This window comes from Lissotriton vulgaris, chromosome 5 (genome assembly GCF_964263255.1).
Source record: "Lissotriton vulgaris chromosome 5, aLisVul1.2, whole genome shotgun sequence".
In the NCBI taxonomy this organism is placed as follows: domain Eukaryota; kingdom Metazoa; phylum Chordata; class Amphibia; order Caudata; family Salamandridae; genus Lissotriton; species Lissotriton vulgaris.
In genome coordinates, this window is record NC_141693.1 from 199,152,683 (window position 1) to 199,224,771 (window position 72,089).

Genomic DNA, 72,089 nt, shown 5'->3' on the forward strand with positions numbered 1-72,089 from the left:
CGCAGGTTCTGTTGAAGGATAATAAAAACATCTTTTGCTGACTCTGATGGTCCGGTCCTCATTTCTGCTGGCGTGGAGGCGGTGTCTGCGAGCGCAGAGCGAAGCTGAGGAGGAATCTTTTTTCATATATATATATGTATCAACACAAGGTCCTCGGCAAACGAGATGCCTCAATGGCGGCGGGCAGCACGACAGGGACGCCACTCCCATTTTTCAAACACAATCCAGAATTACGAAAAGAATTTTCAGACTGGTGCCCCGGCCTCAATTCTTTAAACGCTTTATTTATTTGTGTAACGGGGGTCCAAATGAATGTCTAGTCTTATAATGCCCAAGTGGGCGTGGCTTGACTCTTAGTCGGTTTCTTCATTGTATATATGTTCAAGATACAGCAATGGAGTCTTTCTACTGTTTCTATCAGTAAAGGGCGGAACTAGTCTCTAGCACTTTAAATACACATGTTGTATCGGTAAAACTTGAGCCGTGAAGAAGCTTTGACTGAAACAGCGAAACGCGTTGGGCACCCGTTGCACAAATAAATAAAGCGTTTAAAGAATTGAGGCCGCGGCACCAGTGTGAAAATTATTTTTTGTAATTCTGGATTGTGTTTGATATATATATGTGTATATATATATATATATATATATATATATATATATATATATATATATATATATATATATATATATATATATATATATATATATATATATATATATATGCAAATCCACTCGTACAGAAAGTACAACGCACTCCACACAGATGAAAGTCGGACAAAATACTGTCTGCTTCGTCAAATCCTTGGTTTATTTCAAAAACCACAAGCCAAAACCAACCCTACGCGTTTCGGCGGACAACCGCCTTGCTCACGGGTAAGTGTTGTTGTTTGTCCATAGGTTAAATAAAGTGCATGTGATGCCTTAAACCAACAACATCAAAAGGGGACAAAAGTGCTGTGAGGAGTCGGCCATCTTACAATGGGTTAGTTGCAATGCGTGAAACACCATAGGATATGCATTTGAGCCAAGGAATAAATATTACATTGGTGTGCCAATTTAGATTAAACAATGTTCTTTAGAAATAATAGCAGTATCGTGGAATAGAACCTCCTTCGTTAGATACATTGGAGAAACACAGGATTCGCCTGCCCAAATGCTAATGGCATAACGCTTGCGCCAGCTTAAATTAAACAATATTCTTTAGAAATATTAACGAAATCATGTGATGCCAAAAAGCGTGTGATATCATGTGATATAGGGCTCGCCTGCCCATATAATAATGGCATAACATTTGTGGGAAACCTGGATACATTAGGGTATTATACTAGCCAAGTGGCATAATACAATATACGGAATATGTGACCAAGAGTAAATGTTATACACATATTTAAACAATTGGTATAAGAAACGTGTGAAACTCCTGATTTTAGAAATCACATATTCTAAGCCCAGTGGCAAATTAGGGAGAAAAGGATAAATATGCCCATCAGGGAGAGGACCTAATCCACATCCTGGTATTTATAAATATAAACAATATAGACAAATCAGGTAGATTTCAAAACCCAAGTGGGGTAGTCCATAATCTATTTCACCAAGTCTCTTAGTTTCCATCATTCCCAAGTTCATCAAATAAGTCATGTTGTAACATTGACTAACATTCCTTAACATTTTTCGTTTCCCAGTTGGGCAGGCAAGTTTCATATCCATGGATTGTCCATTCCATATATTCGCTGGAGTTCCCAATCTGCAAGAGAAACATCCCTGGCTCATTAACTATACCAATTTGTTTCATCTATAACCCAAAGTGTGGACATTCCTCCTATTCATCAATTAGTTACATTAAAAACAAGTGAAACAGTGAATGTTAAAATTACAGCGGAAAGCTTTAGACTCAGTATATATATAACAGCATAACAAAGTATTAAAGTGCAGATAGGGCAGGTCGGTCAGTAGAGCAATGCCCCTTGCCTTGTTACCCCTGTATTCAAAGACAGAACCAGACTAGTTTTGAATAATTCATGTAAGGCCTACTCTCCCAGGAACCATGCCATTTCTTCCTCAGAATTCAGACCTATCGGAATCTTCGACTCTAGATTGAGAATATATTGGGATTCTAGTTGTCTAAGTTTGCGAATTCTGTCCCCTCCCCTGTTGCTGGTTGGTATTCTATCAACAACACAGAAACGTAGCAGATCCCTGTTACTGTGATGGTACTCTTCAAAGTGTCGGGCAATAGGTGAGAGCTTATCTTTGTTTTGGATGGCTCTCATATGCTCCAATACACGCTTTTTGGCAGCAAACATAGTGCTGCCCACATATCTCTTGGGGCAGGGACAGGTCAGTATGTAAACGCAATGGTCTGAGAGACAGGTTAAGTGTTTTTCAATTGTTTTCTCCACATTTTCCACCGGGTAGAATACTTTCTTGACATTACAACTATATTTGCATGCCTTACAGGACATGCATGTAAAGAAGCCCTTAACATCTAATGGAGATTCTTTCTTTTTTGCAATGTCATTGCTACACAGCCTATCTTTGAGCGATTGTCCCTTTCTAAAGGTCACATTAGGGAAATTTCGTATAGCTTCTTCAATGGTAGTTTCAGTTTTCAACACCTGCCAGTGTTTAGCCAAACACTGTCTGACCCTCATGGATCCTGTGTTGTAGGTTGTAATATATCTGATATTACCGTCCTCCTGTCTATCATTGGATGAATCTAACAGTTCACCTTGGGAAAATTGACTAGCCTTTAATCTAGCAAGGCGCACGACCTCTTTGTTATATCCTCGCTCAACAAATCTGTTCGTCATGAGATCACATTCTTTTTCAAAATCAGCATTGGTTTTACAATTCCTTCGGGCCCGAAGGAATTCCCCATAGGGGATGCTGCGGATGAGCGAGGGAGGATGGCTGCTGGCTGAGTGCAAAAGTGTATTGCCCGCCGTTTCCTTCCTAAATAAGGTAGTCACCAATTTGTTGTCTGACACCGTTATCTCTAAATCTAGAAATTTGGCATTAGTCTTGCTTGTGGTATGTTCAAATTTTAGATTCCAGTCATTATCATTGAGACTTCCCACAAATGACTCGGCCAAGTCCACACTGCCATTCCAGATCAGGAATAAATCATCAATGTATCGCAGCCACAATACCACATGGCTGCGATACAGATGATGTCTCATGGGCACTGCCTGCTCCCATCTGCCCATGAATAGATTGGCAAAACTGGGAGCAAAGCAAGTGCCCATGGCAGTGCCCTGCTTCTGTCTGTAAAAATTCCCATCGAACACAAAAAAATTATTTTCAAGACAAAAATAAATCATCTGAACAATCATCGCACTGTGCTCTAGAAAAGAGATGGATCTGGATTTCAAGTAATGTTCACAGGCTTTAGCACCATCCTCATGTTTAATTGAAGTGTACAAACTGCACACATCAAGTGTTATCAGCAGGAAATTTTCATTCCAAGTGACATTTTCTATTTTCTTCAAAAAGTCACGGCTGTCCTTCAAATAGGATGGTAATGTCTCAACATATTGGCGTAAATAAAAGTCAATATATCTGGAACTGTTTTCTAACAGTGAGTTCATGGAGGAGACTATAGGTCTCCCTGGTGGTCTAGTTGGATTTTTGTGCAGCTTAGGCAACAGGTACAATATCGCAATTTTGGGGTTTCTATTTAAAAGGAATGCATATTCATCATACTCCAACAGGCCATGTTTGTGCCATTCTTTCAGCTTGCCATAGTAAGTATTGTTGGACTCCTGAATAAGGGATTTTGGTACTGTTTCATAGCATTCCTGATTACTTAATTGGTTACACCCCTCAGCAATGTAATCTGATAAGTTTTGGACAACCACGTTTCCACCTTTATCACTCTGGCGTATCACTATATTAGTGTCTTGTTTGAGCGACTTGATGGCCAATCTTTGAGCTTTAGTCAAGTTGTCCTTTGACCACATTCTGTTTTTGGCCATGTTTTTCAAATCTTTTATGACCAGATCTTCAAAGGTGTCTATACCACTAGATGGTACCACTGGATTAAAGGTGGATTTAGATTTAAAGTTATTGCAGCTGCTCAGATTTGTTTTGTATCCCAACATCTGGGCATCAATGGGTGGTAAGTCAGGATTATCGCGTTCTAGTTCCTCGAGAGCCATCAGTGTTTCTACTTCATTGATGGTCTCTACTGCCGGAACCTCTGTTTTAGAACCCTTATTAATGTTGCCCCCCTTCGCCTTTAGTTTGTTCCATTTGTGAAGGCGGAGTTTTCGTAGGAAACAAAATAGGTCAACACGTTCTCGATGATAAGAGAACTGATTAGTGGGACAAAAGGATAAGCCAAATTGCAGAACATCAAACTCATCATCAGTTAAAATATGATTTGATAGATTTACCACATTGTTGATGTTCATTTTCCACGTCGTTTTTGGCCCCGTGTTTCCACTCCCATAGGGGTTGCAGTCGCCTTTCCAGCCACCTCTCCTGACTTGTTTCCGGATGTTGCTGTATTTTCTGTAGTTTTTCCTCTTCCTTTGCCGCGTCCGGAGAATCCTCTTCCCCTCCCTCTTCCTCTGTCCTTTTGCCAATTCGATTTGGTCTGCGTTTGATTCATTGCTTGAAATTCCTTCCAAAAATTTGACGGTTGGACGGTGGTAGTATCATCCACTGGGTTTCCATCTTCAGAGATATCGCTCTCACTGATCTCCCCGTCTACTGTTTCTGCACCTTGTGTTATGTCCAGTGCGCCTTGTATACCTTTCCTTATCAGGTTATCATACTTATGACTAAAGGTAAAAACCCTTCCGGAGCGGTAATCAATTTCATCCCTCAGGAATTTGCGTTCTTTCTTGGCTATGGTTTCTTCCTCATGTTTTTCAATCCTTGTTCTTATCTCCTCCATTTTATTTTTGAAGATGTCATCTTTCTCTTCTTTTTCAATTTCATTTCTCAACTCATCAATAGCCAATATTAGAGTGCCTCTATTCTTCCATGCGTGTTTGATTAATATTGATAGCATCCGATTAGAGCAGTCCATTAGGTTGTCTGCCCACTCCCCTGCCAGTTCTTCATCGGTGTCTTCATAAGAGGGGGCTATCAGAATCCTCAAACCACGTGGCACGCGCTTTTCTTCCTGATATTTCTCAAGGGTGATCGCCTCCCACCACTTGGATATCTCCTTGCGCATCATTTTCTCCAATTTAAAATACTTTTGCTGTAATGATGTTGTTTTCACGACTGGATCTTTAACAGGCGCGTTAATATTTTTTGCGGCAAACATAGTTGTTGCCCTGAGTCTCCTCTTCGCTTCCATTTCTTCTCCCATAATTTGGCTTGCATATATCGGTGGTTCACGTTATATTAATCCAGACGTTAGGCAGACTTGAACTGAAATCGTGCTTACAACGTTAGTTCAAATGAGATGCCCACTGTGCGCCACAAGTGCAAACAAACACTCGCTTCCTGGTTTGTTTTGCACGAGGACCGTAGCGCTACTGACAGGTCACACAATTAGCCGATGTACGTTAGTAATGCGCGTTCCGCTTTTATATATATATATATATATCCATAAATCAAAAAAGCTCCTGCTGCAACCCTTCACCTTTGTGGGAGTGGCTCGAACCGGCGGAGCAGCCGGAATTAATATCCAAGTGAAAACGGCGTTCCTCACGAGCACTCAGGTAAAGGACAACGTACACAATCCACTCTGTAATCCAAACGTCTTAACTTGGTTGATTTTGTCAAGGAAATCCTTGGTATCTCTCACATAAGTGGGAAGAATTGGATAATTTTTTTTGAGGTAGCAGTATTCCTCCCATTCCAGCCAACCCTTATCTTTCCATTCACTTAGTTTTTCCCAGATGTCTTTAATGCTGTTATTGTACTCAGTGCGATTCGATGTCTTGTAAGTTAGTCCATCATATAATTGTCTTTCAGCTTCTGCTATATACATTTCCCTGGGCATTATGACAATGTTCCCCCATTTCTCTGATTCCAAAAAACTCACCTACTATATACTTGAACAGGTTAACATTGGCCCAAGAGGAGGTAACCGGTTGTTGAAACTAAGACAAAAACAATCTAAATACATCATTAACCTATGCACACGTTACCCCAAAGGGCATAATATGGATGAGGAATATAATGTACATTTACAAGAATGAATTACTGTATGTTTATGAAACTTATGATTCATTAATATGCACTTGTATTTTAAATTGTTGCAATACTGATCAATACCTATCTTATTCTAACTATGATATTTTTCCCATCTCCCCTCTCCCTCTCTCTTTCTTTTCTTTCATCTACAGATCCTAAAGGGAGGGAGATGTCAAGAGTGAATGACATGATTACCCTAAACCTTTTCTGTGGTCTCTTCCTCTCATCCTCATCCTATGCGAAAGTAACATTTCATATTTTTAATTTTCACTTTATGATTTACTGTATGGAATTGTACCTAAATACCGCACTCCTGTTGCTTTCAATCAGTACAGGTTGCGAATGTATAGGTACTTGGTAGCTTTAATTTGAGGTTAAAGTCCATTTCCACTAACCAGGAAGTACCATAAGACATACATGTATCCTTATGTATTTATATTAGTAGGATAATATTATCCGTAAACCCTGCCCCTTCGTATCTCACTAACTAGAGATGATAACCGAATATCACATACAATACATGGATATTCAATTGCAGGAGACTCCCCCTCCCCTAGTAATTCGGGGAAAAGCAACATTAGTCCCGCGTCACCATGACTACACGCCGAAGCGTGACGCAAAGTCAGGGAGGAGTCATGATTGATGACGCACTCTGATCGTCTTTGACCGGTAGATCTGTATATAAAGAAAAGGGTGAATAACAACTTCTCCTTCATGTTATAACTCATGATTAAATACCAACGCTACTCAAGTACATAGCTCCATGTATATAATTGAACAAGAAGATATGTACATATGTATTGAGTAATATCGCCGTCAGGAATTTTCTAGATATATTCACATTGGTGTTGTAAATAGTATTTAGTCAGTATGATATATGTCTAAACAACAAGACTCTCACCATTCCAACATGGCAACTTGATATACAACTCTGTGCAACCTGTTGATAATGCAAGTCCGTCATTTATGTTCATTACTTTGTTTGTTAACATAAATAATGTGTGGCCATTGGTGCAAGTTGTGTGATCAAGCACTCCGTGGAGTGCGAAACGCGTCACCTGGATTTATGAAGTAATAAATCTAACGTTTGGATTACAGAGTGGATTGTGTTCGTTGTCCTTTACCTGAGTGCTCGTGAGGAACGCCGTTTTCACTTGGATACATATATATATATATATACATATATCTGTATATATATTTTGTAAGGCATGTATATATATATATATATATGTATATATATATATATATATATATATATATATATATATATATATATATATATATATATATATATATATATATATATATATATATGTATATATATATATATATATATATATATATGACGCGAACTCCGCTATGCCCTGAAAACAGCTCCAGAACACCAACGAAACCGGACCCAAATGGATAGTTTGCAAAAATTATTTATTTCATCCTTCGTGCAGAAAGACACGCCGCCATGACGCGTTTCGGGACCTCATCCCCTTGATCACATGACATGGTCCGGCATTTCACCCATCATTTTAAAGTGCAAGTACATCATCAGCTGACCCCTCAGCCTGTGGACATATATATATATAAAAGCAAATCCTTTCCAGTGAAGAAAAGATAAGAGGCCACATAGGGGAAACCACGCGAACCTTTATTAGAAAACAGCATAGGTACAATGCATTTCGGCGTTATAGCCTTCTTCAGACGCCGCTGTTACCTGAATTCTAGCCAGTCCCCGCCTTTTAGGTGTCCTGCTGTGCCCTCATATGTGGGAATGTTCCGCCCCCAAGTCACGTGGCCTCACTGTCACTGCGGTCACATAGCCAACTACAAGTCCCAGGAAGCAATGTTTCTGGTAGCGTGTTGAATGTGGAAGGCTGCGGGGAAAAAGGCACATTCTATTAGGAAGGGCAATTCGGATAGATTAAATGTCCCCAGGCTCCCTTGGGTCCCTGTGATGCTCCAACCTCCAATGCAAAATTCCGCTAGGCTGTGAGTCTAAGTGTCAGTGCACTTGGCCCCTCATGCAGTCATGAGCCAATTCAGGCAGTATCCATAGCGTTGTCTGGAATGGTGGGGAGCAGGAGTGAAACCGATACCTCGGAACAGGAAAACAAGCTGAAACAGCTGATGCCAGAATTCCTCCTGCTACTTGACAGAGTGTGGCCTCTTGCACGCCACTGGCCGGCATGTAGAAATACAAAAGCAAATCCTCTCCAGTGAAGAAAAGATAAGAGGCCACATATGGAAACCACAGGAACCTTTATTGGAAAACAGCATAGGCACGATGCATTTGGCGTTATAGCCTTCTTCAGACGCCGCTGTTACCTCAATTCTAGCCAGTCCCCGCCTTTTAGGTGTCCTGCTGTGCCCTCAGGGAAAAAGGCACATTCTATTAGGAAGGGCAATTCGGGTATATTAAATGTCCCCAGGCTCCCTTGGGTCCCCGTGAGGCTCCAATATATATATATATATATCTGTATATATATATATACATGGCGACTCCATGCTGTGTTTGTCGGGCAGCCCACACTACTTTAGAAGGTGGGACGGACAATTGAACTTAACTTTGGGACTGTAAGCAACAGAGACACAACTCGACCAGGGGGGCATTTGAAAAAGGAAAAACCACCGAAACGCGTCATGCCCATGGTCTGAAGAGAAAATAAAAGGTGGATTTTCCACGAGCCCCGTGTGCTGCCTGTTTCTTTCTGCTGGAGGAGACGTCTTGGGTAATATCTGTATATATATTTATAAATGGCTTCACTATTTTCAGGTTGTCATGTCTGCTTCTATAATTTTGGGTGTAGTGCACTGTCACACGCTGTCTCGTGTTTTACAATTATATTTATAAGTGTGTACGTTTTATGTTTCTTGTACACTCAAATGCTGTCAAGTAAGATGTTGCTTCAATGCTGGTCGTTTTGGTGCCTTAAATTGTTAAATGTTCCCAGCTGTTTTTTTGGCTTTATATCTGGACCTTGCTTTGTTCCTTTTTTAAATGTTGCATTTTGCCACGAATTTTGCTCTGTCATCTCTGGGCTTATCAATATATTACACTGTCACCTACATGGGTTTCATGCGAGTTTATCTCTAGGATTTTAGGACGTTTATAATAAGGGGCAGGGCGTGGGATGGTTTGGTCATGGTGACGGTATTCTGCACTTTGCGCAAGCACTGCATATTGTCTCAATTTATTTATCATACCGGGTGAAATCTGAACGACTTACTTAGGAAATGGGGCCTTTAAACTACAGCCGATGCACGACACCAATGTATCGGGTACTACGTGAAAGGTCCGATTTAAAGGGATCGCTTGCTAGGGCTTGTGACAGTAACCGATAAGAAAAAATCGGTTCACAGGGGCGCACTCATAACCCGGAAAGAAAAGATTGTCCAGTGCTGTAGGCAGATCTGCTCAGCACCATATGGCTCTGGGTAATAGCTCACCTGATCTCCCTGACGGCCCCCAGCACCTTGAGACCAATACAGGTGATTAGTTCACGCTTTACAAATACCGGGTTTTTACAATAAGTGATTCAGTCTTAGACATGTTTTTCATTATTGAAACACAGGGACAGGAGGCAATGCCATAGCACCAGTGCTCCACGGGGCAATCCCACCATATTTTGCATATCACCAGAATTTGTAAGGCAAAAGCAGAGGAGGATTACAAATTGTATTCAAAGATCAATTGCAGCCATCAACATTGAAGATTTATGGCTTTCAAACTGTGAGTCACTTCTAATATAATGTATTCTATACTTATCTTTTCTGTACATTTTCCTATAGTATAGGGCCCCACCAACAGTGCATTCATAGACAAATTCATAAACACCATATCAGATGTATCCATGAAATATTCAAACTTCTAAATCCTTAGAGAGTTCAACATATTTATTGGCAGATTAAAAAATGCCTCACAAAATAGCATGACAACAGGTATGTCAGCTCACAAACTCCCCCAGCTCATCTCAGTACTTACATATAATGTAGGACACACTCTTGATGCGGTCTTCAACAACCCAGAATCAGTCCCCATTCCATGGAAAATCCATCATATGATTCATTTTGCTTATAGATACCAAAAGACCTATGAACAAACGCCTAAAACATCCCAATAAAAGGAAAATGGAACAAATTGACAAGAAAGAACCTAATATCCACCTTACAACTTGCTTAAACAGTGAAAAGATAACCACAGTAGAAAGATTATATGCTTGAATGAACAACACTTTCTCTACCCAACAAAAGCTCCAAAGATGAATGACGACATAAAAAAGATAAACAGGAAAACAAGTCCCCTTCAACACCAATGGTGCAAATCAAATAGTGATAAAAAAAATACACCTACAAAGTCGCACAAGGATTTAAAAAGCAGAACAGCCGTCCAATCAGCCGAGATATAAAAACAATATTGACAGCTTATATTTGCTACCACACTTGACTTAATGTTTATGCAGTGGGCCTTATACAAGGCTGAAAGGGGAAAAAATCATGCTGGAGTGAAGAAAAAAATCGAGAGTCTCACGCTTAAACAGAGATTCACCCACCAGCCTGCCGTAAAAATCTGAGCTAACCACCCCACCCACACCCAATCAGCAGCAGGGTCTAATCAGAGTCACTGGAATTATGTGGTTGTGCCACTGCAGCATTTTTTTCATAATTTGGATTTGCAGGAATTGCCACAAAATCCATTGTCTGCTGCCTAATCTTCAGATTTTTAAATTTAACAATCTTTATTGCAGATTTTTATTAGCTTTACACTTGGCCCACAGCCCACCTCCCCCACGAGACCAGGTGACAATTTATACAATCAAACATAAGTAGATACAAATTACAGCTCAATCGTTTTTTAAGATAAGGAAATTAATACAAATGCAAAAACAAAAAGGAAAGGGAAGAAAGAGACATACATAAACGAAAAAGGAAAAAAAAGAGGAAAAGCTCATAGAACTAACATATTCCTATGTCGAATATCTCCCATTATTCCCCCTAATCATTCTCTTCGATCCAGTCAAGTAGGGGACCCCATATTTTCATTCCTCTTCTACGGGTTTTATACCTTTTATTCCTATAGATGGCAACTTCAAGGCTACATGTCGCCAGCAGTCTGGCCCTCCACTGTATATATGATGGTGGTATCGGATCAAGCCAAGCAACACACAACCGGAGCACCCCCATCGCGAACAAAAATTAACCCTTGTATCTGTTTTGGCCTACCGCTGCTTGACACACCCAGCATGACTTCTGCTGTTGTAATGTTTACCTCATAGTGCGTTATCTCTGTAAGAAAGCTTGATATTTTGGTGATTAAATTAGTTAGAGAGTCACAGGAGGCAAACATGTGGTTGATATCTGCCGCTGGGAGTGCACAACGTGGGCAAGTTGTGCCTTTCCCAGTTTCTCATTTAGCTATTTTAGATGGGGTATAATACAATGAAAAATAGGTCTTATAGTATTGTGCTTGAAGCCTAATGGACATAAGGCATGAAAGTGACATTTCATATGAATATGCCAAACTTCGGCTAGATAATCCAAGTTTGGTCTGCCATGCCACTATATGTGTATTCATGTCATCTGGTAACAATGCATTCATAGCCGCATAAATCTCACCTATTTTTAGGGGCATTTCCCTATGTAGATTTCCTATGAATGAACACGATTGAAATTTGATCCGGCCACCCCCTTTCTTCAATAGAAAATATCTCACTTGGAGAAATTTAAAAAAATCCCTATTAGGAATATTGAATTCTAACTTTAATTCATCAAATGATTTAAATCCATTAGTCGAAAAAAAACAGTCAAGCTGAGTAATCCCCAGATCGTTCCATTTCTTTATACAGTTATCGTGAAATATCTCCGGGAGAGTTCTGATTCACGTGAGTGTAGTAGGAATAGCGACCTAGTCCTAATAGCTTTTTAACATTCCTCCAGACTTTGCTAACATTATTGATAGTCTTAAATTTGACTTTTTTTAAATACCCGTCATTAACATGTCGCCATAGACATCCAGCGGCCCCTTCTCCCAGAATAAGTTCTTGTGGTGTTGGTATATTGCCGCTTCCTGGGTTACCAGTTATAAGACTCGAGCTACACCTTAATACTGTGGCCCAGTAGTATAACTTGAAGTCGGGAAAAGCCCAACCTCCACGTTCTCTTCGGTTAGTGAGCCACCTCAATGCCCTGCGCGGTCGATTATATACTCAAACCTAGTAAACAGTGTATCTATATTTTTAATTACCTGTGGAGAAAATTCTAAACAAATAGCTTAAAAAAAATACAGAAACGTAGGTAAAAACAGCATCTTAACTACATTAGTTCGACCACCAATAGTTAGGTGTAGATTGTTCAATCTGGTCAGTTATTTCTTGGTATGTTGTATAAGCGTATCTATATTAATGCTGACAATAAGCTCTGTAACAGCACAGATGCTAACCCCCTGATATGTCGCCTTTTCAGTTACTCTAGAGTCGCTCATCATGATATTACTATTCAACACAATCTGTGTCTTACTAGCATTCAGTTTGTACCCAAAGGCTTCACCAAAGAGTAGTGCTTCGGCTTCTATCACACTTATAGCATTTATAGGGTCCCTTGTGACAATGGCGATGTCATCAGCATATCCTAAACATTTTGTATCCATATCACGCACTCGGATAGGAGGGATTAGTTCATTATTTTCCACCCTCCGAATAAATGTATCTATATAAATAGCGAATAAGAGGGGTGAAGAAGGGCACCCTTGTCTTGTCCCCCTAGTAATAATGACATTTTCTGACAGAATCCCATTGATCAAGACACTGGCCCTGGGGTTTACATACAACTGTTGAATTGCAGTTATACATTTCTCACCAATACCACAGTTTGCCATTGCTTCCCACAGGAACTTCCAGGAGACCCTATCAAACGCCTTCTCCGCATCAAGCAAGATGACCACCATAGGGTCTCCTGTAGTTCCCATGTAGTCAAAGAGAGAGATAACTCTTTGTACATGGTCAATAGTAGACCTTCCTGGCACAAACCCATGTTGCCTCTCAGAGACTATTTTATGAATCATAGGTGCCAGCCGTGCTGCTAATAGCTTGGAATAGATTTTGGAATCCCCTTTTATCAGGGTAATTGGTCGATAGGATCCCATTTCCTGTTGATTTTTCTTTTTCTTAGGAAAAAATATTATTTTAGCTAATGACCATGACCTCGGTGGGTTCCCCCCTTGCCCGATGGATTGAAAAAGTTCTAAAACAATCCCCCTGATTTGTGGCGCAAACTTTACATAAAACTCTGTGGGTATTCCATCCAAACCCGTCGCCTTACCATTAGGCATAGAGTTCACTGATAATAAAATTTCTTCCCACTGTATGGGGCTATCTAGTATGACCCGATCATCTGTATCCAACTGATCTATGGTCGTTAGACCCAAATATAAATCGGGTTTGCGGCCCACATTATCAATTTCATGATATAAGTTTTCATAGAATTTCTGAAAAGCTGTTCTAATATCTGAAGATTCTACCCTCAGGCCGACTGCAGGATTGATGATTTCTTTTATTAAAGTACTTGATGATTCTTCCCGGGTTCTGACAGCTAATTGGTGACCTACCCTTTCGCTTAACTCATACGTTTTCTCTTTCTGGGAGTTTTCCCTACCAATCGCCTTTTCAATAAAAATTTCCGAGATATAGTTCTTTGCGATTGCTACCCTACTTACTACAGAATCTACTTCCCTACCTTCATGTACTGCTTTAATCAGATCCTCCTCAGCATTACATAAATTCTGTTCAAGAGCTGTCATTTTAACCTCCTTTCTTTATTAAGCTGAAGAGAAAAGGACATAGTTTTGCCCCTAATGCAGGCCTTCAGGGTATCCCACACTACATCCACTGTTGCAGACCCTATATTTTCAGACAGGAAAACCGGAATCCATGTTCTCATATGTTGACAATATCCTTCATTATACAAAGTGCCTTTTCAAACGTCCATGTGTTTAGCTAAGGTTTATCTGCGCCACACGTAAGGCTAAGCACTAATGGATTATGATCCGAGAGGATTCTTGGCAATTTTTCTATTTCACACCCTGATTTTAGTACATTAGACATGAACATATAATCCAGCCTTACGTGCCATGAGTGCGGGTGGGAAAAATAGGTATACCTGGGATCCCCTTGATGTTTCGCTGTCCATCAACTAAACCATGTAATCCACACATATCTTTTCGTGCTAGAAAAACTTTATGTTTCCTCCCACAAAATTTAAACTCTGGGCCCATAGACCAGTTGCAGGTAAGTGAATATTTAGATCCCCGCACACTATCAATGGGAGGTGCCAATGCACAAGTTCGTCAGCAACAGTGATCAGCACGTCTGGATCATCACTAATGTTTCCATAAATGGTGCAGAGTGTTAGTTTATTCTTCCCGTTATTATATCCACACTCCGCTATAACATATCATCCAGATTTGTCCGCAACTAATCTTGAAAACTGCAACCCTGCTCCTTTTGCTAAGATCGCCACCCCCTTGGTACGTGATCCTTGTGAAGTGGCGGAGATAAGCCCGTATCCGAATGTTTGAAGTAGATGCTTTTGTGCCCCCTCGATATGTGTTTCTTGCAAACAAATTATATTAGCAGATGAGAGCTTGAGTCCCTCTGCCACTTTCTGTCTTTTCTTTACATCGTTGAGGCCACATATATTCATTGAAAGTATTTTTAGTTTAGCCATATAGTTGTTTATTATTACACAATGATTGCTTTATGAGTTGCGATCTAAAAAGGAACTGCCACCCAATATTTTCTTTCCTTATGTTTCTCTACGTGTATCTCAAACCCCCAATAAACACCTCTGGACCTGGTCTCCCCCCCTTTACCTCCCCTTGAGGCATCCTGGGTCCTGGAAGATCCAGGTGTGGGCGTCCGTTTGGTCAGTACGCCTTCGTGCACTCCCCCCCCAGCCCCGCATGGGTATTATAGTTACATAGGGAGAAAGTCTATGAAAACGAGAGTTTTACTCCAGTTATTAATAGTCATGTATTATATCATATTTGGTTAGAGATTGGTATTATTCTCCCCATATTTTTCACAAGAGCATTCTTTATATAGTACTTATGGTCCGATCCACATCATAGCTTAGGATTTCTTTCTTGAACATTATCGATATTATTTTTTTGCGGTCTTCTTTGAGGTAATTTTTCATCCTGTATTTCACTTGTGAAGCTGCGGGTTGATCCCCTAAAAACTATTTTCAGTCGGGCAGGGTTCTGTAGAAATACTTTCACACCAATCCGCTCAAAGGGAGTAAATAGCTGCCTCAACCTCCACCTCCTCTCAACGGTTGCATGGGCAAAGTCCGGTCTAACAAAGAATATGGTGCCATTATATTCTCTCTTGCTTGTAGGACGAGCTATGTCATAGATAGTGTCCCTAAGTAAGAAATTTCCAAAAAACACCAACATTGCCCTTGGAAATTTAGATTGGTTTTGTGTTTGCTTAGACTGGGTAAGGGGGAAGCGATGGGCTCATTGAACCTCTCTCTCCAGTTCCCAGTTTTGCAGTTCAGGGAGGGCTGATTGAAGAAGTCTGATTACATACCCCCTTGGATCATTGCCTTCGACGCCTTCGGGGAGCCCCAGGAAGCGCAGGTTGTTTTGCCTTGATCTATTCTCCTGGTCCTCGACCTTTGTCAACAGGTCCTGTATAATTCCTTCTTGCGTTTTTTCTTGCTTTTGAAGATAGGTAACATTCTTCTCTAGATGGTCAGTTTGTGTTTCAACTGACACCATCCTTTCTGATATCGCTAGACAGGTGCTTCCCACTTTGTTAACAGCACCTTGCAGCTTTTGGATAGCTATATGATGCTTTTGAGTGTATATTTTAACATCTTTATGAAGTTTCTTTATGGAGCTTAGTATATCTTTCAGAGACGGCTCGTCGCTTCTCCTATTCCATCGTTTACAAAACTGGCATCTCGACTTCCAGTGAGGCAAGCGATGTTAACCAAGACCAAGATGTATCAACCCCGGAAATATCAGTCTGTTCGGATATTAGGAAAACAAGCGATCCTGGGCAAGGAATTATACCAAGGAAAAAACGTGAGAAAAGAAAAATAAGGAATACAAAATTAAACAAATTAACTTTTGAAGACACCACTGATCAGGAGAGCAACCCAGAGTCAATCAATACACGAAAAAACCTAAAACCTAAGAAATCAAAGGAAATAACACTAGCTCAGGAAAGCGGGGAGGATTCAACTGGGGACATCTCTCAACCTAATCTTCAGATTTTAACAAGATAAAAATTTCTAGCTCAAACTGGTCAAATGTTAGTAAAAAAACACAGCATCATGTGTTGCTGTGCAGTGGAAAACCCTTCACAAAGGCTGACTGGATACCGTTCTGTTACTTATTGATATATTTGGGTGTTAATCTGGTACTAATGAGGTGCAACCATTGCCCAGACAGTGTTAATAAGTGCAAACATAACAAAAGAATAAATTAATGCTATCACAAGTGCCACATTACATTGCATATTTTCCTTTTCTTGCTGCATAATATAGTCAACGCTGTTGCATAATTGCCACTCTCCTGCTACATAATTCCAGTGGACCTGGGTGTAAATCACTTAAAACATTTTCTATCCCCAAAAGTCTCATCTTATTTTACAGAGTGAAATTAAACCAGTGGCATACCGTAGGACCCTGCATTGCGGGGGAGTGGGGTGGGGGGGGCGAGCTGCAGTGGGCCCCATTAGCACAGTATTCAGTACTGAGTGCTACAGATTAAATCCAGAGGGGGGCCCTCCATGAACCTTGCAGGGGGCCCCCTCAACTTTCATTACACCACAGGCCAATATATGTTCATATAAACCATGTGCGCCCGAATCAAGTGGCATACTATTGTGTTCATTTTATGATAGCTCTTGGTTAGCTAGTTACTTCAAAAACTGGCAACGCTGCTCAGTGGCTGCTCTGATGACAGTCTTGAAATGGAACAGAATGTGCAGGGCTACGTCTTGCCCTTCTCACACGGTGTGACATTCAGTCTCGTGTGAGCGAAAGTTCAACCCAGCCTCAACATTTTTGCGTTTTACTCGCAACGAGGGAGACTTGGTGTTTCTGGTACATCCAAAGATCTGACAAACTTTAATGACTCCAAAGACCCACAAAACTTTCACAAAATCCTACCACCCAACCCACATCCCCACTCCTCAAACTGTGTAGTCTATAAACCTCCATACCGCTCTTCTAAGCTGCAGCTTCCCGGTGCTTGACACTAGATACATGTCTCTTGCTGAAGACTCAGAAGATCCACAGTGACCGCCAACCCCGGCTCACGCCAAGGAAAGGGCAAGCATAGCCCACCCACTAGTTATCGAGCCTGCCATGTTAAAAGTAGCCATTTTTCAGCCACTGTAAAAACAATTACGAGAAAAATAACATTTACATACATTCCTGAAAGCGGTGAAGCGAGAAGCCCGGCTGTAGGCCGGAAGCGTGCAGCCCTTACTTGCAGACTCCAGGAGCTCACTCGCATCTGCTGGCTGGCTTGAAAAAAAAGTAAACACAGCACTAATTTGCAGTATAGCCCACTCACCCAAGTCCGGTCCTTCCTCACAGGGCTGAAGCCCTGACTGAAGCTATCCGCCCCAGCACAGCTTGCAGGGGCGGCTCCTCTTCCTGAAAGCTCCAGCCGACCCCTGGTACTTGTGCGCAGCCCTCTCCTACTTTGTACAGTGTCCGCCATGTGTAGCTGAAGCCGTAGGCCACGCGTGATGACATCAAACAGGATCTGCTGTTAGTGACCGGGTGCTGTGGACAGGGAAAAGAGACTAAAGCATACAGACATGAAAACAAAAACGTCTGTATTGCGCATGTGTTGTGCATATTGCCATGTTTTGGTCAGGCAAAATATTGCAGGACATCAAAAAAGAGTACGATCACCCAGCCAATCCCTTAACAAGCAAGCATTTCTTAATAGGACTCGTATTTACGCGAGACCTATTGCATTGGAAATGGGAGGGTGGGGCTCCTGGAACTGGAGTGGGGAGGGGGTGAGGGGGACTGAAAAGTCACGAACTGCGGGAGAAGGCGGGGGGGGGGGACATAGGGCCAAAAATAGTTTTGGAGTAAAGAGGCCAATAGCCAGGGAAGGATATAAATTACAACATGGATGTCAGGAAGAGGAACTAACAAGCCGAAAACTAATCAAAATGCAGCATTTTTGATGGAAGGCAATCAAAAATATGGCTGGGAAGTGGGCGGAGCTTTCCCCCACTATAGTGTATACTGCATGCCTCGCAAAGTGACAGCGCAAGCGCTGCAGCGCTAGGCGAGACCTGAAAATGTCTCTTGGCACTATAATGCCATGTCGCCTGTATTAGAGAGTTGGCAGGTGTTTATGGAATCCAGAGACACAGAGAATCAATCCGGACCTTGCTACTTTAAAAACATCTTTTCTTAAAAGGGACTAAAGCATTAGTTAATGATTTTCTAACCTAATTTTCTGTGGTAGGGCAATCCAGTATCTTTCTTGGTGAAAGGAAGATGAAACTTCTTCCTTCACTGTCTGTTGCTGGAGTTTGACAGTAATAAGAGGTGTTTGCCCTGTAGTTTCTAGGGATCTTGTGTGCTCTGGAGTTTGGAAATCAGGTCCTTTCCAATGGATGGGATGGCTCTATGAACCGAACACAGGAATCGAAAACAACCCAGATATTATACAGATTTTTGAATACCCACTTTGTGGATATTACATATCTTCTCTAGGGCTAACACCATCACCATAAAAACACCCACAGTCCTATGCCTAAACGTTAACTTACGAATACAGAAATTCTGAAATCATTGCAGATTTCTCATTTTCATAGCTTCCATATGTAGGAGGTCGATCTGCAGAACTGGATCCCATACTTTTTAATCTATGTGTGCCCACAAATGATTCTTTTTGAGCTTGTAAGTTTCAGTGCAGTATTCGAAGTGCTTTCTGAACTGGGGCCACTGTGCCTTGCTGTCCAGAAATCAGTTTCTGCAACCTTTCCTATGGGGAACCGCTATTCAGTTTTGACAGGGCAGCATTCGCCAGGCCATATGAGATCAACAGAAAAAAAGGTCTTTATGGAGCACTACTGAAAGAATGTATTTAGTTCTGCTCAAATGTAGATCACACTCAGTACAGATTTTGATTGGACAGAAGTTGTCTGCTTCCACTGAAAAAGAATGCCCGCATCAAACATTTTTCTTCCTGGGAAAGCCTTTCCTAAACAAGCATTTGCAATGCAATAGGTCTCGCACGTGCAAGATTTTAAGCTACTGACATTTGTAAATGCCAATCCCTTTTATTTGTGTTTAAAAAACCTGCAATAATAAAAGCCATTGTCATTTACAATACCAATAGGGAAAAGTTTCGAAAATGCGAGACCTATTGCATTGCAAATGCTTGTTGTTAAAGTTGGCAGGTCTGGTCAAGTGTGAAATTTGCGTAATTTGCTTTTGTTTAATTATTGACAATTTCAGAAAAAGCATTGAAACAGTAATTTTGTCCTATATTTTAGCGTGAAATGCATCCTTCCATTCATTTTGGACGACAGGACACATTTGGCTTTAAAGAAAAAGCTAAAAAAAAACACAAGCGTTGCTAACAGCAGGCCCTCCCGTTCTGGCCGATCACTTGTGGTCATAAGTTCATCACGTTTTTGTCTTTTGGGGAAAGTTATTTCACATACCATAAGTCTGATCTGTTTATTATGAAATGTTATGATAAAAGGAGTAGGCCTCATTGAATCTCATGAATGACTATTGCAGCCAATGGGGTCTGAAGTTGGTTACCTCTCTGACCAAACCTTGAGGGTAGAAGATTTGAAGAGGTGGTACATTGTTTGCCACCTCAAATTGTGTTCGTTTTTCTGATTTTATGGCTGTATGGGTAATGGTTACTTTATAGGAATACATTTGCTCAATATAGTAGGCATGAGTTGGTTATGATGAAGAGCCAATGACGCTGACTGGATCATTAGAAAATGTATGTCAGATGACTCAGGTCTGATCTATTTGTTATGAAATATTCCAACAAAGGTAGTATGAATTACTTATTTATTGTGAAGATCCAGTGGCGGCTCCTCCATGGGGGCAAATGGGCGCCGCCCCCCTGCTTTCTCGCCGTGCTAGAAGGCAGAAACAAATGGTAGTTAATAACTACCATTTGTTTCTGCCTTCTTGCACGGCGAGAAAGGAATTTCCGGGTTTAAAGTCAAGTGGGCGGTGTGTTACTCGAGGGCAGGGGGGAGTGGCTTGGGGGAGTGGTTTGCTCACTATTGTTAATACTGACTGTTTGGGCGGCCTGAGGCAGCCCAAACAAACAGTATTACCAACAGTGGGAAAGCCACTCCCCCAAGCCACTCCCCCCTGCCCTCGATAACACCACCCACTCATTCTCCCTGTATGCTGCAGCAGCAGCATACAGAGAAAATGACGTAGGTGGGGGCAGCCGGCCGCACCTATCAAGAACGCAGCGGTGGAGGGGAGGGAGGCTGCCTGCTCCACCGCCTTCCTGATCCTGATGACGTGCTGGGACTTGAATGCCAGGACGGCGGGAGTTGTCTCCGGAGATTGAGAACAGACTGTAAGTGGACTTTATTTTATATATATTCTATGTAGGCCTCTGTGAAATTCTAAATATGTATATTTATGTCGAAGTAATACAGAGCGCAGGGAATAGGATAGCTGGGCTGGGAGGTTTACTGTATTAGCAGCACACCAAATTAAGCTGACATCAGGCCTGGTTTCTCCCCCGGTGTTCAAACTTCAGGCACCTGTTGCACTGGTAATCCGAGCCCGCGTGGGGGAGGCCGGGGCATGAGCTGCGACCCTGCTTTGCCTCTGTTTCTTTAGTCTTCCGGGTTAGCAAAATTTGAATTTCGGATTCATGTATCCCTTGAGTATTGTGGTCTTTTGTGTGACGTGCACTTGTGATTGTTAATGACAGCAACAGATGTTCACATCTCCAGGGTGAAACCGCAATAAATATGCGTCTTTGTGATGAAACGCTCTTATTTTATAAAACTGCAGCAACTGACGCCAAATGAGTTATTTTAGGAGAGGAATAAAAAAATAATGGTCAAAATAAGCGATCCTGAAACAGCCTGCAAAACACGACAAATCAGTAGATGAGCCCGCTGTTAACCCACTGAGCTGGCTTAGAGTATCCCCAAGCAAGCGTGTCATTTGGTGTGGATTGAGTTTTTGGGCTAATTTATTAAACACCTTGGGCCGCTGTTTGCCTTGTAACAATGAGCAGCACGCCCAGGACAGGACCTCTTCTTAGCGCCTTGAAGCACTGCACGAAGGAGACTGTGTGCGAGTTCAATGCAGATCAAAGTGACAAAGTCGCTCGTCACATCAGAAATCTGTGAGTCTGCCTCTTTAAATGATTTCCTTGTTCACTAGGTCTGTCCCCAAGAGACTGCGGGGGCGGTTCACAAGAGAGGTTTTCACACAATCTGATCCCGATCACAAAGGATCAGTGTTTTTGTGTGGGGGGGGTTGAGTGTGTTCGTCATGAAAATAGATCAGTCGGCAGCCAAAAGTGACACCACTGATTCAGATTTTCAATGATTTCACGTTCTCCACACAGTACACCCTACCCCACCCATCCACACCCCAGGTTTTATTCTCCAAGCACAAAAACGAATGAGACCCGAAAACAAGACTCCAACAAGGCTGTTGTGAAGGTGCCGAGCAGCTGAGAAGGGGGTGGCCCGGGGGCAGCTTTGGGGTTCTTTTCTGAACAAGAGTCTTGCCACTCCTCATGGGACGAGATGAAAACCAGAGCAGAATGTTCTTACCACACGGATTACGTCCGAAGGAAGGGACACGGTGGTTCCGCAAAGAGATGTTCTCACAAGACTCACTCACCACTACCTTCCTTTCCCTCCTCTTTTTCGCCCGTCCTTCCTTCCACTCCCTCTCTACATTTCGTCCCAAAACCTCTACCTTCATTCCTGTCTCTCAACCACCACTGCCCCTTTCCTTCTTCACCTCTCTGCCTCTCACCCAACACATCTGCCTTTCCTCGTTCTCTCACCCACCACAACCCTTTTCCTTTCTCTCCCCCCTCTCTCTCCTCACACCCACAACTCCTTCTGTCTCTCTCCTCACTGCCTCACTCACCACTCCGCCTTTCCTTTCTGTCCTCCCTCTGATACTCACTCCACTTCTCTCCATTCCTCTTTCCCACCAAGTTTCCTCCTTTCATCCTCTTTCCCTTCTATGCTTGTCACCAACTCCTTCCCCTGCCTTCAGTTATTCTACCACTTTCCTCCCTATTTCTCTCCCTTTTACTCCTTTGCTCGACTACCTTCTCCTTTTCTCTCACTCACCACTCCCTCTACCTTTCGATCTCTAGTCTCTGCCTCAGCTTCCCCTTTCCTTTCTCTACCCTCTCCTCTCTACTCTCCCCCAACACTCACTCTACCTTTCTCTCTGTCCACCCAGCTCCCCATTCCTTTCTCTGCACACTCTCTCCTTCCACTCACATCCCTCTACATTTCGAGGTCTCTGTCCACCCAGCTTCCCTTTCCTGGATCTACATTCTCTCTCCTCTCACCCACCACTCTCTACTAGACTGATACCATCTATATTCTATGAGTGAGAAAGAAGCACCCATTCCTTGCACACAAGGGAACGCGAGGGCATCTTGAAAGTAAAACAGGCTTGTTTAAGTGGAAAAACATGATGTGCATATGGCTGTAATTAAAGGTGCATGCTTTTTAAGCTACCTACACCATTATCATATGAAATGTCTTTATTTCATAACTACACTTTCACAATTGCTTTATCAACTCTCTTGCTTCCTTAAATTTGCTTAAATGCACCATTTGCCTGCTCTTTTTTTCCTCCCGAATTTCCCTGAGCCCCACCATATGGTGGCTGGACTCGCTCGCTACACTCACTCGCCTTCGGGCACTCAGACAAAACTTTTACGCCCTACCACTTTCAAATGTCACCAGCCGCCACTGTGAAGATCATATGTTCAAGCCAATGGGCCTTTAAGGGTGAATTGATATTACTCTGTGGTAATGCTTGTATATTGCCATTTTGTTACATGGAATCTCGCAGCAAACAGTAGTAAGAAAAATGGTAGTGTTTTTTATTACCTTTGCCAAACCATGGGGGTCCAAGATTTGCATTCTAATAATCCTTGCTGGACTCTTAAACTGTTTATCTTGGAATACAAAAAAACATAAAATGCTTCACATACATATCTCTATATGGAGGGGCTTTGTCACATTCTGCTTCTCTATATGACAGACTACTGCATGGGGTAATGGGTTACCCCATATAAGATATTGACTGTTGCCATGTGAATAAGGGCATTTTGCCTTATCACAGGTGCACATCCTTCAACAAGGAGTGTGCTTCAGTGTCTGGGTTGGTAGCTAGCACATATGGTTTTAATTTTATTTTTTTGAAATGTCATTTAATTACGTAAATGTACTTTTTTTGAACACCCTGCAGCTCCCTTGGCAAGCCTACCTTGTCTCTCACTTGCTGCTCATTTAATCTACAATGGGCTGCATCTTGCACTGCCACTATTCCCACTGGTCTTGGGTTGCTTGTATTCCTGTTCGCAGAGGACCTGGCCTGGAAGTTGAGACTGGACTATTCTTATTCGAGCAGGGCCAAGACTGATCTATGTAAATGTAAATGTATTGGCATTTATATAGCGCACTACTTACCCGTAGGGTCCCAAGGCGCTTCGACCGCTGCGAAACCCTTCCTGGCTTCCATGAGAGATGGTCCCTTAATGGGTATCTCCAGGGTGAGACCAGGCATCCCCGGCGGTCTGGTGGGGCCGTTAGTGAAGATGAGGCAAGCTAATGCCCAGAGTTGCCGAGTGTGATCGCTGATCAGAGTGGGCACCGAGGCGAGAGAATTATCGAGTCCGCTGACCCTGGTCCAGAAACCTGCCGCACCGGGAATCGAACCCTGGTCCCGGGCCGTCCTCTGCTCTCGGGTCTGCCTGGGTCCAAAATGAAGTGGATGCAGCCCTGAGCGATCTCCATTGGCTGAGATTAAATCACCTTACAGTTGTTGTGATGAGTATGGCCAGACACGGAACCTGTGCTCACTGTGCCACTTGAACCAAGCTATGCCTGACTGAAAAGCCCTAATCGGGGCCCAAGCGGTTTTGGGTTGCTGTGTTACGGTTCAGGGAGCACCTGGCCTGGCAGTTCGGGCTGGGTTGTTCCTATTGAAGAGGGGTTAAGACGGATTTGCAAATTGTTGGGTCCAAACTGAGGTGGCATGATGGGCGAAAAACAATGGATAGATGGAACCTTGAGCAATTGACAGTGGCTGAGATTAATTCAAGTATTATATCTGTCACCTTGCACTATTTCTAAATTAGGCAGCCATTTTGAAATGGTATTGTTCATAGTGTATAATTATTTTACCGTTCCAGGATGGTCACCATGTTTAGAACCATTGTTTGCCATTTTGATCCACTACAGCAGTGATACACTATGCACTAACGTTTGAAGACGGCCACCCACCGCGATTTTTACCAAATGGCTATCTTGAAATGGGATGTGCAAGCATATCTTTGTTTCTACCACTCCAAGATGTCCAACACAATACTTCTGAAGGTGGGAGCTAGCCTGGAACCTAAAAACAGCAATGAGCTATGTACAATGCAATTGTAAGATGCCTGACAGATGCAATTCTTAATTTTGTTTGTTGTATTACAGGGATATTCCTTCCAAGTTTAGGTAGTAGCATGTTTTCCTTTTCTATTTTCGTTATTTTAATGTATTTTCTAAGTACTTGTGGAGGGTTCTACATCTGTTTTATTGCAGATGGGTAAGTGCGTGAATGCAAGAGTGACTCAGTATGTGGATGGATGTAAGAGTGTAAGGATGAGTGACAGGGTGCATATATGATGACCTATTGAGCAACTTAAACTCAATGACAAAAGAGGCTCTTTCAAGTGTAAGTTGGAGCAATTGGCATTGCCAATGCTTGTTTTCTGATCAAGTGAGTTTCCACATCTGCTTTACTCAAATAAATTCAGCAGTAACAGGGGTTGACAGATGCTCATCCAGCATTTGGCTTTCTCATGAGCAAAGAATAACAGGAGAGGCCTCGATGGGGTTAAGCAGATGCCAAGTTTTGTTGAAGGGCGTAGCCTTATTCAGCATTCACAAATGTGCTGACTGATAAAATAAATTAGTGACTTCAACAAGTAGGAAAGGTGGGCTCTATGGAGGCAATGTTTAAGTCTCAGCGATGTCATTGTAATACCTGACAGACACTGCACTGCCGTATGTAACGCTCCTGCCTCAGGATAGGCCCAGCGCCATATGGCACAGGCAGATGGCAGAACAAGCTGTTCATACAGAAAGTAACTCACAAAGGCATGAATAAACAAGAAGTATTGCATTTTAAAAAGCGTTGTCTTTGTAAACCCTGCCAGAGGGTGAGTTAATACACGTGAGAGAGGGGAGCGCCAGATGAGCTAATCCAAAGGCACAAAATCATAAAAGAGCTGAAAGGACAAAAAGCAAAGTGACCTCAGACAATGCTCATGCAATCTTTGTTCTCTCACAAAAGAGAAATTATATAATATTGGAGACGTAAACCATGACCGAGCTGAGCTGAAGGAGATCAGGGTGTGTCTGCCAATGACAAAGGGGGATGGTAAAGGAGAGACGAGTGGGGGTGGGGTGCTTCATCCACTTGGGCTTAGCAGACCAGTGGAACAGGAGGACAGTTTGGAACTTTGCCATTTTTTTTTTTTACTTTGCAAATGCCGCCTTAAGGAAAATAATAAATAGAGTTATCTGCTAAGTATATGCAACATATAGATTTTCCAGGACACAGAACACTCTGAAAAGTCTCCTAGCATCAAAACTGTACAATCAGGGAAACATAAGACCTTTAAAATGATGAGGACGTTGACTGACCCCAATACTGCAGGCATAAAGATCAATAAAATCTGTTTCAGTTATTCTTTGCATCCGAAGGTCCTAAAACAGATACCACCACAATTGTCTCCCACCTGCAGGGTGTCTCCAATCACTGTAGTCATTGGTGTTACCGTTAATACTGCAAATCATAGTAATAGGTGTGTGCATCGGACAGTCTTTCAATATATGGAGGCTTCTCCTACATTTAACACCAGACTTTGGCTACTTGTGACACCCGGTTCCAGATTGGAAAGTCTAGTAAATCCTTGATTATAATAGGTTTAACTGAATGGGCCTGATTCACAAAGGTAAACTTACACTATTGTGAAAGTTGAAATTTGTTTTTGAAATCACAAACTCCGGTTTAACAGTAAGTTTACGACTGCAGAGGTTCTGCATTTGGCGCGGAGAGCTCCACGCATAAAAAGGTATCTTTTAATGTGCGCAGTTGTGGTGGAGAACTCTACAAATAAAACGGTATCTTTTTATGTGCAGAGTTCTCTGCCTAGACTGCTGTCTCTGCACTCGTAAACTTACTATTAAATTGTAGTTTGTGTATTCCAAAACAAACGAAAACTTCACAAAAGTGTAAGTTAAACTTTGTGAATCAGGCCCAATGTGTGCAAAACTTTTACACCAGTTCTTTCTTAGTGCCTATAAGTCTAACGGAGAACCAGCCCACTATAGGCAATATACTTGATCAGTAGCTGTAAGAGGGTAGACAGTTTATGTCTCCCCAAGTAGCTAGGTGTAATGGTTGGCACCCAGTTGGTACTTGGGTGGAGGTTGAGATCACCATCAGGATTTTGTCAACACAGGAGCATAACAGTATGCATTAAACCTTTTATTCACTCCTCCTGAGCAGCACTTTTAAAAGCTTTTAACAAAGAACGTTGAAACATCACCATATAATAGAACTTTCAGTCTAATAAAAGCTCCTTGTCTTCCAGCTCCTTCTTTTGTTTGCTGCTTCTGAGCAGATTAAGTGTTTGTTTCTGTAGTAGCAAAGGTTTTTAATATTAATTAGAATATTAAGTTGTGTGTTGAAATTACCCAGTTTATGGGTAGAAATATATGATTAAGTCTAGGATGTTTCCTATTTATGTACATATATTTGTGAAATAAGAAACAATTGAAGGACGGAATGCTGGACAATGCAAACATTCACCCCCAGTCACAAGGATCTGGGTTAAATCCATCATTCTTTTGCTCACCACACCACCACTGTTTGTACTTAGCCATATGTAAATCAGTCTTGACCCTGTTCCTTGTGGGACCAGTCCAGCCCGAACTGCCAAGCCAGGTCCTCCCTAGACCGGAAACAAGCATCCTGGGACTGGTTTCAGGGCATCACCCTTTATCAGTCAGGCTAGCTTGAATCAAGTGGTGTAGTGAGCAAGGGACCCACATCTGGGCATACCCTTCCAACTTAAGGCGACATATGCAAAAGAAACAATTGATTTGAGGAACTTATTATCTAGTTTTGAGCACTACGTGTAATTATATGTGGATGATTGTTTTCTGGTAACTGTTTCAAAGGTTGGCACAAGTTTTAAGTTTTAAGCAATTTATTTGTAAGGCAATCTGTATATTTTTTAAATGAAAATGGGCATTTACCTGGCAGTATCGCGCTCGAGGGACGCTTGTTTTTCTTCGCGCTCGAGTGCGCTGGAGTCAGCACATTTGATGTGCAGAGGGCGAGGGATATTTTGATTTTCTCCATGCACAGGAGAGCAGAAGCTGATCTGGGTCAATGCCTTTAGATAGACGATCGCGCAGTAGTGTGCGGCCATTTGCTTCTAAAGAAATAGACTGAATCATTGAAACATTGGCCTTACTTTGAAAAAATGTCGTCTATTTTCTATGGAAAATAGGCTTGCGAAGTGTGTTGCTTAGTAAAGTAGAGCTCAGGAGAATGTTTCACGGGGAGAAACAGCATTAGTTGCCTGATTTGAGATAAAGGAAGCTATGATATCCGACTGGAGTGTGATATTACATCAAAAGAAGTAAAATATTTTTTTTAAAAGGGAGTAAGATTTAATTAATGAAAAATTAAAGTACATGGGAATGGAAATAGCCAGGAGAGCTTGATAAGAAAGATAATTTCACATGAATTAGGTAGTACTGTACAAGAACATATTAAACAGGTTTTAAGAAAAGAAAGACAGTCCTTTTAGAGGATATTTTCAATCTTAGAAGAGGAGGAGGTGAAGAGAGGCCTAGGGGGGAAATGTAGCCCTAGGAGGCTCAGAGGGAGAGGTGGACGAAGCGGCACACAGAAATGGCCGTGTAGCACTGCAAGTGATGTACCATCAAAAGGGATGGAATTAAGAGGAGGTACATCAAAGTTAGATGAATATATACTTGATTTGGATTACATTCTGCACTGGATGAGAAAGCCCCGGATAAAGAGGAGCATAATATAATGAGGACGAAGTGTTCTTGGCCAGTGATCGATGATAAAGTGATGATGACTCCTAATTTAGTTCCGAAGATGATTACTTACTTGTTTAAAATGGGATAAGACCGTAGGAAAGTTTTAGAGAGGTCTCTCAAAGTGTGAAGAAAGGCTTTTGGATGCTCTGAGGCCATTTATTTATTTATTTATTTATGCGACTTTTAAAGCGCGCAAATACCCATGGGTGTCTCGGCGCTATGGATCAAAAGTAGTCAGACAGAAATAGTTACACGGAAAGGGCAGTTTACTGAGTGAAAAGCCAAGTTTTTAGCTGTCTCCTGAAGGTCATGAGGGTGGGGCTGGTTTTGATGTGAGTGGGGAGAGAATTCCAAAGTTTGGCGGTGGCTATTACAAAGCATCTGTCTCCTCAGTTGACTCTTCGGGTGCGAGGAATGTTGACACAATGATAGGAAGAGGAGCGCAAGGTTCTGGGGTTGTTTTTAGGTTTAAAGGCCTCTCTGAGAAAAGCAGGACCTATGTTGTTGATTGCTTTGTATGCTATACAGAGGGACTTAAATCTGATGCGGTTTTTGATGGAGAGCCAATGAAGGTTTTGCAAATGGAAGGAGATGGATTGAAATTTGGGGATCTTGAGAAGGACTCTGGCTGCCGCATTCTGCACTAGACAAGGATGTTTGATTTAGTGGAGGATGCATACCTTAAAAGAAAAGATCTGAATATTAATCTAATAAGGGGCTAGTGCCAATGCGCAATATGTTATTTGGCCAACGCGAACACTGGCTTCCTGGTGGAGAGGCACAAAACACTGTTGATGCAGATAAACCTAAAGTTGGGTGGTTTTGCAAAAAGAGAAACAAGTGAGGATCCCAAAAGTCTTTTATTTGGTGAGGGCATGGTGAAATCCTGTGGGAAATACATGCAGACAATTACCAGTTTGGATAAGGCACAATTCAATATGAATGGTTAAAGGTTGCAAAGGTTACTGTAACCTTTGTAACCTTTAGCCATGTTTTTAGATTAAAATGTTTAGTTGAATCAATATCCAAAATAAAATCTCCACATAATGAATTGTAATGCAATGCACGACAAATTGAAATGAACAAATGTGTACAGCATTCCATATATGTAGATTGTTCATCACATATATATAGGAGACAAAAATGATTGCTTTTTAAATGATAATTGAATAACAAAAAATAAAATATATATTTTTGTACCATGCATCTTGCTTAGATACAGTTATTACTGTCTGATGTCAGCTTATGTCCACTAATTACCTTTGTTCCTAACAAAGAGTGCTTTTTGCCAGAAGCAGCTAATGAAACTTTGCCAGGTCCGAACTGGTATTTCTGGGCACTGGGCAATCCCCTGGTCGGCTTGATGGAATTTCAAAGAGGTGAAGTAACTGGAATATCCAAGAAGAGGAAGGAGGTCTGTAGGTGAGGGGAACAGCAGCATAGACTGTTACTGGTAGATTTATGCAGAAGAGCAAGTCAGGTAGGTCGGGTGGGAAGAATAAACTAGAAGTATAGAAAGGAAGGCTTAGTACGTCCAGTATGTGTGGATTTTTGTCTGTCAGTAATAAAAGAGCAGTAGGTGCAAAGGAGTAGGGAAAATGGAGTAGGAAGCAAAGCAGGCCCACAGGGGCCAGGAGTGAGGAGATGGTGGCTAGAAGTTATTATATCCTGGTACCCTGCTTAGGGTGCCTGTGCAAGGTGTTGGAGGTGGGTGCATCGTTGTTTTGTAAGCACAAACCTCTCACATAAAGCATCTTTTTACACTACATTGGTCTTTCTCGTTGATCGTGTGCTCCAGACATGAAGAATTAGGCTTCTTCTCCGGGTGGCTGCATGGGGTACAAAATACTGGAGTGTTATAAAATGCTGATGGTAATCCACTCCCTCCAGCTACACCCTTGCTATTTATTTTCCATATTTATCTATGAATTTTCTAAAGCAAGCACATACCTCTGAGTATGTCCCAACACTGAGGAGGAACCTGAATCAGACCAGGGGCGTGTTCCATGAAGATCACGCAGCTTTTAAATTGTTGAGGGCAGGCTTGAGGCTTGGTTTGAATAGAGAGTTCTACTATTTGGCTGCCTGGAATGAACTGCCAGCCTTTGCCAACTTTAGGAATGGTCAAGAGACTGCCCAAAGGAGATTAAAGACTAGGATGATGGATGAGAAAACTTTATGTGAGAAATTCAGTCCAGCACTGATAACTTGTGACTTAAGGTCCTGAACTTAAGGTCCAGAAGCAGCTAATGAAACTTTGCCAGGTCCGAACTGGTATTTCTGGGCACTGTGCAATCCCCCGGTCTGCTGGATGGGGTGGAGGCCGTTTTTTAGGTCTCGCCTACGCAGCGCACATGCGCTGCATAAGCAAAAATGCCTTTTCCCATCACTTCAGCTTTACAGCCAAAAACGTGCACGCGTTTCATTGCCATCAATGGCAACGCGTGCACGTGAGGCGATCTACTTGCAGGAGCACGCACCGCCATATGGCAGCAATAATTGTTCCTGCAAGTGCAGTCCCCCCTCCTACCCCTGCTGCCGCGCCTCCTCTTGCTGCCCCGCTAGCTTGTTTAAAGCGTGGTTTTTTTTTGTAAGTCTCCCTGGGGCACCAGCAGGCATCCACTTCTGTCTTTTTTGCTGCGATCAGCTGTCCTGACAGAAGTGGAAGCCTGTTTGTGCCCTGGGGAAACTGACAGCAAAAAACAAGCATGCATTCACTTCTTTTTACTACCATCAGTCCGACCCTTTACATTTTCAGTTTTTTTCATCTCAAAGCAGCATAATCAACAACGTAACTATTACGCAATTTAATAGCAGTTTATCAACCTTAGGAGGATGGACGACACAGCTGGCCTTTCCACGTTCCACAGCAGCATCCTAAAAATAATTTTACCTCTCAATATCAGGAATATTTGAAAAGTTCACCGCTCATTTGAAAGCCATGCAGTTGGTGGCCTTTGCGCATCAGGAATTATCTGGCTCCCAACAGCACCCTGTGCCACGGCCACCAATACTGCAAATCAGGGTTGAAATGGTCCGTCTATCGTTCTTTGATGTATGAAAATAAACACTTCCACCTGCTCCCAGCTTCCAGGGTTACGCCAGGAATAACGGCACAGTAGGCGAGCTAAACTCGGTAATAACAGGATTGAGCACTCCAAGCCCGGGGGTTCATCATCAGCAGGGCTGCTAGTAGCAGACAGCACCAGACAATACTGTTACCCCCCTGATAGCGCAGCATCGCACATGGGAGGGGGCTTTCGGCAGACACGGGGGGCCCGTCGTGATGGAAATGAGTGCGAGGACAGAAGCCGGGCTGTGAACGATAATGAGAGGCGCTTTCACAGTTTGCGCGCATGCCGCGCGGGCAATGGATTTCCTGCTTGGGCTCAGCTCGAGCCCCTGTTGAAACTTCGAGCTCATACCAAGACAAGGTTTTTAAGCAGCTTCTTCCTGGCGCCTTACCTCTACCCTCATGCAGAAAGAGGTAAAAATAAAGCATTAACGTTTGAGGTAAAAGGAGAGAGATAGATGTTTAGTAGCTGATTTGTACAAATAGAGTATTATTTGTTTGATCGTGTAAAATTGTGTACCCTTTTCTGACATCAAGCCGCATCATGTTCAGTTTGCGGAGGTAAAGAGTAATGCTAATAGCGCTATATGAACTGGAAGAAAGATTTTACAGTAAATATCGGGATTTCCCAATGTGTGGCTAAGTAACTGTAAAACCATTTTAGTTAGTAGGCAGAATAAATGCACCTGTCCTGACACTGTGGTCCTCACAAACATGTTAAAAAATGTAAAAAATGTTCACTGTTATCATTTTGTTTATTTACTGGTTTTTCAGAATGCGTAGAGACGGGCAGGTTGTGTCAGCGCTGCTTAGAGAGAAGCTCAAACATATCATAGATCAACAACATACTGTATTCATAGAATCCATCGTGCAGATGACACATGGGCCGTTGTTACAGAGAGGGGCTTTATTCATTCATGGTGCCCTTGTACCCTTGAGCAATCCGCTCGGACAGGTCTTTAGAGTCGAAGACACCGTGTGCCGTCAATGCAAAGAAACTCGGTGACGTAATGTGTATGCTGCAGATCGTTTGCAGGTCTCTATCACACTGACCCATGATGCAGAATGGCTCTTTCATCCTTCCAAGGTCGATAAAAAGGCACATCCAGGTCTTCCTTTTGGCACCTCTTGCCATTGCCATTGCTACCCCACATCAGAAGGCTCAATAGGGCAACTTCGGCAATAGAAAGGAAAAGAAGCTTAAGCACCCCGGACATTCTCTTCGGTTTCAACAAACATTCCTTCCCGTAGCTCCTTAGCAGCCAATAGGAGACCAGGATAAGGATAAGGGTGGGGGACCAGAGGTCAACCCTGTGATGTGATGGGCAGTGAAAGGGTGCAAGAGGTCCTTTCGCGACCTCCAGCATCCTGGTGCGACAACGTCCAATCTACTGACGAGTATATGTGTTTAGAGAGCTACTAAGAGGGAAAACGTCGGCCGTAGGAGCCACAAAAAACTGTCTTTGGTATTTGAAGCCTTATTTACATTTTTGTAAATCGACACAATCAGTGGTGCTCTTCCAGCAGGAACGCGTTACCTCACATGAACCATGGGTGTCCCATTTACTCTGTCTCTTTTGGTTTGGGCACCAAATTAGACATCTCTCTCACCCAACATCAGAAGCACCCCCTCCCCCGCTCCCTATTCTAGAGGGTTCACGGTCAGCAATTGCTGCTTGCAGAGCAGGCTTGTCAATCAAATTAGAAGACAATTTCTGGGTGTTGCCCGCTAGCAAGAAAAGCATTTTAAAGCATCCCATACGACCATTAAACATTTTTCACATTAATAGATCAGAAATCACAGAAGTCTGGAAGATCACATCCCAGCAACATCAGCCATCTGTGACAGCACGGATGCAGATCAAAGCCCATCACGATTCACGTTCATGGTACAAGCCATTATTCTGAACACATCTATTATTTAGGCCTCACGCGTCTGTTACTAAAACCGTCTCCTACACACAAAGAGAAACAAACAAGAAACGTAGCTAGCTGGACGTTTGTACCTAAAGGGTTGGACATATCAATTGACTAGTTCACCCATGATAGAGATCGGCGTCTAACCTCAAGGCCATGAAGGTCAAAAGTTCGAATCTCAGTGGGTCCATTCAGCCTGCCATCCTTTCAAGGTCGGTAACATGAGTAACAATGAGTTGGGTAATAATTAACCCCTGTCATCAAGGCCTACAGATAAGACAAATGGCAGAGTGCAGTTATTATTAAGCGCATCAGAGCTTGCCTGTGAACTGCTAGACCTAGGCTAGGGTAATTTTAGGACCTTGGAAGCTACATAGGTTGCTTTTCGCCTCATCCCTCTCATTCCAAGGGCAAAGTCAGAGTATTCCTAACACTTTAAATCACTTTAACTCGGCTCCAAAGGTAACTCAAAGAGGAGTCTTTCAGCGTTGTGATCTTTATTGCCTAATGTGCCGAGGATTACCCAGTTCAGGTCATTGATTGTATGTCCCGCTTATAAATAGTGACTTGACATCTTAGTCGTGATTTTTTTGCACTTTACATTGCAGAGGCATACTAGGAAATACCTATATTGTTAATTACACAAAGAGACGCCCATGGTCTCTCCCCACCCTACACTTTGGTCCTGAAGAAAGCCAGTTTGAACTACTGGCAATCAAGGGCTGAAACATGTCGACCTATATCACGTACCACAATGTGAGAGAGTCATAATCGCTCTCAGTCACTTAACTTTGTTTTATTGTCTCTAAAAACCAGAATCAATAAACACACAAATCTGGGAAGAAGAGATTTTTAAACCTATTCACCTCACCAACTCAAGAAACACATCACTGATCACTACTGCTCTAAACTAAGGGTATAACCTCCTGGTGGAGGGTGCAAAACAACTTAACCCAATGATTATGCACACACGTGTGAGGGAAAGCGGAGAACCAAGATATACTGATTGAGCTGCCATCTAAAAAACGTGCATGAGGGTTTTTTATTGGGACTAGTAAGAACGAACGCTGCATACCCTAGTGATGCACATTTCACTGTCACGATATGGAAAACCAATATACATGAACACGTGTTTCAAACCTTTGCTCTAATAACATAATAAACAGTGCCAGCCGTCATAGCACTTTTCCCATAACTATTAGCCATGTTGCATGGTTAAAAATTATTTTAAACAAGCATTTACAATGCAACGGTCTCGCCTTTGCAAAAGTTAGAGCTATTGGCATTCTAAATGACAAGATTTTTATTTATGTGTTGGTTTTGAAAACAGATAACTAAATGGTATTGTTATTTACAATGCCAATAGCTTAATCTCTCGCAAATGCGAGACCTATTGCATTTGCACTTTACACACACACACACAGAGCCACACACACACACACAGAGCCACACAAACACATAGAGCCACACACACACACACACACAGCCACACACACACACACACAGACACACACACTGAGCCACACACACAGAGCCACACACACAGCCAAACACACACACACAGAGTCATACACACACACAGAGCCACACACACACACACACACACAGAGCCACACACACACAGAGACACACAGAGCCACACACACACAGAGCCACACACAGAGCCACACACTAGGCTCAACAGGGGCACGCCAGCCTAACACTTACCACCCCTACATAAACGTACACAGCACTTCAACGCAACATATGCTCCTCTGGTAGAGAGGAAGACCAAGAGGGACTGGTACTAACCGGTCTGCACTGCAAACAAAGACAGCGATTACTTGGATCTGGAACAAGTTGAGAAGCTAACTTACGGAAGTGGCACCGTCACTGATACACACTGCAGGACAAGAGGAGGAGATGCACCGAGGGCCTGCGGGTCACAACAAACCACAGGAGGAGGGGTCGCAAGACTCAGGAGACTCCCTCGCCAATACACACTGCAGGACAACCGAAATACAATCTATTGCTGAGGTCTGTGGGGCGGGAGGCGTCGCCGGGATCTTATAGGACAAAGAAGCCGTTGACAACAGACCAGAGGATGAATTACAAGACCACTGTGAGAAACTGAAAGAACAAGCTGCTAACACATGAGAAGAGACTCCGCAAACGATCTACTAAGATCGCGGCCTAGGAGTCTCGCCGCTACCATGAGAAGTTAAAGGAGACGAAAGGCGGCACCACTGCTAACAAGCAGTGATCACCTAAGAACTGAATATACGGCCATGAACATGAGGTTTATTGCAGGACAAGGAAGCTTTTGCTGAACAAGGTTTCACTAACGCACCATAAACGAAGGAGCATCACCACCACTAAAGCCAAGGAGAGACTCGGAGCAGATGACACGATACAGTCTGCAGGGCTGGGAGTAGCCACAGTTTACACACTACAGAAGGGGGTGCCGTTCCTACGACAGTGGTGCTGGAGAGGCCGACACACTGCAGGCCATTGTAAGGTGTAGTCCACGTTGCAACCCTAGGAAAAAAGCCAAGTCCTTGCAAAGTAAGCGCTTAAGGCCCATGACTGATCCATCACAACTGTAAGGTCAAGGCAGAAGATGGATTTTAGCCAAATACTGCACCAAAGTTGTGTGAAGATATGCACCCCAATCCGCAGCTCTGCGTCCACTCCATGAACAAGCGCACTCAAGAGGATGGACCGCGGTCCTAAGTAAAGCAAAACACCTGCTTTAGAAAGAAAAAAAGTTACACCGCCTCCAAAAATAAAACTCACACTGGTAGAATGAAGGAGAAAAGAAATATAAAAAGATGTAGCAAAACTAACAAATGTCGACACTCAGCTTGCGAGTCCTGATGGTTAAAAATTCAGACTCCGATGTCGAAACCTGTGGTCGAATTGGCACTAGCCTAATTAGCCACCTTGTTGTAGCCTGGATAAGCTAGTTTTAGACGATGACAATTGTTTGACTTTTAACTTGAGAGCAGTTGATGTGAGTGACAGGGGCCAGACAGTGAACTATAAGAAAATGTATACATTAGGTGGGCTCCCGTATGGAGTATTATAGACCATCGTCTGGCGCAAATCAAAAGTGTAATTAACAGCAGGAAACGGTAAAATTGTACAACCATATAGCGTTACGCACAAGTGCTTACTGACAGCACGCTCCGGGCCAGCACTTCCCCTCGACACCGCTGGAGGGAAGGTGTGAGCCATGTTTCCGAAGAAGGGTAGAAATGCAGCATGTAAACAGGCCAAATTACAGGCCTGAATTACGTTCGCATAAGAGGCGTTACAGATCGGGCGTGCAAAGTACAATATAAATAAAGACTTGAACGTGGCAAAAATGGGCAAATAAAAATATAAAATAAAGATAAAAAATATATCAACCTGCACCGGACCCGCAGAAAATTAAGCAAAGCGGCAAAGGCGAGTGGAAAGGTTTAGCAGCAGCAAGCTCGGGAGGCAAAAATGCTAACTGCTTACTCGCCGGTCCCAGGAACAAGGCCCAACACACAGTAGGGGGCCAGGGCCCATATAGCCAACGTGGATGGCACTGCAGTAGTCAAGTCTTGATGTATCCATTGCAAGAACCAATGTGCTCCAAGGTAGATCAGTATACAGAGGATTCCCCAAAGCAAACAATTGTGTTGGAGGGCAATCTTCAGATACCTTTTCACCTGAGGTACGAGTAATGGATCAGAGTCCACAATCATCTTGAAGACCAGTTTCCTTAAGGATGCAACTCCCGCACCTAAAAGAACTTAACAAACCTCTCAGCCCAAGATCTACAAAAGAACTCTAAACCAGTTTGTACAAGAAGCACTAAAAATTGCTTTCTCTTCTGCTCTAGTCAGCGTGAAATCCATCTCGATGTCAACCCCCTAGTAGAGTGCAGAAAAACATCCTAATAAAATCCAGGAGATCTCGCTCTGAAAAGACAACCCTCAGGCAGAAGCAAGCATGAGAAGGAACTCGGGAAACTGAGCAGGAAAGAAGAAACATAAAGTAAGGTAATGTCATGTTCATGGAAACTCAACAACTTTTCTTCGTGTGCAAAGGAGTCATTAAAAACAGTGATGGGGATCGAATCCAGGTGCTTTCTGTTTCCGTGGAGCACATATGCCATTCCTGGGAGTGCGAATAACAACCCAATACATACCGGGGGATGTCGCCTCACTTACTTCACGTCACTGAACCAAGTGAAGTAACGCTACTGTTCCTATTGTGAAGCGCTCTGACACCTTTGGGTAAAGTCAGCGCTATATAAAAACGCATAAAATAAATAAATAAAAAATACCTGAAGACAACGAACTGTAAAAGTCAACTTGACTAGAACGTGTTCCTGGTTACATGGAGCATCAGAGAACCGAGGTAAGTGGAGACATGTTGGGGAGCCTGCTCTTTTCCCAAACGGAGCTCTCAAGAGGGATGTATGACGTTACAACGCATGATTTTACCACGCATGACGTTACAACACAGTTTTTACAACGCATATCATTACAACGCATAGCGCTTTGGGGTGCTGGATAGTGAATAGTTTAATTTCCTATTCCAACTCCAGTCCCCGTGGATAGTAGGGAAGGTGTTGGATAGTAAACTAAATCTATTCCCTATCCTAGAGCGCCCCCAGCGCAATCCGTTGTAATGGTTTGCGTTGTAATGGTTGCGTCGTAATGGTAGTGCGTTGTAAAAGTTTTGTTGTAAAGGCTGTTTACCCTCAAGAGTCGCTGATCCAGTCCAGGGTTTTGCTTTTCATTCTGGGACTCGTGGGCCTGCTACTCCCAATGTAAAACTAGGACTATATGCACCAGCATGCAAACAATAACGTTTGACTGTATGAGTAATTTAGGCACGAACCCAGGAAACTTCACAGCTTTCCCAAACTCCAATCGGTTCCCTACAAGGACCTTTAACGAGGTGGGACAGTGAGAGATGCAAGGAAACATATCTCACAACCGGAAAGTTATATTGTGACTGCTTGCACGCCATTGTGTTCAGCTAGAGCTGGTCTGAGGCCGGAGGGAGATTACTTAACTCAGGTTTCTGCCCTCTGTACGTCCTGCCCTTCCCCCTCCACACACAGGGTGGGAAAATGCAAATGTGTAAGGGCGTTTACCTAAAGCAAACAAGCCCGGCCCCAGCATCAGTCTCAACGTGTCACGCGCAGAGGTTACGGCTCTTTGCGCGAGGAGCTGCTCTGCCCGCCACGGCAGCACAAGGTGGAATATTGGCTCGGCAGCTTCTGCTGCGAGAGCCCCTCCCGCAAACTATAACAGAAACGTGCACCAAACTTTGTTTCGGCAGAGGGTGAAGACCCGGTTGTTGGTGTTGGCTGTTCATCTCAATATTCTGACGTTACCCTAGCACCTCTTGTTCCTGCAGGACGTTAAGAAAAATACACATTCTTCATTCAGCCATGCTCCCTGGCCCTCGTTTTATCTCCTGGGCTTTGCCTGGGCTTCTTTGCTTGGCCCTTTTCAGCCTCACCGAGGGCGGGAAGCTGCTAGTGGTGCCCCAAGATGGCAGCCACTGGCTCCCTGGTCTGGCGCCTCACGCCCGGCAACACAGTACGCTGTAAACATTACACAGAAGCAGCGGCAAACAAGGGTTCAAAGAATGTAAACAACAGTCAAAAACACGCCCCCCAGTCTGAAAAGGACGGGGCTTAGATAGAAAGAAGAACATCACTAGGACCTCTTCTCCAATGGCTGGCCACCGTTTAGGAGGCCAGCCAATGGAGAAGAGGGGCGGGGCTTAACATCGCTAGTGATGTTCTCCTCTATCTCATTAAATCTCGCCAGCGAGACTGCGCAAGCGCAGCCATCGCAGGCTAAGACCTAAAAAAGCTCAGTGCTGCACTGTAGTGCTTTGACAAAAGTTATTACACAGCCAGCACTGCCCGCATTATACCACTTTTGTTTTTTCTTTCACTCATGCTACACAGCAGCCGTGCTGCTGTACAACAAGGGTAAAAGACAATGACAAAGCCAATAGCTCCCCCATCTGCGAAACCTTTTGGCTTTGTCAATGCTTGTGGTGCTTTGTCTCTACTCAGTTCAGTGGTATGAAATCTCGCGCTCCTCATTGCTTACATTTGTCTTCTATACACTCTGTTCAGAAGGAACACATGCCAGCCCCGGCTTCATGAACCTTTCTTGGTATATTATTGTCTGGGTTCAATTGACCATTTCATTTCTATAGTGCACACTGTGCTAAATGTATCCTTTTTTAAATTCAATAAATAAACGTTTGCGCTAACCAATCCTCCAGTCACCAACAAGATGCTACTTATAACTGTGCAATTTCCTACACCTGGCAGAACTTGCAATTTTTTTTAATTTGTGAAGTTTGCAAAGTTTCTTAGTTTACTTACCTTTTTGCCCCTGTAAGATTTTGCTTCACAGTAACTACAAGATACTTTCACTCAAACCAAGAAAGTGGCATACAATTAAGATACCTACCACTTTGAATCGAATGTCCAATGACAGCGAGCGAGCACAGAAAGCTAGACCAATCCTCCTTACAAAACTTCTCTTCCACCCTTCTTTTCATCAATTAATCTATTCGTCCTTTCCACTTCATACACCCATCCATCCTTTCCCCTCCCATCCACCTATTAATCCATTTCTTCAATCACCTTTTCATCAATCCACGACCCATGTATCCACTATTTCGCTTTTCCATCCACCCACAAATGTTTCTAACCATCACTTTCCCTTGTATTATCCTTTCACCTAATATCCATCTATTCACTCATTCATTCTTTCACCCTTACCTCCTTCATGTACTCTATCGATCCTCCCAGTCATCCTTTCTCTGTTCATCCATTCACCCATCCTTTCTTCCTTCCATTCTCAACTCATCCAGCCACCCAACTTCCTTCCATGCACTCTTCCATCTTTCCACCCTTCCATTCATCCTTTTGTTTCAGCAGTCTTCCAGTCCTCTTTTCATTCATCCATCCTTTCACTTGTCCTTCCATCTTTCCAAACCTTATTTCTCCCTTCTTTGTTTTCCTCTTTTCCTCGAAACCCCTTTCCTTCTGTCCCTATTTTAATTCTTCCTTCCACACTTCCTTCTTTGCACCCTTCTTTTCTTTCACAGTTCCTTCCACTCTTCCCTTCACATTTCTTTGTTTTATCCTTCCATTCATACTTGTATCATTCCTCGTTCCTTCCTTTTTTCCCTTCCTCATTTCACCATTTATATTTAGCAATCTTTTTCTTTTCTTCCCTCTTTGATTTTTACTTCCTTATCTTTTTCTGTACCTCTATCTGCTTGATGCCTCTAATTTCTGGTTTTCCACATTTTATTCATTCAATTCTCTGTCTCCTTCACACAATTGGCTCAGTTGTCAGCCGTAGGCCTACATGGCTCAGCTCTTTCTGATCTGCAAACCTGAAAGCAGACGAAGCCCACAAAAGAGTCAACATTTTAGTGGCGTGCCTATTCCAATCATGGAGTCCCACTCTGCAACTCTGGGCAATAGCTTGCTTAATCTCCACAACGGCCCCCACAACGCTAAGGATGCCTGGCCTCCACCTTGGGTGTGCCCAGGAGTGGACGCCTCACAGGGAAAGCCAGGATGGGTTCCACAGCGGTATTCGTACAAGCGCCTTGAGACCCTTGCGGGTGAGTAGAGCACTATACAAGTATCAATTTACATTTACATTACATTTATCAGCCAATTGGCTCAGTGCAACACCCACCACACCTCTAGGTGCTATAGTAGAGGGTTTAGGCATAGCTAATAGGTCTCGCCTTTGGGACCCTGTGTTTAGTCATTCAGCACAATATCTTTGGTGCAACAACATCAACTGTTGCATGGCTAAACACTTATAAGATCCCAAAGGCGAGACCTATTGCTATGCCAATGCTTGTTTGAGAGGGGGCCGCTTTTGTTGCTGGGGCCGATTTTCGGTCCATTACTATGAAAAGCCTGCTGTTGAGGGCACCAGGCATGTTAAAACAGCGACAAAACGCCACACAAATGGAGGGAAAAGCATGATATCTTGGGAGGTATTGGAATATTACACAAGTTCATTTTCTTTGGCACAGGGAGAGTATGGAATTTGCCCAGAATCACAGGATGTTGAGCGGGCGCCGAGACTCCAACCTGGTTCATCAGCTCTAGAGTCGGCACTTCTGGTCCATAGGCCTCGGCCTCTCTAAATAATAGAATATGTCATTTATTGAATATGAAATGCGAAATAGGAAAAAAAGAGGCGTGCAGGGGTTCTAATGTGGTAAAACAGTTAAATGAGTCACGTAGCTGAGTGAGCGAATTCCTCACACCACAGATCTTTGCACATTGTAGGTTTGAATGCCAGGATGCATGTTTTATATTTTCTCTGCGATACATTAAGATTCATTATGTTGGATGATAAGAGTTGTTTAGAGCACAACTAACTAGCACTGCTATCTGCAATACTACCGGGCCTATTCACAAAGGTAATTTATTCTTGTGAGTACTCTACATGTGCAAATTACTCTTACACTTTTGAGGAATTTTATTACTTTTGGCTACTGAAAAATTCCGAAGGTAAAGTTACTAAAGACTGTAGACTTATAAGGCTTCACTTCCTAAAAAAGGTGTGGAGCCACATTTATGAGTAGCAGCTGCCGAAAAGAAACAGTAGTAAGTCAATACCACACAGGGGCCCACCTGCAGCCCCTGAGGCACAGGTGGGCCCCAACCCTCCAGGGAGTCCTCCAACCCTTCAGAGGGGCCTATTCCGCCCAAAGTCAATGAAAGTTTCTAAGCAATGGGAGACTAAGGGGCCGCTCTGGAATTCAGCAAGGTGGCCCCATCATTTTACGTTATGCCACTGGCACCTCACATGGTGAGCCACCGACACTGCAACACTCTCCCATGGAAAATAAGGAGGGGAGTGACTTCAAATGAATCTCCCTAGGAAAAAACGTTAAATTAAATGATTAAAATAGTTTAAAATACAGTTTAATGTTAAAAGTTGTATATCAAAATAGTACATTTTAACAACCTTTTTTCAATCTATAACTTAACATTCATTGACATTATATTAAAATCTAATCCAATTACTTATGTTAATTCTATACATCATGTTTAATAATTATTGGATACAATTAAAAAATATTTTTTACTATGTGGGAATTTTATTTTTGAATTTAAACTTCAAAAAATGATTCTAATTTAATTTCATATATTTAAATTATTTAATATTTAATTAAAAATAAAGTTAATAGTGCTGTAGCATTTTTTTCTTGGGTCATGGCAGCCCGTTCACTATATCTACAGCGATCTGTAGGCCAAGGAGAAAAGGACAAAAGACTAAAATATAGGAGGATAGTTTAGATGAAAATGATTGATTATTCGTGGTGGGGTGCTGCTGGAAGTTTGGGAGGATACTAGTGTGGTAGTATGGGTGCACAAAGAAACAGGAGAATGAAAAAGGGAAGGCGAATAGAGATTACATCCATAGTCAAGGAAGTGGAGGAGGAAGAGAAAGGCAGATCACAAGGGTCCCACACCAAACAAGTCAAGAGAAGATTAAGAGTGAAGATAATTAAAAGAGGGTGGAAGGATATGGTGGTAATATGGCGGTTATCTCTATTCATAGCTCACCAAGATATATGAATAGTCCTGACAAAAAAAAGGACTTCAGTCAGTATTTCAAGAGGAAAGGCATTCACCAGTATGGACTCAACAAGAGGGAAGTGTCATTCATTCTGAAAATTTTAAAAGAAACAGCTTATTAGAGAAAGTTTCACAACTTTGTTTTGCATTTACCCCATATAGAACATGTTTGGAATTCTGATGGTTACACAATAGAGGTGAGCTTACTATGTTTTGCAAGGACTCATTTGAAAAGTGATCTGGGCCGGACTGGTAATTTCCAGCACCGGGCAATCCCCCGGCGTCGGGACGTGCCGGAAATAAAATCTAAAGGTATAGCCTTATAGGCCCGGCCCGGTTCTGCGCAGCGCAGTGTATTTCTGAGCAGGGCGGAGCGAGGTGGTGACACAGCCTCACGGAAGCACAACGTCGGTTATTCACACAACACACCCAGAGGAAGGCTCCGCCGCCTGCACTCGCAGCAAAATGAATTATGTTAACACTGCACACAACCATAATCGTGATGATGTATCAAGTGCACACACAGCATCTAGCACACACGGAAGCACCACTGAGCTGGGTAACAATAATATACAGCCACACACAATAAGCACACACGGAGCACTGCTGAATCACACACTGTGAGGGAACCTGGATAAAAACACACAATCTTAATCAGTGAAACATGAGCTCCATGTAAGGCACATAGTCTAAATTAAACACATACAGTCACAGCAAAAGACAAACACAGCTAAACACACATGCGCACACACACAGACACACTCACATGCGCAATCGAACACAATACATGTTGGACCTAACAAACCAACACACACATTACATTTTACAAACACATACACATACATCTTAACCCCTTGCCTGCTCATGACGGAACCAAGCCGTCATGAGCCACGGGCGGCGTGTGCTCATGACGGCGTGGTTCCATCGCAAGCAGGCCGCTCCGCCCACGCAGCACTGATTCCCGGGCGAATTTGTGAACAGGCGGGGCAGTGACGGAACCACGCCGTCATGAGCACATGCCGCCATGGCTCACGACGGCGGGGTTCGATCACGAGCGTGGAAGCGCCGCGCTCACCCCCAGCCCCCCAGCCCCGCAGCCGAATTCGCGCTGTGGCCAAGGGGTTAATCATAAGCAATCAGACGTTGTCAAGCAGACATTGCATCAAACACACAATCTAAAACACACACATACACTACATGACTAAGTATGGGCGAATTTTGCGAATCTCGCGTTCGCGAATTTTGCGGATTTGCGAACTCGCAATCCTCAAAATCCGCGAATTTGTGGATTTGTTTTTTTTTGTGTTCGCAAGGATTTCTGCCAGTTTGCGAGGGTTTCGTACCAGTTCGCAATTGCGAACTTACATTTCGGCACGCAGCGGTCGCGATTATGTTGTTTCTACGTCTGGTTCATCATCACAGGTTCCCAGCACCCTCTGTTTCACCACTGCAACCCTCTGTTACATCAATGCCACCCTCTGGTTCATCATCACTGTAGATTATGGGGGGGAAAAGCAAGCACACCAGCCCTGCTTCAACTGACATGAATTAATTTGGGGTTAGTTTATTAATGTGTCACTGTTTTAAAATTCCAGTCTGGCACCTGCTTCATTATCTGTAATTTGCTTTCTGTTGCAGTGCATTTTTTTTCCCAGGACCTTTGTGGCCTACTTTGAGGGTCAGAGCAGGGCCATACAATTGTTGCAACTAGCAACTGAATTCTGGAGGGGCCCCAGTCAGGAAGCACTACAGGGAATTGTTACTAATGATGAGTTTGAACTCTTGCACCTGCCGAGTGCTTTCAGTTTTGCAAAACACGTTTTACTGCAATTTCGGGGGATTTGCGGGGCGCGAACACTCGCGAGATCGGATTCGGAAGCCGCAAATTCGTGCGAATATGCAATTTGTTTTTTTGCGGCATGTTAGTTGGGAAGGTTTTGTGCGTTTTTGCGAGCCGCTCGTAGCGCAAGGCGCGAAGTTACCCTCGCGGTCGTTCAAGGGCGCGGCCATCTTGTTTGCCTGACGTATTTCCGTTTCCGGGCGCGAAGTATAATCTCGCAAAGTCTGCGGCTTGCCAGTACAGTTTCGCGCGTGTTCGCAAGAAAAATCTCGCGCGAACTTACCCGCGCGGTCGTGAACGGGCGCGGCCAACTTGTTTCTCATTCATTGCTATGGTTCTGGGCATGGTCTTTGTATCCTCTCTAAATCTCTGCCATCCTTTGCTTGTTTGAAGTTTTTTTAAAATCTTTTTTACTTATTATCTATCCCTCTATTTTTCTAGCCCTATATTTTTGTGTTTACTGCTACTTTTGGTTAATTTTAAACTACTTTTTTAAACTCTTTTCTTTTCTTTTCTTCTCTTCCCTATTCTATTATCTTTATTCCTTTCCGCCCAGACCATGGTGAAGGGAGCCGGGAAGCATCCCGAGAAGGGGAAGGGTCCCGCACCCCGTGTCCGGCTCCCGTGCGGGCGTTTGAGGGGGGAGGAGGTCGTACCCAGGGAGATCTTTACCCCGGAGGAGGTGGGCCAACTAATTTTTTATGTTCAGCGCCGCCTCCCCAGGACCATCATGGGAGGCGGCAAGATCAGTGCCGGGTACGGGGTCCGGGAGTGCCGGAAGCGGTGGGCGGTGTGCCAGGCCATTTACCACCACTCTCGAGTCTGGCGCACCTACAACCAGGCCGCCCACCGCTGGACGGATGTCCTGACCCGTGAGCGAGATCTGCTCGACCTCCTTGGCCTTGAGATCCCCGGGCTTGGTGAGTAGTAGTAGCTATTTCTTTACTACTATGTTTTCTCCTGCTGTGTTATTATATTGCAAATTTTTGTTTTTTACCAAGAGCAATAATGCTGCTCATTACATTGTAGGTAAATTATATTTCAAAATCTTCTGTGCATTTCAGGTACACTGCTCTCCTTCTTCTCAGTAGTGTTGCTACTATGCTTATTTGTTTTAGATTTTGTGTTCATTTCATTGGCCTGTGAAATTATGTATGAGTGTAGTTTAAAGAACTGCGTAATGCTACACACTAAGGTTCAGATTTTTAATTACCGGCGCATCCCTGCAAAGTAGCAGGGATGCGCCAGTAATTGTGCGTCACGCCACCATCACCCATGGTGCGCCGTATTTACAATGCGGCGCACCATGGGCCCAAAACGTCACCAAAGCGTTACGCATCTGTGCCGTAAAGGCGGTGCATTGCTGGAGTTGTGTCGCAACGATGGTGCAGCTCCATCAATGCTCTGGGGTGCCCTATCTCCCCAATGCTGCGTCAAGCCGTACGTCTGCTTCAAGCAGGCACAGGGTTTGAGTCACGCATCATTGTCCTCAAAGTGACTGATTGAAATCTTGTAGATTTCCCTCAGCCACTTTTAGGATGCGTTTCTGCACAGGAACGCCCTCCCTTGCGCCGGAACGCCCCCTATTGGTGCAGGGCTTTACAACGTGATGCATCTCCCATATGCGTCACGTTGTTAATATACGCCGCACCATTGCGCCTCTTTTGTGCTGTCGCTGCGTCGCAAAAGTCACGCAACAATGGAGCAAAAGAGCCGCAAGGGGCTTCTAAATCAGCCCCTACAGACTCAAGTCCAGTCCTTCCTTTGTACACATGGCGATAAGAAGAAATAGTGGTGGTGGATTGATAGTTTGAGTATTTTAATGACTGGTTAATGTAGTAGGAAACTTTAGTGTTGTCGCTGATCTTCAATCACCATGGACTTTGGCTGTCACTTCGCGTGCTGCGGACTGCTGCCTGCCAATCCTAGGCAAACCTTTTTAGTACTTTGTTTAGTGAGTTACATAAGGTAATTTCCAATTCGACGGTCCGCAAATCAAGCAATACTAAAGTAATAACGTAGTCGACCACATGAGATTGGTCAATAATATACCCCGTGGAGTAGTTGTCTATTTGCTATTTCGCAAAAATATTTTGTTAGTTCTTTTGAAATGTTTGATTTGGTTGACAAATATCATCCATGTTTTCTGTTTTTCTTTCTTTCATGTTGTACATCAGCTTTCCCCAGGGGCAAGAGGAGGACACAGGAGGGTGCTGTTGACGATGCAGGCCAGGACCGGGCAGGCGAGGGCTCCTTTGCTGGCCCCAGTAAGTTTTCATTTTAATATAGAGTACTTATTTTTTCCTAGCGTTCCTCATTCGATTTTTTCTAAATCGTCTTTGATCTTCTTGTAGACAGGATCTAAATTCTTATCCTGCCTCGACTATGACTCCGTGTAGTATTACTAGATTATTCTTATTAGTCTGTCTGTGTAGCTAACTAAGATTGCACATTTGGCATTTCCATTGGACTCCCATTCTAGTCAGCAATAGCTCTATGCACTGAGTGCAGTCCTCTGGGATTGTCCATAATGTCTTTTCAAGTATTCTAAATGTTTATGCTTTGACAATTGCCAACAATAAAAAGGTGAATGACCACCAAGAAAGAATAAGATACTACTTTACTTTTGGTTTGGATAGGAGGACAATCCATTCTACTACTGTTGCAGGGACAAATCTGCACAAACAGAACTATGGACACTAAATAATGCATTGCTTAGCTTATCAATTATAATAGGTGCTGTTAGACTTTCACCTCAGTGATAACAGACTTTGTAGTTGAACCCCCATTCTCCTTACTGACTAGATAGTGTGGCAGAGTCATTTAGCTCCCAAAGTCACCGATGGCAGAGGTACGGACTTATGCTTGCAAAAATTCCAAAACCTTTAGCTCATCCACTCTAGTCTGGAGGACCAAAAACCACAGAGTCTATTTGAGTTTAAAAGCTTTATTAAAAGTAAACACATTTATTGAAATCAAGTTTGTCATAAAAGTAAACGTTTAACTGGAAATGGAAAAGTGCTTAGTGCTGACGATTAATTGGACACATTTCTTGTGGTCGAGCCGAGCTCTCACCTGGTTTGAACTTGATCCTGCTCGTGTTCTTAGAAGTCAAGCTTCTGTCTGTTAGGAGAAAAAGTGGTGCGTGTTAAAAATAAAAAGCAAGCATTCATCAGTTGTGCCAAAAAGTGCAGCAAGACAACAGCCTTCCCTGGAAAAAGGGACATTTTTACTTTACAGTAGACAGTCACAAATTATTAAATTGTATACTGTTTTTTTCACATTTCTTTCTTCCTCCTAGACCAAATATTATATAGTAGTGAGTGGTGTATTCTAACATTATTAAATGTACTTTGTAGGTGGAACATCTGGAGGCGGGGCCAGCGTCGAGGTGGTGGTGGCATTGGACGAGGAGGACAACTTGGGGAGGAGGCGGTGCAAGTGCCGGACAAATCTGTGGGGGATGACACGGTGGTGGCGGGCAGAGGTAAGCTATACATTCCCTACTCATTTGAGATTGAAGACTGCAGAGTGTGCTTTCTGCACAGGTGTATTATAAATAAACCAGGTAGTAAGCTCCTCTAAATGTACTTCGACTTAGCTGTGAAGTTTTTGGCGAGAAGAATCCCAATCAGATCTGAGGTGAACTTGATGGAAGGGCTGAACGAAAAGCGAAAGAAGGGTGTAAGTAAGTGTGGAAGGACGAGAAATGTAATGATGACTGGCAAAGAAGAATGATATGTGTTTGCTAGGTCCCCGAGGTGGCTGGGAAGGAAAGAATATGGTATGGTGCATGGCTGGGTGAATGATGAAGCAAGGATGGGTGTAAGGAGAACAGCCTGGGTGGGTGAAACAGAAACTGTATGTGTGCATATACTTTGAATGGATGGATGCCTGGATCATTCATGGTACTATCTGACTCTTAGATAGCATATGTGTATCTAGAGAGAGTAGACGGTCACTGGATGAACTAAGTGTTACTTTGAAGAGCATGTAACACGGCACCCGCACGTCCGTCCCAGTGTAGGAAAGGCAAGGAAAAGAAGTTGTAATTTTGTCCAAATACTACCATGAATAGTAGCAGTAGTTTGTATTGCAACTGCAAGCACAGCATATATCCGGTTATTACGGTGGACACTCCCTACCTCTCTTAATAACTTTAGTTTAGTAGTAGTACGTCATTCATGTGTGGGGGTATCACTGTTCACTCCATAATAAGCAAAGCACCTAAAATCATCGCATATGTCATCAAATACATCCCATGTGAAGTGATAGATAATCAGATTATTTAGCTTCTTTATTTTCCTTTTCTAATACTCATTTGCACTGTAGGGTGAAAGCTAAATTAATTAAGCAGTAGCCCTTTTAACAGAGTATTCTCAGTGCCACCCGTAATAGAAAAGTAAGAGCTTCACCACCTGCATGTACTGGACCGGTACAGTAACGCAAGTCTGTCTCACTCACCATGGTGTGCGTCTGTTTTTCTCGGGTGCAAGTTCACTGCGCTGGCATTATGCCGGCTTGCATAAGATAACGTACCAATTTTCCTAAACAAGAGAGAAGATCAAGAATAAGACTGGTGTACTGTCATAGTCGACTGTAATGGAAGTCCATAGTGCTTGTAGAATTTGTTCCTTAAACTCCCACTAATGTTAGAGCAAGGATGAAGAAGTCAGAGGTTACATAGATACGGTCCTCAATAGTTATGCACTGTGCTTTCAATTTGCTACTTGTACTGTGACAACTTTCTGCTCAATCATTTTGTGTTAATCTTAAGGAGCATTGGTTACAGACTACGTCTTTCTTTCTTCATGTAGTTGCTCCTTCCAAATCCAAGACACCATCAAGGAGGAAGGAGCTGGCTCGAATGGCCCGGCAACGGAGGCTGGATGCCACTGTCGCTGAATATCGGCGGCTAGTGGCCCTGGAGGAGGAGGAGACGCAGTCTGGTACAACAACAACGTCCACGGGGACAGCTGCATCCTCCTCCGTGCGGGCTGCCAGCCAGCGCAGTGCTCCAGCGGTACGGTGCCGGGCTACCAAAGCCCAACGCCAACGCCGAGCAGCAAAGACAGCAGCTGCCCCCCACAGGATTTGCAAGGCACACCGGCGCCGCTTATCCCTCAGACTGTCCTACCTGGAGCAGGAGGTCCTGAACTATAAGAACTTGGTGGAGGGCCTCCGCTTCGAACTTGCCACCCTCCGCAAGGAGCATGATGCCCTGGCTGCTAAAGGCAACAGCACCCTGCCATAGTGTCCCTTGCCCCTTTTTTAGAGACTTTTGGGGGGTGGGAATTGGGAGTTGGGTTTTTTGGGGACTTTTGAAGGACAATTGTTGGGGTTAGGGAGGGTCTTGCGGGAGATTATTTTGTTAGGGCTATAAAAATATAATTTTTGAAACTTTATCTGACCATACCTGTTTTTTACAGCTTTTGAGTCTGGTGGGTGGGGGTTTAACAGTAAGTTTGTTTTCCTGAATAGTCCTGTCACTTTAGTAGTACTACCGTCAATCTCTCGTCTCTCCTAATACTCCATTATACTACCTCCAACCAAACGCCTATCTTACCTGTAATTTCTGTTTGCAAGTAGGGCTAGGCCCAGGGCTGGCTCCACGGGAAACAGCGAATAAGGTTGGCAATCCTGGGCGGATAAAATTTCCTCATAACGGTGGAACTAGTGGTGTGACACAGTGGCAGTTGCATGCCTATGAAAAAAAAGAAAATGAAATCTGCTTTGTCCTCCTGAGCAATACAACGGTACAATAGAGAATATAGCAGGTGACAGTACACTAGAACAGTGCCACATTGTAGCCTAACAAATGGTAAAGTATAACTACTAATTCGGTTGAAGTTCTTTGACATTAGCCATGGGTCTTTGTCAAGCAGAGTAAGAATATATCCTCGGATTTCTTCACCAGCCTGTTGGTATCACCTTATCCTCCCCAGCAAGTGTGTGGATTTATTGCTGTAATTTAGTCACACATCAATCAAAACCCTACAGCCCGGGGGAAGAGGGTTAGGGTTTGAAAAATGGATGGGTACGGGGGTTTTTGGGAAAGGTTTTGTGAGACAAGAAAAAAAAGCACAGCATGGACAAACAATTGTGAACATAAACAAATCTTTGGGTACAAACCTATCCATCAATCTTTGAAAGTGCATGCACTACTGCATGCATGTCAGTGAAAAGTCAGTAGTACTTTCGACAACTGTGGAAGAAAGAATGCGACAGTGCAGGGCGTGTGTGGAAATATTGATAACTATATTCAAGATAAGGTCTCTGTTGCCAGATACCTGAGAGCCTTGCTGGTCACTATAAATCCATTCACAACACTTAATGGGGTTGGTCTGGAAGGTGTAGTAGATAGAAAAGGAGAAATTGCTCTTTTTCTAGGTGTCCCCTCACTCACCAGGGTTGCCCCTTGGTGACATGCTTCATCATTGGGGCCATCCCAGTCCTCTACGGGCTGGGGCGTGCTGCGACTAGTGAATTACGTAGGAGCACTTACAAATGACTATGTGTGGTGCAGATGTGATAGTGGAGTGGACTAAGTGATGTGTTAAAGGATCAATTTAGAAGCAGAGAGAGATCCAAGAAATGCAGTCACAGTCCTAGAAAAACACAATGGATACTGTATCTGTATGTTGTTGTAGTTGTCCTGTTGAATTTGCTAAGTAAGTTGCATTCCGGAAAAAAATCCTCTTATTAGCGGCACTCCTCCATTGCAGCTGACGCTTCGTCCATCGATGTTGGTCACCACCAGAAGACACCTTGTAAAAAAAGCACAGCATGGACAAACAATTGAACATAAACAAATCTTTGGGTACAAACCTATCCATCAATCTTTGAAAGTGCATGCACTACTGCATGCATGTCAGTGAAAAGTAAGTAGTACTTTCGACAACTGTGGAAGAAAGAATGCGACAGTACAGGGCGTGTGTGGAATTATTGATAACTATATTCAACATAAGGTCTCTGTTGCAGATACCTGAGAGCCTTGCTGGTCACTACAAATCCATTCACAACACTCAATGGGGTTGGTCTGGAAGGTGTAGTAGATAGAAAAGGAGAAATTGCTCTTTTTCTAGGTGTCCCCTCACTCACCAGGGTTGCCCCTTGGTGACATGCTTCATCATTGGGGCCATCCCAGTCCTCTACGGGCTGGAGCACGCTGCGACTTGCGAATTACGTAGGAGCACTTACAAATGACTATGTGTGGTGCAGATGTGATAGTGGAGTGGACTAAGTGATGTGTTAAGGGATCAATTTAGAAGCAGAGATAGATCCAAGAAATGCAGTCACAGTCATAGAAAAACACAATGGATACTGTATCTGTATGTTGTTGTAGTTGTCCTGTTGAATTTGGTAAGTAAGTTGCATGCAGAAAAAAAATCCTCTTATTAGCGGCACTCCTCCATTCCATCTGACGCTTCGTCCATCAATGTTGGTGACCAGAAGACACCCTGTCCACTGCCTGCCTGGCGGATGCTGAATTGCGGCTCGCTAATGTGAAGCCTAACTCCATCCTTTTTTCCCCATTGCACAGACTGAAACCCGGCCTGTAATTATTCAACGAAAAACAGGAAGTGATATAATATTACAACACCACTGATAAATAAATATAAGGTATGTAGGCTGTGGAGTGCAAAAACTCACACTTTGATTTTCCTAGTAGACAGTACAATATTTTTGACAGTGCGTACTCTGTCTGAGTCACCTTTTGAAGGATAAATAAGTATGGGCAAATTAATGTAGCGGATCTTTCCCCTCAAGCTAGGTGTACTGTCAACTGTGTTTTAGAACAAAATTAGATCTTCCCAGCAGTGCTCCCACCCAGACCCTTACTAAAGCCAGTCGCAAAAATGTAGAAGACCCCCAATCAAATCTCAAAAAACGAGGCCTAGCAGAAAACTGGTGACAAAACTTACTTTGAAAGTAAAAGTAGGCCGAAGTACCCCCTTCCTAATTACCCCTTACCCACCGTGGATTGCATTCAAACCACTTGCAAGCAACCAAGCAAAATGAGCCATAGCCAGCATCGCTCCAAGACTCGAAATCCCCCCCACTCAAACACATGCAATAGAAATACTGCTAACCCTAACGAACCCTAAGTTAAGAATAGTGGCAAAGGCTTTCTTTAACTATGCCAAATCCCCCCTTTCCCACCATGGATTTTCTTCAAATGACTTGCAACCAAAATTACACATTCTCATGAGTGCTCTAAGACCCCAGAACTCAGTTGCAAAAATCTAGAACACCCCGAAACACATGCAATCCTGCTGCTAGGGCTAACCCTAACGAACCCTAAGTTACAAAAAGTGCCAAAAGGCTTTTCGGCGTTAATATTTCTCGGCCTTCGGTCCAAACGCGCTGCGTAGCTAGGCCATAAGTCCGGTTTGCCACCACGGATTTCCTGAAAAGCAAATGCAATCAAGATTAGAGTGTCCCAGCAGTGCTCACAGACCCCGAAACTCACCCACTAACAGACGGAACCCCCCCTAAGAGCACCTCAAAGGCAAGCAAGTCAGCAAAAACACAAAAAAAATTCCGCCTCGGATTTGGTCCAAACCACTTTTACCCGGTATTAGAGCTTCCCAGCAGTGCTCCCCGACCCTGAAACCCACCCACAAACACCAGGAAGCCCCCCAATCAGGCCCCCGAAAACGCTACATTGAGCAAAATGTCAGAAATAGCAAAAAAAAAAATCGGCCTGGATTTTGTCCCAACCACTTCTACCCGGTATTAGACCTTCCCAGGAATGGCCCAAGGCCCGCCAACCCACCCGCCAAAAAGCATAACACCCCCAAACAGGCCAAAAGCAACATCTACTTACAATATTTCTCGGCCTTCGGTCCAAACGCGCTGCGTAGCTAGGCCATAAGTCCGGTTTGCCACCACGGATTTCCAGAAAAGCAAATGCAATCAAGATTAGAGTGTCCCAGCAGTGCTCACAGACCCCGAAACTCACCCACTAACAGACGGAATCCCCCGTAAGAGCACCTCAAAGGCAAGCAAGTCAGCAAAAACACAAAAAAAATTCCGCCTCGGATTTGGTCAAAACCACTTTTATCCGGTATTAGAGCTTCCCAGCAATGGCCCCAGAGCGGTCAACTCACCTGCAAAGAGGTAGAACAACACCCCCACAAGTGCTGAGTCTTTCTTCATTGGGCGTAAACCAGCCCTCTGCTTTGATGGAAATAGGAGTCTGGAGGAGGAGGATAGAGGAGCATGTTCTTCTGAACTTGTGAACCTGAGGAATGCAGACTGCGGCACCTTCAAATCAATTAGCAAACAAGTGAAGACAGTTCTGCTGATGGGCTTGTTTTTGTGATTATCTGATTAAAGTTTGAATTATATTAACTGTGCACAACAAAGAAAGACAGACACACAGGAATAAAAGTGAATAAGTATGAAAAAGAAAGTTATTGATTCGTTGTCTCATTTTCAGGGCTCGGTATCACGGTCCATAAATGAGAATAAGGATTCGTCATCATACTCTGCGAATTCAGGCAGGGTGAGCTCAGTGTCACCTGACAGAGAAGAAATTCCCTCATCTATGTTGCTGGCCACCTCGTCTTCATCCGGCGCGCTTTCTCGTACTCTGAAATCTGGTGGTATGAGGTGCTAATTCATCTTGATCATTGTTAACCTCTCCACATTTTTGGGCGAGAGGCGGCTCCGTTTGGAAGTTACAATGCCACCAGCAGCACTGAAAACACGTTCAGAAGACACGTTTGCGAGTGCGCAAGACAAGTAGTTTAAAGCCAGGTTGGTGAGCTGTGGCCACAATTCTTTTTTCCCATGCCAATACGCCAATGGGTCAGCATTGACATAGACCTCTGTTGAGTCATTCAGATAGTCCTTGACCATCGAATCAAGGTTCTCCTCCAGGGTTCCTCCACTTTGCTTAGCTGTTGCTGTGACCTTTTGAGAACCAAACCCAAGCCGAGCTAGCCAATCCTCTTCAGCCTCCAATGTTACTGTTGTGTCTGGTGGTGCAGATGATCCGGTTGCCGGTCTCTTTGAGGTCACTTGTGCCGCAGCCACAGGTGCAGAAGTGGATTGTTTTGACTGGGGATGGCCTGCTGATGCTGATGTACTGCCTTTTCCTTCAATTTGCTGCCGTTCTCTTTCAAACCTCTTGGCTGAGGAGGCTATCCACTGTTTGTACTTTGTAACATCTTCATCAGCAAAAGGAAAGAATGCTTGGCTTGCCAGCGCCTTTTTGTAGCATGGATCCAGAATAGTAGCACAAATGTAATGCTGGTTTGAGTGGATCATTTTAAGACGTTCATCACCTTGTAGGTGCTCTAATAATTTCTCAGCCAGAACAAAAGGGTCTTGGTTTTTTTCATCTTTTTCAAACACAGAACACACCTCCTTCAGTTGGTGCTCCAGCATGTACAACAATGGGATAGCTTTCCCCAAATTACAGTCCTCCTTGCTGACTGCACGCGTGAAGAACTCAAAAGGACGAAGCCTGTGTATCAGGCTTTTAACTATGTTCCATAGCGGTGCACCCATCCTCAGGTCCTCCTTCTGAGCTGTACCCTGTGTTAAGAAATAGTGATCGAGTACCGTATACTGCTCATACAGACGCTCAAGCATGTAGAAGGTTGAGTTCCAACGTGTTACCACCTCCTGGATGAGTGCTTTCACTGGCATTTGACGTTCATATAGCAGGCTCCTCAGATGCTTCCGGGCCTTAAAAGAATGGCTGAAATGGTTGCACATTTTTGGCAGTTCTCCACTACTCTGTACGCTGCACTGTCTTTATCACCCAAGAATTTTTTGACAACCAGGTTTATACAGTGCGCCAAACACGGCACTCTGAAATAGTCACCCAGCTGCATGGCCTTAACTATATTGGAGCCATTGTCCGTGGAAACATAACCAACCTGACGTTTTTTTGGGGACAGCCAGTCAAGGACCTTTGTGTTGAAGACATCCAAAATGTTTTCTGCTGTGTGACGTTTCTCCAAACCAAACATGGCTAGTGTTGCATGTTTCCGAGCAGCTTTAAAAACAATGTCCGAGTCAACACCTGCGTTTAGCTTTGCTTTAGTCCCTGAAAAAGAGACCCAGTGTGCAGTGATGCACATGTAATCAGCGCCTGCGCCACTGGTCCACATGTCTGTTGTCAGATGTATAGTGTGAACAGCACTCTTCTGCAAAGCTGCCCCAATCACCTCCAGAACATCTTCATGTAGTGCTGGAACCGCAACTCGGGAAAAATAGAACCGGCTAGGAACCTTCCATTTAGGGCAGAGCGCTGCCACTAATTCTAGAAAACCAACCCCTTCTACAAAAGAAAAAGGGAGAAGGTCCAGAGCTAGCATTTTAGCCAGCTTAGTGTTATACAGACGCGTCAGTGGGTGGTTGCGTTCATATTGCGCTTCTGTAAACAACATCTTTTTAATGTTGCCCTGGACCAAGGATTTACGGGATGATGATGATATCTTCGACCCAGTTACGCTCGCTGATGAACTTTTTCGCATTGATGTCTCACTCTCTCCCACACTCTTAGTGTGCCTCACATGGGGTGTGCTGCTGACAGGGGTACTGGGTGTAAGTGAAGTGTTTGACTCGTCTTCTTCCTCCTCGTCATCATCAGATGAAAAATCAACGTTTTCATTACGTGCAATTCGGGCTTCCTTGACCGCCTCTAGGTGCGCAAACCATTGGACAATGTGCGTTCTCCTAAGATGACCTCTCTGGCCTCCGGTACCAGAGTTGGTACCAAACTTACCACGACTAACTCGAAGCTTACAAATGCTACAAATGGCTAAGTTTTCCTTTTTTGGGCAAACACTAAAGAAGTCCCAAACTGGAGACTTGAAATGTCTTTGGGGGCCGGAGGAGGCGGCGATACTGGTGGTGGTGGTCCTGCTGCTAGTGCCAGATGAAGTGGAGGATGTGGATTGCCGAACTTCAGTACGTTTTGCACTTTCACCACCACAAATTGAGGTCGAGGTGGATGGAGGTCCCTTCTTGCGAGAAAGAAATATGGAAGCTGTAGGTGTTGGTGTACTAGTTAACTCCAAATCTAATGATTGTTGTGTTTCCATTTCCATTGCCTCCTCGTCGACATCATCATCACGCTCAGCAGCTTCTCGGGATAGGGTCAAAATGTCTCTTTGCTGCATGCCTGCTGGGGCTGCAGTGACCTTTATGATGAATGGCTCGTCGTCATCGTGAGAGGCTTCACCAGCAGCAGTATCCGTCACTTCTTGTTGAGCCTCATCACACTCCATAGCTATGAGTTTTTCGACGACCTTCCTTTTACGCTTAGGTACCTTTGTCAGATCATGGTGTGCCTCACTCTCAGACTGCCGTGATGATGGTTCCCAATCTTCATCCAGAATGGGATCATCAGAAGGAGGTGGGCTTGAAGAAGATGTAGACACCAACCTTGATCTTTTCCTTGCTAGGGATGTGGAAGACAATGAATGATCATCAGGAGGAGTGGCTTCCAATGATACCTCGGCTTGATTGTCGATTTCCTGATGTGCCCCTACTTCGGGAGGAACAACTATTGTGGGCACTTGTGACCCTCCATGCACCTCTGCTTGCGCATCTCCTTGCGCTGCCTCTCCTTCCACATGTACTTGGGCTTGTACTTGCACATGGTGTTGTTGTTGCGGCTGTGGTTGTTCAACACTTGTCAGATGAGTTACAACAACCTGTGTTGATTCAGGGACATTGCTGCTATTTGCGATGAGCCAACATCACTGGTCCATAGTGATTGGAGAAGTACACTGACTGCCTCTGAAGCACTCAAGGGCTTTGACTTAAGTTGGCGTGGTGGTGGAGGCACTGAACCCAATGGAGCGGGGGTGCTGCTCCCAGCTTGGTCCCCAGCAGATCCTGCTGCTGCTGCAGGCGTACTTTTTTTTTGCTCCCAAAAAACGCGGCGGCCGGCACACCAGCCTCCTTGGTAACTTGCTTCTTCTGCTCCTTACTAGCAACTTTCTTGCTAGAGGAGCTACGGAGACCTTTTCTTGGGGCCATCTTCTTCAGAGCAGGTCAGACAGCAGGCCGCAGTTGCACGAATTGTAGAGTTGTCTGAGGCCAGACGTGACGTCGCGTGACGTTATGCTGCACACACACACCGCTGCAGGACTTCTTCCTGGCACTGGTGGTTCTCTTGAGTCTTGTGCACCTAAAAGCAATGGAAGACAGAGGAACATCAGTTCAGTTATACACCCCAAAAAAATCGAAAAAAACCCAGAAAAATCAGCACAATCCCATTCCATCCATGACCTCCATGATGTTTAAGTTCAAGACACCCCACAGAAAGACTAGGCCCATGCAAGACTCACTACCCCTGGGCATAAAGGTTGAAAAGTAGGCAAAATGGTTGCAGGCCTAACAACAATGCCTGCATTCAAAATGGCCACGCCTCCCAGCACATGGCCAGGGCCTGTAGCAGCACTCAAAATGGCCCCCAGCCACATGGCCTGTCCCTCCCCATGAACACCCCCAAAAATCGAAAAACACTGAAAAATCAGTACAATCCCATTCCATCCATGCCCTCCATGATGTTTAAATTCAAGACACCCCACAGAAAGACTAGGCCCATGCAAGACTCAATACCCCTGGTGAAAAGGCCACAAGTACAGCCCCAAAAAACGAAAACCACTGAAAAATCAGCACAATCCCATTCCATCCATGCCCTCCATGATGTTTAAATTCAAGACACCCCACAGAAAGACTAGACCCATGCAAGACTCACTACCCCTGGGCATAAAGGTTGAAAAGTAGGCAAAATGGTTGCAGGCCTAACAACAATGCCTGCATTCAAAATGGCCACTTGCCTCCCAGCACATGGCCAGGGCCTGTAGCAGCACTCAAAATGGCCCCCAGCCACATGGCCTGTCCCTCCCCATGAACACCCCCAAAAATCGAAAAACACTGAAAAATCAGCACAATCCCATTCCATCCATGCCCTCCATGATGTTTAAGTTCAAGACACCCCACAGAAAGACTAGGCCCATCCAAGGCTCAATACCCCTGGTGAAAAGGCCACAAGTACAGCCCCAAAAAACGAAAATCACTGAAAAATCAGCACAATCCCATTCCATCCATGCCCTCCATGATGTTTAAGTTCAAGACACCCCAGAGAAAGACTAGGCCCATGCTAGACTCAATACCCCTGGTGAAAAGGCCACAAGTACAGCCCCAAAAAACGAAAATCACTGAAAAATCAGCACAATCCCATTCCATCCATCCCCTCCATGATGTTTAAGTTCAAGACACCCCACAGAAAGACTAGGCCCATGCTAGACTCAATACCCCTGGTGAAAAGGCCACAAGTACAGCCCCAAAAAACGAAAATCACTGAAAAATCAGCACAATCCCATTCCATCCATGCCCTCCATGATGTTTAAATTCAAGACACCCCACAGAAAGACTAGGCCCATGCAAGACTCACTACCCCTGGGCATAAAGGTTGAAAAGTAGGCAAAATGGTTGCAGGCCTAACAACAATGCCTGCATTCAAAATGGCCACTTGCCTCCCAGCTCATGGCCAGGGCCTGTAGCAGCACTCAAAATGGCCCCCAGCCACATGGCCTGTCCCTCCCCATGAACACCCCCAAAAATCGAAAAACACTGAAAAATCAGCACAATCCCATTCCATCCATGCCCTCCATGATGTTTAAGTTCAAGACACCCCACAGAAAGACTAGGCCCATGCAAGACTCAATACCCCTGGTGAAAAGGCCACAAGTACAGCCCCCAAAAACGAAAATCACTGAAAAATCAGCACAATCCCATTCCATCCATGCCCTCCATGATGTTTAAATTCAAGACACCCCACAGAAAGACTAGGCCCATGCAAGACTCACTACCCCTGGGCATAAAGGTTGAAAAGTAGGCAAAATGGTTGCAGGCCTAACAACAATGCCTGCATTCAAAATGGCCACTAGCCTCCCAGCACATGGCCAGGGCCTGTAGCAGCACTCAAAATGCCCCCCCAGCCACATGGCCTGTCCCTCCCCATGAACACCCCCAAAAATCGAAAAACACTGAAAAATCAGCACAATCCCATTCCATCCATGCCCTCCATGATGTTTAAGTTCAAGACACCCCACAGAAAGACTAGGCCCATGCAAGACTCAATACCCCTGGTGAAAAGGCCACAGGTACAGCCCCAAAAAACGAAAATCACTGAAAAATCAGCAAAATCCCATTCCATCCATGCCCTCCATGATGTTTAAGTTCAAGACACCCCACAGAAAGACTAGGCCCATGCTAGACTCAATACCCCTGGTGAAAAGGCCACAAGTACAGCCCCAAAAAACGAAAATCACTGAAAAATCAGCACAATCCCATTCCATCCATGCCCTCCATGATGTTTAAGTTCAAGACACCCCACAGAAAGACTCAGTCCACCCACCACTGAGTACCCCTGGGCAAAAGGCCCCAAAACAGCCCAAAAATCGAAAATTCCAAAATTGTAGTTGCAGCAACTGTAATGCCCCAAACAAACTTCTAATCCAAAAGTGATCCAAAGAAAGTCAAAAAGGCCTCAAATCCAAATATCCAGCAGCATCCACAAAAAGTAATCCTTCCAGCTCCAGATCCAAATGTGACCAGGAGATGGACAAAGCACTGGGAGGAGCCTGCTGGACAGGAACAGGAAGTTAAAGACTGTGGGGCACTTCCTTCCTCCCACCCCCCCCTCCCCAAAATGGACTCCTCGCAAAAAAAGTGCAGGCAAATGTCAACCTAAGGAGTTATTCAGATCAAAATCATCATTTCCAGAAGGTTTATGCTGCTTGCTGGTGGATTTCTTGTGCAGAATTGCAAATTTTATATTTTCGCGAATGCGAGATTGTTGCTGCTCGCCGCATCTACAAGCTCGCAATTGCGAAGTCCCGCGATACGTGATCACGGCGTACTCGCGTTGACAAACTCTCGCTGTGCAAGTTGGCAAGCCGTGATTACGTAATCGCACTCGCCAAATTCTGGCGGGATCCCGCAGCAAGATCCAAAATGGCGCAGCACTCGCAAAATATCGAGAAAAACAACTCGGCAAACGCTGATGAACGCCGCGCGCCGCAAAAATTGTATCACCCAGAAAAAAATCCGCTGCGTGCCAATTTAGCGGATTTTACGGGAAATCCGCGAATCTCGCGGATTGCGAATTTCCCGAAAATCCGCAAAATCCGCCAGCAGAGCGGATTTTACTCCCATACTTATACATGACTTAAATAAACACACACACGTGGGTAGCCTCATGCAGACGCTCACTCCAGACTTCATACAAGCACAGTCTCCATCTGACTGATATTTCATAAGTTTTACTTACACACACACACACACATTTAAACTCGCCGTCTGAATGAAGCATACGCCCCCTGGATGCCATCACTCACAAGATGAGTTACTACTTCACATTTTCATGCGATCCAAACACCACCCTGCTGCGTTGCAATGGCTGGGATGCCCCTGTTGGGCAATGTTAGACTCTGCCAGGAAAGTCCCTTCTGTAGGGTTTACAACGAAGTTTTTACCACGCACTACCATTACAACGCAGGCATTACCACGCATACCATTACAACGCATTGCGCTGGGGGGCGCTCTAGGATAGGGAATAAATATAATTTTATATCCAACACCTTCCCTAGTGTCCACGGGGACTGGAGTTGGAATATAAAATTATACTTACCACTATCCAGCACCTCTAAGCGCTATGCGTTGTAACGGTATGCGTTGTAAATACCGCGTTGTAATGGTATGCGTGGTAAAAGTATGCGTTGTAACGTCATACATCCTTTCTGTAGCATCCATAGCAAGAAACTGTATATTCCAGAATAAAGAGAGGATTTGTAGTTAATATTGCCTACATTTCATGTGCATTATCTACAACTCAGCCAAGGAGTGCGCTTCCTCTTCAGGACAAGAGCGGCGCATGTGTCTGGTTTTGTGTGATTGTGAGTGCATGTGGGAGGGAGACTAGACGGGTGGGGCATTTTCTTCAAATATTAAGCATGCTTTTTTGTCAGCATAGTTACATTTTTAGCATTTATTAGAGGCAGTGACATGTGCAAGGTTCCTCTGTTTCTTAATGTAATTTGTGGATTTTGTCCTGTTTTTGTCTTCATGAAAGAGTCATATGTGCTTGTTTCCAGAGTGGGCCCAGCCTGACAAACTCAGAGAGTGTTACTCTTGGCTTCAGTGCGTGGCTAAATGTCGTGGTCCATATGTAAGCTAAGTCTACCCTCTGGTACAGTTTGCCCCAAACTATGAGTTTTGGATATTCTGTTCAAGCCCTTGCAAGAAGACCGTAGGCCGAAGGTGTGGTCAGTCTTAGACCCAATATTGTCTTGGTCACCGAGATGTCCTTGCAATGCAGACAGCCAGAGTCAGTCATGAAACCCGACTAGGACACCATACTCACATTCACTCTACGCACGATCACTAGATCTAGTTGACGTTAAGGCAGCGTTCTTCAGAGCAATATAAGCATCCCTCTCAGAATGAGTTACCATCAGAGTACGCAGTGGTATCGTCTGTTCAGGCTAGATGGCCTACACCGGAGGCTGGGCTCCATTCTCCTCCAGCGTTTTAACAAAGGTATTGAGACCAAGTGACACATTTGAGGGACAGCTGGCGGTGTTGGTGCCATGAGACCCGTACTTGCAAATTAACCATCTCCATAGACTTGCCTCTCCCACCAAATGTTTACTAGCTCCATTGTTACCTTATTTCACATTATGGCCGCTGTTGAAGGTCACGTGGACCAGAAGGTTTTCAGGATGCCAGAGAATCCCAGAATTCAGTGAGATTAATGCTCTGTCGAAGAGCCGAGTTCCAAGGCTTTTGGAAAAACTCTCACTAAGAGCATTGTATGTAGGTTTAAGGGCTAAGTATGGGCGGAAAATCCGTTTCGCTCGCGGATTTTGCGGATTTTTGGGAAATTCGCAATCCGCGAGATTTGCGAATTTCCCGCAAAATCCGCAAATTCGCACGCAGCGGATTTTTTTTGCGGCGCGCGGCGTTGGTGATACAATTTTTGCGGCGCGCGGCGTTTATCATCGTTTGCCGAGTTGTTTTTCTCGATAGTTTGCGAGTGCTGCTCCATTTTGGATCTTGCTGTGTGATCCCGCGGGAATTGGCGAGCGCGATTACGTCATCCCGGCTTGCCAGCGATAGTTTGTCAACGCGAGTACGGCAAGATCACGTCTCGCGGTACTTCGCAATTGCGAGATTTGAGATGCGGCGAGCAGCAAGAATCTCGCACAAGCTAAAATATAAAATTTGCATTCTGCACAAGAAATCCACCAGCAAGCAGCATATACCTTCTTGAAATGATGATTTTTATCTGAATAACTCCTTAGGTTGACATTTGCCTGCACTTTTTTTAGCGAGGAGTCCATTTTGGGGAGGGGGGAGGGGGGTGGGAGGAAGGAAGTGCCCCACAGTCTTCAACTTCCTGTTCCTGTTCAGCAGGCTCCTCCCAGTGCTTTGTCCATCTCCTGGTCACTTTTCATTTGGATCTGGAGCTGGAAGGATTACTTTTTGTGGATGCTGCTGGATCTTTGGATTTGAGGCCTTTTTGACTTTCTTTGGATCACTGTTGGATTAGAAATTTTACAAGTAAGTTTGTTTGGGGCATTACAGTTGCTGCAACTTTTTTGGGCTGTTTTGGGGCCTTTTGCCCAGGGGTACTCAGTGGTGGGTGGACTGAGTCTTTCTGTGGGCTGTCTTGAACTTAAACATCATGGAGGCCATGGATGGAATGGGATTGTGCTGATTTTTCAGTGATTTTCGTTTTTTGGGGCTGTACTTGTGGCCTTTTCACCAGGGGTATTTGAGTCTAGCATGGGCCTAGTCTTTCTGTGGGCTGTCTTGAACTTAATCATCATGGAGGGCATGGATGGAATGGGATTGTGCTGATTTTGCAGTGTTTTTCGATTTTTGGGGGTGTTCATGGGGAGGGACAGGCCATGTGGCTGGTGGCCATTTTGAGTGCAGCTACAGGCACTGGCCATGTGCTGGCAGGCAAGTGGCCATTTTGAATGCTGGCTTTGTTGTTAGGCCTGCAACCATTTTGCCTACTTTTCGACCTTTATTTATGCCCAGGGGTAGTGAGTCTTGCATGGGCCTAGTCTTTCTGTGGGTTGTCTTGAATTTAAACATCATGGAGGGCATGGATGGATTGGGATTGTGCTGATTTTGCAGTGTTTTTCGATTTTTGGGGGTGTTCATGGGGAGGGACAGGCCATGTGGCTGGTGGCCATTTTGAGTGCAGCTACAGGCACTGGCCATGTGCTGGCAGGCAAGTGGCCATTTTGAATGCAGGCTTTGTTGTTAGGCCTGCAACCATTTTGCCTACTTTTCAACCTTTATTTATGCCCAGGGGTAGTGAGTCTTGCATGGGCCTAGTCTTTCTGTGGGTTGTCTTGAATTTAAACATCATGGAGGGCATGGATGGATTGGGATTGTGCTGATTTTGCAGTGTTTTTCGATTTTTGGGGGTGTTCATGGGGAGGGACAGGCCATGTGGCTGGTGGCCATTTTGAGTGCAGCTACAGGCACTGGCCATGTGCTGGCAGGCAAGTGGCCATTTTGAATGCAGGCTTTGTTGTTAGGCCTGCAACCATTTTGCCTACTTTTCAACCTTTATTTATGCCCAGGGGTAGTGAGTCTTGCATGGGCCTACTCTTTCTGTGTGTTGTCTTGAATTTAAACATCATGGAGGGCATGGATGGATTGGGATTGTGCTGATTTTTCAGTGATTTTCGTTTTTTGGGCTTGTACTTGTGGCCTTTTCACCAGGGGTATTTGAGTCTAGCATGGGCCTAGTCTTTCTGTAAGTTGTCTTGAATTTAAACATCACGGAGGGCATGGATGGATTGGGATTGTGCTGATTTTTCAGTGATTTTCGTTTTTTGGGGCTGTACTTGTGGCCTTTTCACCAGGGGTATTTGAGTCTAGCATGGGCCTAGTCTTTCTGTGGGCTGTCTTGAACTTAAACATCATGGAGGCCATGGATGGAATGGGATTGTGCTGATTTTGCAGTGTTTTTCGATTTTTAGGGGTGTTCATGGGGAGGGACAGGCCATGTGGCCATTTTGAGTGCAGCTACAGGCACTGGCCATGTGCTGGCAGGCAAGTGGCCATTTTGAATGCAGGCTTTGTTGTTAGGCCTGCAACCATTTTGCCTACTTTTCAACCTTTATTTATGCCCAGGGGTAGTGAGTCTTGCATGGGCCTAGTCTTTCTGTGGGTTGTCTTGAATTTAAACATCATGGAGGGCATGGATGGATTGGGATTGTGCTGATTTTTCAGTGATTTTCGTTTTTTGGGCCTGTACTTGTGGCCTTTTCACCAGGGGTATTTGAGTCTAGCATGGGCCTAGTCTTTCTGTAGGTTGTCTTGAATTTAAACATCACGGAGGGCATGGATGGATTGGGATTGTGCTGATTTTTCAGTGATTTTTGTTTTTTTGGGCTGTACTTGTGGCCTTTTCACCAGGGGTATTTGAGTCTACCATGGGCCTAGTCTTTCTGTGGGCTGTCTTGAACTTAAACATCATGGATGCCATGGATGGAATGGGATTGTGCTGATTTTGCAGTGTTTTTCGATTTTTAGGGGTGTTCATGGGGAGGGACAGGCCATGTGGCTGGTGGCCATTTTGAGTGCAGCTACAGGCACAGGCCATGTGCTGGCAGGCAAGTGGCCATTTTGAATGCAGGCTTTGTTGTTAGGCCTGCAACCATTTTGCCTACTTTTCAACCTTTATTTATGCCCAGGGGTAGTGAGTCTTGCATGGGCCTAGTCTTTCTGTGGGTTGTCTTGAATTTAAACATCATGGAGGGCATGGATGGATTGGGATTGTGCTGATTTTTCAGTGATTTTCGTTTTTTGGGCCTGTACTTGTGGCCTTTTCACCAGGGGTATTTGAGTCTAGCATGGGCCTAGTCTTTCTGTAGGTTGTCTTGAATTTAAACATCACGGAGGGCATGGATGGATTGGGATTGTGCTGATTTTTCAGTGATTTTCGTTTTTTTGGGCTGTACTTGTGGCCTTTTCACCAGGGGTATTTGAGTCTAGCATGGGCCTAGTCTTTCTGTGGGCTGTCTTGAACTTAAACATCATGGAGGCCATGGATGGAATGGGATTGTGCTGATTTTGCAGTGTTTTTCGATTTTTGGGGGTGTTCATGGGGAGGGACAGGCCATGTGGCCATTTTGAGTGCAGCTACAGGCACTGGCCATGTGCTGGCAGGCAAGTGGCCATTTTGAATGCAGGCTTTGTTGTTAGGCCTGCAAACATTTTGCCTACTTTTCAACCTTTATTTATGCCCAGGGGTAGTGAGTCTTGCATGGGCCTAGTCTTTCTGTGGGTTGTCTTGAATTTAAACATCATGGAGGGCATGGATGGATTGGGATTGTGCTGATTTTTCAGTGATTTTCGTTTTTTGGGCCTGTACTTATGGCCTTTTCACCAGTGGTATTTGAGTCTAGCATGGGCCTAGTCTTTCTGTAGGTTGTCTTGAATTTAAACATCATGGAGGGCATGGATGGATTGGGATTGTGCTGATTTTTCAGTGATTTTCGTTTTTTGGGGCTGTACTTGTGGCCTTTTCACCAGGGGTATTTGAGTCTAGCATGGGCCTAGTCTTTCTGTGGGCTGTCTTGAACTTAAACATCATGGAGGCCATGGATTGAATGGGATTGTGCTGATTTTGCAGTGTTTTTCGATTTTTGGGGGTGTTCATGGGGAGGGACAGGCCATGTGGCTGGTGGCCATTTTGAGTGCAGCTACAGGCACTGGCCACTGCTTGCAGGCAAGTGGCCATTTTGAATGCAGGCTTTGTTGTTAGACCTGCAACCATTTTGCCTACTTTTCAACCTTTATTTATGCCCAGGGGTAGTGAGTCTTGCATGGGCCTAGTCTTTCTGTGGGTTGTCTTGAATTTAAACATCATGGAGGGCATGGATGGATTGGGATTGTGCTGATTTTGCAGTGTTTTTCGATTTTTGGGGGTGTTCATGGGGAGGGACAGGCCATGTGGCTGGTGGCCATTTTGAGTGCAGCTACAGGCACTGGCCATGTGCTGGCAGGCAAGTGGCCATTTTGAATGCAGGCTTTGTTGTTAGGCCTGCAACCATTTTGCCTACTTTTCAACCTTTATTTATGCCCAGGGGTAGTGAGTCTTGCATGGGCCTGGTCTTTCTGTGGGTTGTCTTGAATTTAAACATCATGGAGGGCATGGATGGATTGGGATTGTGCTGATTTTTCAGTGATTTTCGTTTTTTGGGGCTGTACTTGTGGCCTTTTCACCAGGGGTATTTGAGTCTAGCATGGGCCTAGTCTTTCTGTGGGCTGTCTTGAACTTAAACATCATGGAGGGCATGGATGGATTGGGATTGTGCTGATTTTGCAGTGTTTTTCGATTTTTTTTGTGCTGTATAACTGAACTGATGTTCCTCTGTCTTCCATTGTTTTCAGGTGCACAAGACTCAAGAGAACCACCAGTGCCAGGAAGAAGTCCTGCAGCGGTGTGTGTGTGCAGCATAACGTCACGCGACGTCACGTCTGGCCTCAGACAACTCTACAATTCGTGCAACTGCGGCCTGCTGTCTGACCTGCTCTGAAGAAGATGGCCCCAAAAAAAGGTCTCCGTAGCTCCTCTAGCAAGAAAGTTGCTAGTAAGGAGCAGAAGAAGCAAGTTACCAAGGAGGCTGGTGTGCCACCCGCCATGTTTTTTGGGAGCAAAAAAAAAAGTACGCCTGCAGCAGCAGGATCTGCTGGGGACCAAGCTGGGAGCAGCACCCCTGCTCCATTGGGTTCAGTGCCTCCACCACCACGCCAACTTAAGTCAAAGCCCTTGAGTGCTTCAGAGGCAGTCAGTGTACTTCTCCAATCACCATCGACCAGTGATGTTGGCTCATCGCAAGAAAGTAGCAGCAATGTCCCTGAATCAACACAGGTTGTTGTAACTCATCTGACAAGTGTTGAACAACCACAGCCGCAACAACAACACCATGTGCAAGTACACGCCCAAGTACATGTTGAAGGAGAGGCAGCAAAAGGAGATGCGCAAGCAAAGGTGCATGGAGGTTCACAAGTGCCCACAATAGTTGTTCCTCCCGAAGTAGGGGCACATCAGGAAATCGACAATGAAGCAGAGGTATCATTGGAAGCCACTCCTCCTGATGATCATTCACTGTCTTCCATATCCCCAGCAAGGAAAAGATCAAGGGGGGTGTCTACATCTTCTTCAAGCCCACCTCCTACTGATGATCTGGATGACGATTGGGTACCATCACCGCAGCCTGAGAGTGAGGCACACCATGATCTGACAAAGGTACCTAAGCGTAAAAGGAAGGTCGTCGAAAAACTCATAGCTATGGAGTGTGATGAGGCTCAACAAGAAGTGACAGATACTGCTGGTGATGAAGCCTCTCACGATGACGACGAGCCAGTCATCACAAAGGTCACTGCAGCCCCACCGGGCATGCAGCAAAGAGACATTTTGACCCTATCCCGAGAAGCTGCTGAGCGTGATGATGATGTCGACGAGGAGGCAATGGAAATGGAATCATTAGATTTGGAGTTAAGTAGTACACCAAAACCTACCGCTTCCATATTTCTTCCTCGCAAGAAGGTACCCACCTCAACCTCAATTCGTGGTGGTGAAAGTGCAAAACGTACTGAAGTTCGGCAATCCACATCCTCCACTTCATCTGGCATTAGCAGCAGGACCACCACCACCAGTATCGCCGCCTCCTCCGGCCCCCAAAGACATTTCAAGTCTCCAGTTTGGGACTTCTTTAGTGTTTGCCCAAAAATGGAAAACGTAGCCATTTGTAGCATTTGTAAGGTTCGAGTTGGTCGTGGTAAGCTTGGTTCTAACTATGGTACCGGAGGCCAGAGAGGTCATCTTGAGAGAGCGCACGCTGTCCAATGGTTTCCGCACCTAGAGGCGTCTAAGCAAGCCAGAATTGCACGTAATGAAAACGTTGATTTTTCATCTGATGATGACGAGGAGGAAGAAGACGATTCAAACACTTCACTTACAACCAGTACCCCTGTCAGCAGCACACCCCATGTGAGGCACACTAAGAGTGTGGGAGAGAGTGAGACATCAATGCGGAAAAGTTCATCAGCGAGCGTAACTGGGTCGAAGATATCATCATCATCCCGTAAATCCTTGGTCCAGGGCAACATTAAAAAGATGTTGTTTACAGAAGCGCAATATGAACGCAACCACCCACTGACGCGTCTGTATAACACTAAGCTGGCTAAAATGCTAGCTCTGGACCTTCTCCCTTTTTCTTTTGTAGAAGGGGTTGGTTTTCTAGAATTAGTGGCAGCGCTCTGCCCTAAATGGAAGGTTCCTAGCCGGTTCTATTTTGCCCGAGTTGCGGTTCCAGCACTACATGAAGATGTTCTGGAGGTGATTGGGGCAGCTTTGCAGAAGAGTGCTGTTCACACTATACATCTGACAACAGACATGTGGACCAGTGGCGCAGGCGCTGATTACATGTGCATCACTGCACACTGGGTCTCTTTTTCAGGGGCTAAAGCAAAGCTAAACACAGGTGTTGACACGGACATTGTTTTTAAAGCTGCTCGGAAACATGCAACACTAGCCATGTTTGGTTTGGAGAAACGTCACACAGCAGAAAACATTTTGGATGTCTTTAAGACAAAGGTCCTTAAGTGGCTGTCCCCACTAAAACGCCAGGTTGGTTATGTTTCCACGGACAATGGCGCCAATATAGTTAAGGCCATGAGGCTGGGTGACTATTTCAGAGTGCCGTGTTTGGCGCACTGTATAAACCTGCTTGTCCAAAAATTCTTGGGTAATAAAGGCAGTGCAGCGTACAGTGTATTGGACACCTGCCGAAAAATGTGCAAGCATTTCAGCCATTCTTTTAAGGCCCGGAAGCAGCTGAGGAGCCTGCTATATCTCACAAAAAGTAATACCTGGGGGTCTAAAGAAAAAGAAAGAAAGTTTGACAGTAAGAGCCACTACAATGCACAAAGAACAGTGTCAGTGAGAGATGATAGTGAGTAACTGGTCAAGTCTAGACTCAAGAGTACCAGGAGAAAAATGTATTGTTCCCATCAGAAGCCACACTGTACCGCCCTTGTTGTCATCATTTGGGATCTCCTTACCCAGGAGACAAGACGGCCGGTAGGCATTACCGTGACCGAGATGTAATTAAAGAGCAGGACAGCAGAATGTAGTAGTAGCTACTGAAAAAAGCAGTGTACAGTGTTTGGAGTGAAAAAAGTGAAGGGTAATAAAATTAGGTGAATGGGTGGAAAAAGAAATTTTATTAATATCCCCCAAACCCTAAGGTTAAAAGGCAGGTGTGGGTGCAGGTTTTAAAGAATAACCGCACTTGTTAGTGGTCGACATGTTTCAGCATATCATAAGATTTTCTTGATGCATTCCTCAGGACCTTAAATGTAATACACTACTGCTTTTGAAAATAAATAAATTATAAAGATATCACCTGGACATCCAGGCGTGCTCAACCAAATCCTGTCAGTGCAATGGTAGTGGATCCAACATGAAAAACAGACACACAAACACACATGTAGAACACGTAAAGTTATTCACATCGTATATGTTTGTTTTAATATTGACATTGCAATATGTTCCATCATACCTCAAAATGTTGGTATGCACTCACCCTTACGTGTAGGTTGAGGAGCGTCACCCCACCTGGCTGCAGTCCAGGTAAAAGGAGCACCGCTCTGTGAGAAATTACATAGTTTTAACAGAGCTGCTAGTGATGTGACACTAGCTAAATACATAGAATAGATAAAAAGTAATAAATGTATGCTTCGAGAAAAGAGGTAGTCTGTGCCCCTTAAGATCAGGCTGGGCTAAAAGTCGCAAACCGCCGTTGCTCAGAAACGATGACCTGCTATATCAACATCAAATGCCAGTGAAAGCACTCATCCAGGAGGTGGTAACACGTTGGAACTCAACCTTCTACATGCTTGAGCGTCTGTATGAGCAGTATAAGGAACTCGATAAATATTTCCTTACAGAGGGTACAGAGGAGCTGAGGATGGGTGCGGCGCAATGGAACATAGTTCAAAGCCTGACACGCATGCTTCGTCCTTTTGAGTTCTTCACGCGTGCAGTCAGCAAGGAGGACTCTAATTTGGGAAAAGCTATCCCATTGTTGTACATGCTGGAGGACCAACTGAAGGAGGTGTGTTCTGTGTTTGCAGACGATGACAAAAACCAAGACTCTTTGCTTCTGGCTGAGAAAATATTAGAGCTCCTACAAGGTGATGAACGTCTTAAAAAGATCCACTCAGAAGAGCATTACATTTGTGCTACTATTCTGGATCCACGCTACAAAAAGGCGCTGCAGGCCAAGCATTCTTTCCTTATGATGATGAACATGTTCCAAAGTACAAACGTTGGCTAGCCTTGTCAGCCAAGAGGTTTGAAAGAGAACGGCTGGAAATTGAAGGAAATGGCAGTACATCAGCAGGCCATCCCCAGTCAAAACAATCCACTTCTGCACCTGTGGCTGTGGCACAAGTGACCTCTCAGCCGTTAAAGACACCGGCAACCGGATCATCTGCACGAAACACAACAGAAACATTGGAGGCTGAAGAGGATTGGCTAGCTCTGCGTGGGTTTGGTTCTCAAAAGGTCAGAGGCACAGTAAGAGCTAAGCAAAGTGGAGGAACCTTGGATGAGGACCTTGAGTCGATGGTGAAGGACTATCTGAATGACTCAACAGAGGTCTATGTTAATTCTGACCCATTGGCGTATTGGCATGGGAAAAAAGAATTGTGGCCACAGCTCACCAACCTGGCTTTAAACTACTTGTCTTGCCCACTCGCAAGCGTGTCTTCTGAACGGGTTTTCAGTGCTGCTGGTGGCATTGTAACTCCCAAACGGAGCCGCCTCTCGCCCAAAAATGTGGAGAGGTTAACAATGATCAAGATGAATCAGCACCTCATACCACCAGATTTCAGAGTACGAGAGAGCGTGCCGGATGAAGAGGAGGTGGCCAGCAACATAGATGAGGGAATTTCTACTCTGTCAGGTGACACTGAGCTCACCCTGCCTGAATTCGCAGAGTATGATGACGAAGCCTTATTCTTA